Source organism: Mesocricetus auratus, unplaced genomic scaffold (assembly GCF_017639785.1).
Source record: "Mesocricetus auratus isolate SY011 unplaced genomic scaffold, BCM_Maur_2.0 Super-Scaffold_100010, whole genome shotgun sequence".
Lineage (NCBI taxonomy): Eukaryota > Metazoa > Chordata > Mammalia > Rodentia > Cricetidae > Mesocricetus > Mesocricetus auratus.
In genome coordinates, this window is record NW_024429194.1 from 33,069,017 (window position 1) to 33,136,293 (window position 67,277).

Consider the following 67,277-nt stretch of genomic DNA (forward strand, 5'->3'; position numbering starts at 1 on the left):
TGTACAGTTGTTATGAGCCTTTAGCTGTGTTGTACCTAGCATGTAGTACTATATACAGCTGGTGTGTGGAGAAATAAAATTAGCAAAAGGAGTCTATTCCTTGGGCGAAGGGGCTGTGGTTACCTAAGGAAAAAGAAGATAACAGAAAGCTATAAGACAAAAGCTAAAGAAAGCTGAAGAGGGCCAGTGAGATGGTTCATGGAGTAAAGGTACCTGCTGCCAAGCCTGACAACCTGAGTTCAATCCCTGGAGCCCACATGCAGGAAGAAGAACACCCACCCCCAGCTGACAACCACATGTGCACACACACACACACACACACACACACACACACACACACACACACACACACACAAAATGTAATTCCAGAAACTTTAAAAAGACATCGTGAGTTCCAGGCCAACCAGGGCAATATATACAATGAGACTTGATCTCAAAAGATATATTTTAAAAAAAAAGAAAACTCATAAATATAAAAATAGTCACATTCCATTCCAATACATATGGACATGATACCATTTGTAGGCAGAGACCTTCCTCTCTCCCTCCCTCTCTTTCCCTCCCTCTGTCTTTCTCCCTCTCTGGGTTATGTGTGTGTTCACTTATAGAAATATGCAACAGGATAACCAAGCCACCTAGCTACCACTGTGGAAGGAACTGGCAACAATGTTCAAGTGAATTTCATCCTTATCTTTCATACTGGGTCATTACCATGAGAATATACCCATGTGAGAATTCTGGGGAGTTGAAATTAAATAGCAGGAAGCAATGAAAAGAGACCGAGGACCTCTGCTATCTGGGAGTTGGAAAGGAGATACAGAAGAGATGACATCAGGGCCATGTGTTGAAGGAGGTGATGCTTCAGGAGGACATGGGGGCTTGAGAAATGGATGTCATTATAGAATGACCAGGATTTGTACCCACCAAGTTTGGAGGGCTGTGGTTGGTTGCTATTTTAGTTTGTTCCTGCTGCTATAACAAAATACCTTATATGGGGCTGATTTTGAAATAACAGAGATCGGACTGGGGTGCAGCTGAGTGGTAGGATATGTCTAGCATGTGAAAAGTTCCAGCACCACATCCAGTAAATAACAGAAATGGCTCTCTCGTAACTCCAGGGACTGGAAAGTGCAAGTTCATGGTACTTGGATTCAACACCCAGTGAGGGTACACACGCTCCTGTTCAGATGGCACCTTGTTACGGAATCTTCATGTGGCTGAAGGGAACTGGTAAACTTGTTCACTGGCACATGGTTAGGGGTCTACTAATCATTTCCGTGGGAGCTCTGCCTAACCTAACCCTGGAGGGGTCTCTATAACCCGATCACCTCTCCTCTCTTTTTGTTGTTTATTTGATTTTGATTTTGGGTGGCCCTTACTTACAATTTCAGCACAGGAGACTGAGGCAGGAGAATCTTGAATTCAAGACCAGCTTGGACTACACAGTGAGATCCTATCCAGGAGGAAAAAGGGAGGGCGGGGGTGCAGAAGAGATGGCTTAGTAGGTATAGTGTTTGCAACATGAGGACTTAAGTCTGCATGCCCATCATTCATGTAAAAGCCTGGTGTGGTGGCTTACATTTATAACCTCAGTATTAGGGGTCAGGGGAGGGATAGGTGTATCCTATGTGTTTTTGCATGTATGACAGAGAAAAGGGAGATAGAGAAAAGAGGAACATTTCAGAATGAATTTTTAGATTAGTATATTTGCCATTGTGGAAGATCACTTGCTTTGTCTTGAACACGTAAAAACTCATACTTATAGTAGCCATCTGCTAGCTGGCCTAGTGGAGGGTCCTATAGCCCTGAGTAGAGTGTCCCCAGCCCTCAGAGCTCTTCTATCACCTTGTGACAGGATGTACAGGGACATAGCAGGTCCTAACAGGAAGAATATGGAGCTGAGGGGAGTCTTATAAGATTAAAGTTCCCAGGGAAAGGCCTTCATGTTGGGGCAGGCCTGGCCGGGAGTCAGGCAGAGAACAAGAGAACATAGACAACCCTGAGAAAAAGCCCCCAGATCCTACTTGCTAAACTTGTACAGCACAGTCCCCAATCCCTGGCTTGAGTAGGGACCATGTAACCCTGAGCACAAAGCAGTTCTGATGCTGCTGAAGATGAAGATACTAGGAAGAGTTAGCTGGGAAAGCAGATGTGTCCCCTCTACACCTTCTGAGAAGTGGCCGTTTCCTAGGGTGAGCCAACCAAGCCTAGGGCTTGTATGGGAGCCTGCACTGGGGGCCCTGTGCTGCCAGGAACAGAAACTCCTTCAGGTTCATTCCACTGGGGGGAGGGGTGTTGACATGACTCTGACATCTGGGATTCTTTCGCTTCTGTACCCTTTGCTGGAGCAGGCACTTCTCCACCCTCAACTGAGCTGCCAGAAGGAAGCCTTTTGACAAGCCAGAGGCTCTGCTAGCACAAAAACACTCTGGAGTCCCCCAATCAGGATCCAAGAGGGCTCTCAGTCCCATGCTGATAGACTGAATATCTCAGGACACCCGTATGCACATACCATATTTCGATAGGGCTAATCAGCTGAGAGATAGCTCCTGGGGATAATGAAGTGTTTGTGGGTGAATCCCAAAAAGGAAGTTCCTAATGCCCCGTTTTTGGAGGCAGAATGGATGGATAGGAAACAAATGAGAAAAGAAAGGGCCCTTTGGTACCACGCCTTGCTTCCCTTAGTATGCACAGTTCACCAAACAGCACACGTTTTCCCAACCATGGGCTAGTGTCCCATCTTTCCTCATCTATTAAGTGTTGTGTAGATACAGAGGAAGCTTCAAGGGCCCCAGGGATCTTGGGAGTTCCAGGTCAGTGATGCCTAGTGGAGTTTATCTCAAGAGGCAATGGTGGAAGCCAGCTATGGTGACTCTACCTGTAATCCCTAGCACTTTGGGAAGCTGAGGCAACATGATTACCTTCAGTTCAAGACAAGCCTGGACTATAGGATAAGACCTTGTCTCAGAAAATGGTGGGAGTAGTTAGGGGAAGGAAGAAAGATCCAAAAACAGATTCTTTTTTGTTGTTGTTGTTTTGTTTTTCGAGACAGGCTTTGGAGGCTGTCCTAGAACTAGCTCTTGTAGACCAGGCTGGTCTCAAACTCACAGAGACCCGCCTGCCTCTGCCTTCTGAATACTGGGATTAAAGGCGTGCACCACCACCACCTAGCTCCCAAAAACAGATTCTTAGCAAGCCCATGACCCTCAGCCAATTGCAATTCTTGGAACTTCATTCCAGATATCAGACTTCAATACAATGTTTCTCTCTGACTCTGTCAATTCATTTATTTGCTCCTTTCTTCCCACTGAAGCTTCTAAGAGGCATCAAGATATGACTCCCTGTGGACAATTGTCTCAGTGGCGCTGCAAAGGCCACAGTCTCTGCCTAGGCTATGGATCCCTGACCTTGAGTTATACACACCAGTGAGCTAGAGCAGCTGCATGCAGTGAGGGCTATGACAGCCTTGCATGAAGTCACTATGATAGTAACAGTTTCTGTTAGGTGTGGCAAGACCAGCAGACTGTGTGACACATCAAGTTCATCTTGTAAGGGGACAATTTTGTCCCTAAAGTGGGTGTCCGAAAAGTTTGGGGACATTTGGCAGCTTCCCAACAAATTCACACCTAATTTTAACTCTTAGACCATAGATCTCCAAAGCCAAAAGTAGCTGAATAGCCCAAAATCCCATAATGACATTTTCTCTGACCCCAGACGTCCCCAACCCCACATCAAAGAAGGCCAAGAATGCAAGCCAACTCACACGCACTTCCTTCTTTATTTTTATCCACGGGATCGGGGTGCAATAGGGTATGGGCCCTCAGACAGACAAGTGTAAGGAAGAGGACATGGAAACTGTTTTCCACACCCTGCTTTCCTCCTAGCTGATGGGGGCGGGGGAAGATAATGGTGGCTATTAGCTGTAGCTTTTAGATGCAAGCACAGTGCTGTGTAATAAGGTTGGGTACCATCTCATACTTGAAAGAGTAGCCTCCATCTGAGGTGGTTCGGACACGTAGGGACCTCATGCTCCCTGGTAGAGCAGCGCAACAGGGCTTGGCCCCTGGCACCAAAAAGAGGGGCTGAGCAGGGGTAGGAGGAACCCCAGGGGCTGGCAGGGGCAGATCGGTCGTGGGTATCCCGCAGCTACCATGGCAGTAGTGGAAGATGAAACTGGGAGGATGCACAATCCAGCGGTCCCAGCCCAGCTCTTGGAAGGAGATGTTAAGTGCAGCTCGATGGCAGTAGGCATGGGCAGCAGGCTCTTCCGGAGGCCTCTGCAGTAGTCGCAGTGCTGCGGGAGACCAAGGCCAAGGCATCGAGGGAGTTGAACGTCGGGCCCTCTCCCCCGCACTGGGTGGTCTATCCCGGGTGTGGGCCACTAGGAAAGGCATGGTCTCTGGTCGGGCTGAGCAGGTACAGAGAGGGCACCGAAGCAGCAATGCTAGGACGGGGTGGGTCAGCAGAGGGAGAGCAGAGGCCGCCAGGTGCAGTACAGCCCAGCGAGGAGGTCCCTGTCCCCAAGACACAGGCACAGCCACGGGCCCCCCAGACGACAGCACCAGCAGGTCTAGCAGGGTCCCAGAACTATTGGAGAGCACGGTGTTCTTCCTGTCTAGCCCTGTGTGGAACCACAACTGGGCGGAAGTCACCTGGTGGCTGCGCATGTGTTGGGATGGCCGGAATATGTAAGTGAAGAGACCTTCTCCAGCCTCCTGGGCAAGACCTCCAGCAGCTGGCTGGTCCTCACAGGTGGCACCTACAGGGGACGGATGGAAAGACAGGGCAACCTTATCTGTAGGACTGGAAACATCTTCATGAGAAGAATGTGAGGACATCCCGCAGTGATGATTAGGTGTCAAACACTGTTGACTCGTACACTCTCTGGAGTCTTGGGGAAAACTAACAGAGGCTCCCCAGTTTTCCATTCACCATCAAAACAAGACATGGGCGCTGTCCTAAACAGTTTTACCGATTAACTAAACAGCAATGTGTAAGAGTCCATTTCACTACTTTCCCCCTCAGGTACACTGGTTAGTGTCCATCAGACTAACATAGTGATTACCTTGGCTGTTGTGTGTATGGGTGTTTATGTGGCTTTTGACGTATCTCATATCCCATGATGTATCTCAGAAATTTTATATGATAGACTCCCTAAAATAACTGTATCTTCAAAGACAGTTCACAGGGTGGGGAGACGGCTCATTTGCTAAGAGACTTGTGGCTTGAGCATTAGGACCTGAGTTCAATCCCCAGCACCCACAAAGAAAGTCGTCTGCATTCCTGTAATTCCTCTCAACACTAAGGAGGTAGAGACACTTGGGGCTTGCCGGCAGTCAGTCTGACTACTGGTGAGCTCTCAGTTCAGTGACAGACTGTCTCAAAAGCTGAGGTGGAAAGTGACTGAGGAAGACGTTGGGTGCCAACCTCGCACCTGCTCACACACGCGTGCACGCGTGCGCGCGCGCGCGCGCACACACACACACACACACGCATATGCATAATCAAAGGAGAAGACCTACTAAAGAAAGTGGACAGGAAACGGGGAAGGAAAAGAGAATGGAATGAAAGGAGAATAGAAGAGGCCCATCCATCTCAGGGACACGCAGCTGGCATTCCTGTCCCAAAATACACGCAGACTACAATAACTATCATGGGCCAGCTGTCGTCAGAAGACTGGCAATCAGGGCTACACTAGTACATAGCCTCTTTCAATATAAATTCTAACAATTAATCCAATTTCTGGACAAGACACTGGGGCTGGAGATAGGAAGTGGCTGACAGTCAGCTACTAAGTGGCCAGGCTGGGATTCCACTTGATCTGAAATCCATACTTTCCCCTACTATGCTGCCAAGGGCCGAAGGGAGGGAAGTGAGGGGACCTCTCTAAAAGAACTGTGGGCCCGATGAGAAGGGAGCCCGGTGGGAGGAGGGCTTTTCTCTTCCAGTCATCAGGACACACGCTCAGGGATGAGAAAGGGACTCCTGGGGCCATAGCTAAGCATCTCAAGTCCCAACTGCCTAGTGCTAATGAAATGGTGTGTGTGTGTGTGTGTGTGTGTGTGTGTGTGTGTGTGTGTGTGTGAGCACTGCCTCCGTAGAGCCTTAGTTTCCCTTTGATATTCCAGTTGTGCCAGGCCCACTAGATCGCTCCAGCCTGAGTACAGGCTACCACCTATTTGGTGATGATCAGGGAGGTTTAGGAACTGTCCCATTGCTGCAAAGCCAGCTGAGTTCTGGGGCCGCCATTCACACCCAGATATGCCTGTCTCCCGATCTCCTGAGATAGGTACCAGCTACTTTCCAAAGTTGACCTGCCAGTCCCCAATTTCATTACCTGTGGCTGGGAAAAGGATGACCTGGGAGACATCCTCCTCCTCTGGTTCAGAGGTCCTGTGCATGGAGCCCCCAAGGGCGTGTCTTCTAGGCAGCCGCCTTATTTCAGGACTCCCACCTTCCCCAGCCATCACTGGGGGACCCAAGGCATCTAGGATAAGAGCCTTCACCTTGGCCAGGACAAGCTCCCGCACCAGTTCTGGCCCCTGGCAGCCATCCCCACCCTGTAGGGTCAACAGCAAGAGGAGCAGCAGAGATGGCTGGGTCAGCATAGTTCGCTTGGCCCTGACAACAGGGAACCCACACCCTGCCCCGTGCCCCTTCTGTCTAGGACCTCCCCATCCCACTGCCTGCCTTCTTCTACCCTTCTCACCCCCGGCTCCCCCGTCCTGCCCACGCCCCACAGTCCCAGTTGCCCCTGCCCATGGCATTGAGACCTCCTATCTCTGACGCAGATGTCTGTGGCCCTGAGCCTTATCTCCCACTCCCGCCAAGAATGTGGGGGAAGGGGCTGTGGAGGGTGTTCACCCCAAGTGACCTGACCCATTCATGTGAGAATACAACCCATCACACACACACACACACACACACACACACACACACACACACACACACAGTCGACGTCGGGTACCACAGGTGCCTGGGTGTTAAGGTTGGCTAGTCATGAGTTCCTGAAAGTGTCATTTGTCAGGGAGACAGCATGTACCAACCCCCTCAGACTTAATGGGGTTCCTTTCAACCACAGCAGCTGCTAGAGCCATCGTGGGAGGGAAGACCTGGGTCTGGGGCTCTGGGCCGAGGGCAGGTGGTCCCGCCTGCTCTATACTTAGCCTGGAGGAGCCAGTCTGGGCTCTTGTCCTCCAGCTGTGTCATCAGAGAATATTTTTGGGATTGGCAGCTGCAGGCGCCTAGGCCACTCAGGCCCAAGCCTGGCCGGCAGTTGGGAACCTGGCGGCTGGAGGTGGGAAGGAGGAGGGGAAAGAGGCCCAGGCTGTGGGAGGGGGCTGGGAAGCGAAGCTCCCGGGAGCAGGAAGCCAGGCCGCCGGCAGACTAGGCTGCAGGGCCCCTCGCTGCACAAGCAAACAGGAAGGACTGCCCCCTGAGCTCTGGGCTCGGGGCCCGGGAATCGCCGCGCAGCAGGGCTGCAGCTCGGGTCGAGGGGAAGGAGGCCAGCGGACACCGGCGGGCACCGGAGTTCCGCGGGTCCCCGCTCCTGCTCCGCCACGCTCCGGTCTCGGTTCCCGGCCTTCCCGCCCGCCCAGGCGGGCCATTTGCAGCGGCCGCGATGAAGGCTGGCTCGGGGGATCAGGGGAGCCCCCCGTGCTTCCTGCGCTTCCCGCGGCCCGTGCGGGTGGTAAGTGGCGCCGAGGCCGAACTCAAATGCGTGGTCCTGGGGGAGCCGCCGCCCACTGTCTTGTGGGAGAAAGGCGGAGAGCAGCTGGTGGCCTCGGAGCGCCTGAGCTTTCCGGAAGACGGCGCCGAGCACAGCCTGCTGCTGAGCGGCGCGCTGCCCACCGACGCCGGGGTCTACGTGTGCCGCGCCCGCAACGCGGCCGGAGAGGCCTACGCGGCGGCCGCCGTGACCGTGCTGGAGCCCCCCACTCCAGAGCCCGAACCCCAATCCTCTGAGCGACCATTGCCACCACCGGGCACCGGGGAGAGCGCCCCGGTGTTCCTAACGGGGCCCCAGTCCCAGTGGGTGTTGCGCGGGGCGGAGGTGGTGCTGACGTGCCAGGTGGGAGGCCTCCCGGAGCCCAAACTGTACTGGGAGAAGGATGGGATGGCCTTGGACGAAGTGTGGGACAGCAGCCACTTCGCGCTGGAGCCGGGCCGCGGCGAGGGTGACCAGGGTGCGAGCCTGACGCTGCGCATCCAGGCTGTGCGGCTGCCCGATTCCGGGGTGTATGTGTGCCACGCCCGCAACGCGCACGGCCACGCGCAGGCCGGCGCGCTGCTCCAGGTGCACCAGCCCCACGAAAGCCCGCCCCAGGACCCGGATGAGCCCCCCGTACCCGTGGTGGAACCTCTCAAGTGCGCACCCAAGACCTTCTGGGTGAACGAGGGCAAGCATGCCAAGTTCCGCTGCTACGTGATGGGCAAGCCAGAGCCCGAGATCGAATGGCACTGGGAGGGCCGCCCTCTGCTCCCTGATCGCCGCCGCCTCATGTACCGTGACCGCGATGGTGGCTTTGTACTTAAGGTGCTCTACTGCCAGGCCAAAGACCGGGGACTCTACGTGTGCGCAGCGCGCAACTCGGCGGGTCAGACTCTCAGCGCAGTCCAGCTGCACGTGAAAGGTAGAGCACCGTGCCTTCGGTGCCCTCAGAGGGCCTCCATGCTCTTGTCCACCTCCGTGTCCTGGGAAATACAGAATTCCCGTTTCCTACCTGCGTCCCACCCTCAGGGATGCAGATTTAGACGTCTCCAGTACACTTGTGAAATGCTTAGCAAACTACCCAGGCAGATGTTGAAAACCACTAAAACCACGAAATTTAGGGATAGATGACTACGTGTCTGTCCTTTCATCTATGGTCACAAAGATGACTATGGGACCTTTCAAGCCCTACACTCTCATCCTTTGCTCTTCTAGGCCTCCTTTTCCCTACTGGATTCCCATCTGTAGCTTTGTCTGTAAGATAAAAGGAGCATTTTATGGGTGTAAATAACTACGTCTAAATTTATAACATGCTAATCAGTAAGAACAAGGGGGCTGCTGTATTGAAAACACACATTTGGAGTGGAGGCTCTGTTCACAGCTTCAGGCCCTGAATCTGTTGGGAAGGCCCGTGCAAACCTCCCTGAAGCAACTGCTCATTCACAGGGGAGATCAGCTTGCTAGAGGAATAGTACCCAGCAATCTTTTTTTCTTTTTTTGTTTTTCGAGACAGGGTTTTTCTGTGGCTTTGGAGGCTGGCCTGGAACTCGCTCTGTAGACCAGGCTGTCCTCGAACTCACAGAGATCCGCCTGCCTCTGCCTCTGCCTCTGCCTCTGCCTCTGCCTCTGCCTCTGCCTCCCGAGTGCTGGCATTAAAGGCGTGAGCCACCAACGCCCGGCTAGTACCCAGCAATCTTAATTCTTTCATTAATCTGCTGTTTAAGTTTAAAAGAAGATGAAAGTAAAAGAGCATAAATAAATAAGTAAATAATAAAAAAATTACCTAACATGTTTTCAGTACTCATGAACAGAAAACACAGAGAAAACAAAACGTACCTAAAAGTCACGCTGGAACTAAAGTTCTCCTTAATAGGACTTGATCACAACTCGAGGGATTACACTTTCATTAGCTGTTGCCTAACTTTCTCCTTCCAAGGAAAACATGTTGGAAAGTTCCCTTGAGTCCTGCCTGGCACTTAACCAAGTGTGTGGTACCTGAGCTGTGACAGTGTCCTCGGGGGCACAACTCAATGTGCCCAAACTTGCCAGGCCAGTGCAAAACTGGAATGTCCTCAAAAGTAAGGAACCGTCTCCAAGTGGCACAACAACTTGCTTCCCCAGTACAAGTTAGCTCTCTGGCGGTTTCCTGTTTCTGAAACGTGGGTTCGAAATGCTTTGCATGCTATTAAAATTCAGTGCAGACCCCCACAGAATTAGGGAAAAGTTGTAGAGTTAGGGGACAGTTTGAAGATCACTGATCTCACTCAGCTCTTGTCCTCCCTCTCTCCATTTAACACACAAGCAAACTGATGTGTCCAAGGTGATGCAGCTGGTGAGCACCAGGGTCAGGCTGGAAATTAGGCCATCTAACTGCTGGGCATTTGGCTGCCACCCCCAGGCTTCTGGGAAGAGCAAGTAATGTTTGGTACCAGTCCCTCTCCTGTTTCTCCTGAGCCTTCTCTTGCTCCCCTCTTTCTGCAGAACCCCGCCTCCGGTTCACAAGGCCCCTCCAGGATGCGGAGGGCCGAGAGCATGGGATTGTAGTGTTGGAATGTAAAGTACCGAACTCTCGAATCCCCACGGCCTGGTTCCGAGAGGACCAACGACTGTTGCCCTGCCGCAAGTACGAGCAGATTGAAGAGGGCACCGTGAGACGTCTCATCATCCACAGGCTGAAGGCGGATGATGACGGCGTCTACCTGTGTGAGATGCGGGGTCGAGTGCGCACTGTAGCCAATGTGACAGTCAAAGGTCAGCTGGCCGGGGGGAGGAGGCTGAGGCAGGTGGTGTCTAGATCCTGGGCTGATGGATTCCCATCCACATCACAGGACCCATCCTGAAGCGCTTACCCCGGAAGCTTGATGTCCTGGAGGGAGAGAATGCGGTGCTGCTGGTGGAGACCCGAGAAGCTGGGGTCCAAGGTTGCTGGAGCCATGATGGGGAGGAGCTCCCAGCTACCTGCCAGAGCAGCTCTGGTCACATGCATGCCCTGGTCCTTCCAGGCGTGACCCGAGAAGATGCTGGGGAAATCACCTTTAGCCTGGGCAACTCCCGTACCACCACTCTGCTTAGAGTCAAATGTGAGAGCATGAAGCCCTATAAACAGGAGGGTAGCCGGTTGCCAGGTCCTGGGTTGGCAAAGGGCATTTAAAGCAGAAGTGTGGGTGGGGGGCGTGTGCAAGGCTCAGATGAAGATCTCGACTTTGTCTCAGGTGTCAAGCACAGTCCTCCTGGGCCCCCTGTATTGGTTGAGATGTTCAAAGGCCAAAAGAACACAGTCTTGTTGACCTGGAAGCCTCCCGAGCCACCCCCAGAGACCTCCTTCATCTACCGCCTAGAGCGGCAGGAGGTTGGGTCTGAAGACTGGGTCCAGTGCTTCAGTATTGAGAAAGCTGGAGCCGTAGAGGTGCCAGGGGACTGTGTGCCTGCCGAGGGTGACTACCGCTTCCGAATCTGCACCGTCAGTGAACATGGCCGCAGTTCCCATGTGGTCTTCAATGGCTCTGCTCACCTGGGTGAGTTAATCTTTTCCCTTTCAGTTTCTGTACCCCAAGTCATGCCTGCCTTTCTCCGACCCTTTGTCCTTAATGGCATTTTTCCATCCACTGGCTTCTGCCCTTTCTGGTTCTAACAGCCATATCCTGTCTCTGTCCCAGTACCCACAGCTCGCCTGGTGTCAGGCCTGGAGGATGTGCAGGTGTATGACGGGGAAGATGCCGTCTTCTCCCTTGACCTGTCCACCATCATCCAGGGCACTTGGTTCCTTAATGGGGAACAGCTCAAGAGTAATGAACCAGAAGGCCAGGTGGAGCCCGGAGCCCTGCGGTACTGCATAGAGCAGAAGGGCCTGCAGCACAGACTCATCCTGCAAGCTGTCAGGCACCAGGACAGTGGAGCCCTGGTAGGCTTCAGCTGCCCTGGTGTGCAAGACTCAGCTGCTCTCAGCATCCAAGGTTGGTACTGGAGGACACCCAGGCAGATAGGTTCAAAGCACCTGTTTTGCCTGTTTCATAGCTGGGCTACAAGAATACGGGGGGCATTCGTGATGGGCTCCAACGAAGAGTTCAGAGGTTGAGAAGGCCAGTTTCAACTCACAGCATATAGAGCTTCCTTGGGCTCATCGGTGTCTTTCCTATTCTTTGGATTGCTTCACTTTGCAATAATTCTGTCACATTGGGCCAGGGTATAGCTCAGTGATACAACATTGCCTAGCATATGCAAGGCCTTGGGTCCAACTCAAAAATCAACAAAAAATTATATGTCCTCTCATTTGGGTGGCATGGATCCTGGCCCTAGTCCCCGCCTGCTTTCTGTCATCTTGCCTGATTGCCAACACTGTATCCTAGCAGTTCACCTTGAGCCAGGCACAGCCCTAACCACTTGACCTAGTTAATTAGCACAATCCCGTTGGTAGCCCTATAAAACAGGTTCTTCATGTGGGAAGACAGGCACAGAGAAGTTAAATGGCCTATCCACAGGTAGTCTGGTTCCAGGATCCCCCCCTAAACACACACACACACACACACACACACACACACACACACACACACACACCATGCCTCCTTTGGAACAAGGAAGGGGAGGGAATGTAATATTACTCAGGATTGGTGGGGTGCTAAAAATTCAAGGGCCATCCTAGCACTTAGCTGTGCTGCTATTGCTAGAGAACCTAGGGCCTTACAGCATCAGAAGTAGAGAGCAACGGTAGGGATTATCAAGAGCAGCATTTCTACATTGTAACCCAGGACCACTGACACCAGAGGCACCAGGAAAGACGGACTCTTTAAGAATGCTTAGGTATGATAAAAGCACTACGCCTAAGCAATGGCCTGAAAGCCTGAGTTGGACTGTTTTCTGTTGCCATAACAGAATAGCTGGCGCTGGGGACTTAGTTTAGCCCACAGTTCTGGAAACCCAAAGTCCAAGGTTGGTCAGCCAGATCAGTTCAGTCCCTAGTGCCCTTCCCTCCAACCTTTCACTGAGTCAGAACTTGACAAACAAGTAAAGGCTGGAATCGGGTGCATGGGGTGAACCTGCTTTGCAGCAGCGTACTCAAGAACTGCCTGGGGGCCTTCGAGAGCTCCCACCAGGCCTTACCACCACCACCACCGCCTCCGCCTCCTGCGCCTCCTCTCCTTTTTCTCTTGCTGCTTGTTCTGTGCTTTTGTTGTTGTTGGTCGGATGGTTGGTTGGTTGGTTGAGTAGGTGTTTTGGCTCTGGTTTTAAGGCGGTGTCATCTCCCGGCCCCGGGCTTTCCCTCTTAAAGGTTGCAAACCCCTGTGGACCACATTTCTGTCACATGCACCGTTCAGTGACAACTCAGATCATATCCAAACCATAGCAAAGCGCATCCTTTGGTTTTTGGTTTTGGTTTTGGTTTTGGTTTTCAAGTACAGGAAACTGAACGTAGTACCTTATGAGTGTGTTTGGCAGACGTCCTGCCGCTGTCCTCTTCCCCTTTGCCCTCAAACATGTTTTTAAAAACCCCGACTGACGGCTGGGCTTTAGCCTCTCATAGCAGTTGGTCCTCCCCATGCGTTCTCCCCTACAGGAGCATCCTGGGAAGGGGATGCATATTGGAGCAGAATAGACCAAAGGCACCATAAGTGACCAGCTTTCTCTCCATGCAGAAAGCCCAGTGCACATCCTGAGTCCCCAGGACAAAGTGTCACTGACCTTCACAACCTCTGAACGGGTAGTGCTGACCTGTGAGCTCTCAAGAGTGGACTTTCCAGCCACCTGGTACAAGGATGGGCAGAAAGTGGAGGAGAGTGAATCTCTCATAGTAAAGATGGATGGGCGGAAACACCGGCTGGTCCTGCCTGAGGCTGAAGTCCGAGACAGCGGTGAATTTGAATGCAGAACTGAAGGGGTCTCAGCCTTCTTCAGCATCACTGTTCAAGGTCAGGAACCGTGCTGGCCTTTCCCGCCTGACACTGATTCTGGGAACTTTGTAACCCCTGCCCCTGTTGGCCTGGTGGAGGTCCCCTTATGAGAAGGGCTTTTTATTTGTTTCATTTTGTGGTATTTGGGTGTGGCTTAGGGCCTTGTGGGTTCAAGGTGAGTACTGCTGAGATACATCCCTGGTCCTGCATTTACCTCCTTAATCTCTCATGTATCCACATCATAGAGCACACTTGCCCACCTGCACATGCACAGCCTCTGCTGGATTGGGTGAGGGTTCTAAATGCAGCTGAGGGAAGACGGGAGCGGCAGGCATTTATTGAGAGCCTACTCTGGGCTAGAGCCGTACTAGGTAGTTTGCACCTGTGCTATTTTGTTTAATTTCCACAACTCAATAAGGTATCATCTCAACCAGACAGTGGTGGCACACGCTTTTAATCCCAGCACATGGGAGGCAGAGGCAGGTAGACCTCTGTGAGTTCGAGGCCAGCCTGGTATACAGAGTGAGTTCCAGGACAGCCAGAGTTGTTCCAGGATTATTATGACTTCACTGTCATCACTTAGCCAACAAAGATGGTGACTTCGAATCTCACCCAGGCCTGGCTTCTTCCTATTACATGTGGTGGTTGAAGTGTGCAGAAGTATTAAGTATATTGGTCTAGTGGTTCACATAAGACAGGAGCATGATGGAAGATTGTCGCCAGTGCATATGTTCCCAGGTCTCCTGGGATATCCAGAGTGGAAACATCCAGGACTGAGCCTGGGGGATCTTCTTTTTAGAAAGCTGACAGTAACTTAACAAGGTGACACATGCAGATTTGAGGCCAGCCTCAGCTATGTGAGACCTCATCTCCAAAGAAGGGAGGGAGGGAGGAAGCTGACTCTCAAGGAGGGCGGCTTAAAAGCTACTGAGCACTTTGTGTAGAAATCCATTACCAGGAGACCTTGTGACCCCAGCCTGAATATGTCCTGTGACAGGGAACTCACTACCCATATTAGTCAATACCTGAGACATTCATTGATAATGAGAAAAGATTCGTTTGGGGGATTCAGACACAAGTGGACCGATTGTTTTGAGTCTGTGATGACAGAGGCAGGGTTGTATGTGGCAGAGCAAATTGTTCATCTTCATGGTCAGGAAATAGGAGGTGAAGGGGATGGAATGAAAGACAGGCCCCCGTGACCTAAGGTTTTCCCGTCATGTCACGCCATATGTAACACCGTGATAGCCGCAGACCTGCCTGCAAGCCCTTGACATCTGGACCTTGGAGAAACGGCCTGTATGCAAAGCATAGCACTGCCCAGTGGAGTGATTGTTTGATACTGGCTAAGTCATCCTCCAGGCCTCTCCTTCCTGTCCTGTCCTTGTGAAGGCAACAGCAGACTCAGCCCTGTGCCTGTGATTGAGATCACCCTTCATCCTCTGTCACTATTGGATGCCACTCAGCTACCTTTGGGGACCTGTGGATCTCTCGGTGCTGTCCCAGCAGGGTCTCATGTCATTTGTCCCCAAACTCCGGCATGCCGGGGCTCTGGTAACCCTTCTCCCTTACCACCAGTGTCCTGCTGTGTAGAGACACGTCTCCTGCCCCTGGGTCATCTCTGTAAAGGGGGTGTTTATGATCCATCTCTGTTCCCCACCCAGATCCCCCAGTGCACATTGTAGACCCCCGGGAGCATGTGTTTGTGCATGCCATCACTTCTGAGTGTGTCATGCTGACCTGTGAGGTGGACCAAGAGGATGCCCCTGTGCACTGGTACAAGGATGGGCAGGAGGTGGAGGAGAGTGACGTCATGGTGCTAGAGAGGGAAGGGCCCCATCACCGCCTGGTGCTGCCTGCAGCCCAGCCCTCCGACGGGGGAGAGTTTCAGTGCGTCGCCGGGGACGAACGTGCCTACTTCACTGTCACCATCACAGGTGGGACCAGCTAGAGAAGCTACGGCACACTCTCCTGTGTGTCACACTTCTAGGCCCCCCCCAGGCTCCCTGCATTGTCTAGTCCTAAGCACGTTACTGGCTACTCATCCCCAGAGAGCCCTGTCTTCTCCATCTTCTAGGAGTCCCCTGCTAAGACGGTTCCTTGGGGGCAGCAGTTCTGTTACAGAACAGGCAGTACCAGGTGTGGAAGGGGTTAAAAAATCTCCGAGGCCTGTAGCGGACCCCAGTTCCACCTGGGACCCAGCCTTCCTCTCCCACATTTTATTTTTTATGCTGTCCTTGTCTCACCCCAGAGAATGTGAACTGTTCCCACACCTAAGGCTGACACCCCAGCCCCTGTTATGCCGCTCCCACACGAAACGTGGTGAGTTTGGGAGGTCATGGTCCTGTCTTTCTGACCATGATGGCTGTGTTCAGGATTGTGGGGCTCTAGCTGTGAGTGACCACCTACAGAGTGACTGCTCCTTCAGCGCGTGGCAGACTTTCAAAGCATAGGAGACGGGCATGGATCAGGTAGGGTGGCAGGGCACCTTCGTGCCACGCCCTCTTCCCCAGCAGCAGATGTCTCTGTCCTCCAGATGTCGCCTCGTGGATCGTGTACCCCAGTGGCAAGGTGTACGTGGCGGCTGTGCGCCTAGAGCGCGTGGTGCTGACCTGTGAGCTGTGCCGGCCCTGGGCTGAGGTCCGCTGGACCAAAGATGGGGAGGAGGTAGTGGAAAGCCCAGCACTGCTCCTGGAGAAGGAAGACACCGCCCGCCGCCTGGTGCTGCCCTCCGTCCAGCTTGAGGACTCCGGCGAGTACTTGTGTGAAATCGACGATGAGTCTGCTTCCTTCACCGTCACTGTTACAGGTGTGGGCCCAACCCAGCCCCCAGAATCACCAGAGGACAGCTCTGAGAGTGAAGGGTGTTGCATGACTGCTTCCTCACGTGCTAGCTTACTGGTGTGAGGAAGGGAAGTGTGGGTTGAGGGTCCCTGCTGGAAAGAAGCTGGAACCCCAGTTGGAATAAACAGGCCCTTCTGCAGTGTCAAGGCTAGGTTTAGCGGCGCTCCACCAGCTCACTGACAGAACCCCCCATCACTGGACCAGGTGCCTGGGCTACAGGACAGGGAGCTGCCAGAGTAGCTAGGAAGACAGTTGTTAACTAGGGGTCGCAAACGGGGAGACCCTTGGGCTCTGTGCAGCCCACAGATGTGTTTTGTTTGGCCTGCAGAATCATACCAAAGTCAGAACAGCCCAAATAACAACCCGGAGTTATGCGTCCTCTTGAAAAAGCCGAAGACCCGGCGGCTCTGGTCCCGTTTCCCCCCATGGCGACGAACGGCTGGCACTGAGTAGCAGCTACCCCATAATATGGGGCCCCTACCCCTCTGTTCCACCCTTCCTGCCATTCCTTGTGCCTCTCCCCAGACCTTTTGGGCTATTGACTTGACCCTACTTGGCCTCTGCATTTTGCGACCCCTGTGTTAAACCAATAAACACACCAATAAACACTACAAGACACCTGTGATAAGTGTGTTAGGGCCGAGGGCCCCACAGAACAGGCAGGGAAGACCTGGAAGAAAACCACCCTGGGTGACTGTGATATAGGCTGGGCTCCATATATTCAGCAGCATATGAACAGACATGCATTTCCTTCCCAAAGGGCACAGCCTAGTGAGAAAGTCAGACACGTGTCTGTGTAGGCTGTCAGGGTCAGCATAGAAATCCTAGGGCTGGCAGCTGCTATCCTGGTCAGGGTAACGAATATATTTATTTACTCTGTTGTAGCTAAGTTAAGAGCTGGGCAGAGAATATTCTAGGTGGGGGAAGTACAGGGTGACTACAAGGGATGGTTTAAGCCAGAGACTTCAGGATGGTAGTGGGGGAGATTTAAGCAGTTCTGGGCATCACAGAAGAGCCCCCGTGGCAGCTCTGAGACAGCTACCCTATTGTTCATGGCCCTGTTACCTTCTTCCCTGGCCTGCCCAAGGAGTCATGCCCTGACCAAGCTGGCTAGGCACCTCCTCTCCCTGCATCCCGGTTAGCGGAACCCACAACGGCAACAAGGCTATTCACACACTCTGTTGTACAGCCAGCTACCTTCACTCTCGTTCCCAGCCCTGGCCAGACACAACAGCCACAGCCACAAAGCACCGGGTACCAAACAGCAAAGCTCACACAAATTCACCACGGCATCTCCAGGCCAGAGCGGATCAAGCCCCACACCAAATGGGTTCTGTTGTCGTAGCTTGCCTCCCAACTCACTGCCCCAACCTGTTCCACAGCCCAAGGAGCTGCCTTCTGTAATCTCCTGGCCTTGCCATGACTGGATCAGACACTTTGAGAAAAGAATCCCCTGTGTGGAGGTGTGCTACAAGACCTGCTGTGGTTGGGTACCTCCGTGAACTGAAAAATCCTAGTCAGGGAAGCTGGCAGTTCTCCAGCCCGGCCACAAGGGGGCCAGGTGGACTCTAGTATGGAAACTTGATTCCCAGAGGAACAAGAGGGCGTGGTACTAGGGTAAGCTTGGGCTTGCTGACCATCTAATAACACTGACTTGGTTCCTTTTCTGTGGAGGAGTGGCCTGTGCTTGGGGATGATATCCCCGAAGAAGCGTGTAGCAACCCTGGGAAACTTTTAGACAGGTGTTAGCATCTCTGGTGTATAGGAACAAAAAGCTTTCCTTAGTTGCCACAAGCCTGGGCTTGGATTCCCTCCTACTGCCAGCATCAGGAGAGCCGGCCTGGATCAGAAAGTGCTCCTCCTGCCCCCAGCAGCTGTAGTCATCCGTGACCTGACGGACAATTCATTGCTTAATCATTCTGTGCCTTAGTTCTTTGATCTGGGAAATGGGGTCAGCATAGTGCTTTCCTCCCGTGCAAAGTGCTTAGAGCCATTGCCAGCACATCAGGAAGTTTCTGTTCTTACGCATCTTGACCATCCCTTATGCACAATTTTGAAAGACCCCAAACCCTCAAACTCAAGAGGCAGTCATGTGGTATAGTGGTGCACATCTTTAATCCCAGCACTCGGGAGGCAGAGGCAAGTGGTGCTCTGTGAGTTCCAGGCCAGCCTGGTCTACACAATGAGTTTCAGACTGGCCAGGGCTATGTAGTGAAACCCTTTCTCAAAGGAAAACAAAAAAAGGAAGAAAGAAAAAAGAAAAGAAAACTTTGGCAGTCAAATTTATTTCCCTAAAGCTGAGTTTAACTACTGCATACTTAATTGCTCTTTAATTATCTGGTAGGGCTTGTATATCTGTATCTTTGTGAGATGTAACTGTATCTTTTAATATGTCTTGCTGAGGGCAAATACATTACACAGCAAAAATTGTTAATGGGAATAGTAATAAGGGGTGGGGGCAGGTGTCTTCTAAATGGGAAATGCATCCTTTTTAGACTCTGAAATATTCTGATTTCTGTAAAGCTTGGCCCTAGGGATTTCAGAGGACAGATCGGGGACTTACTATTGTGCCACGCAGTACTCAGGACTATTATTACCACATGGGCAACAGGGCCCCAACCCTGCCAGTTGGTGACAGCTTTGTTTGCCCTACTCCACAGAACCTCCGGTGCGGATCATACACCCCCAGGATGAGGTGACCTTGGTTGCTGTGAGTTTGGAATGTGTGGTGCTGACATGTGAGCTGTCTCGAGAGGATGCTCCTGTGCACTGGTATAAGGATGGGCTGGAGGTGGAGGAGAGTGAGGCCCTGGTGCTGGAGAGTGATGGGCCTCGCCGCCGCCTAGTGTTGCCTGCTGCCCAGCCAGAGGATGGGGGCGAGTTTGTGTGTGATGCTGGAGATGACTCGGCCTTCTTCACTGTCACTGTCACAGGTGGGTAGTTTCTGTGGGCACTCCCAGGGAGGGGGAGAAATAGGGTGCTATGAGACAGGCATCAGCTATCCTTACTTCCCTCATCTTAGGGACCCCCATCTCCCCTCCCCCATACCTCTTCTTCAGAGCCTCCTCAGTCCTAACCATTAGAGAAATAAAGCCAGGACAGTGACCACAGGCCTGGTGAGGGGGAGCCCAGCAGTTAGGACCACTCATTCATCTAGCAAATGCTTATCAACAAATGCCGTGCTTGGCACCATCGTAGGTGCTGGGATACAAAGTGAACCAGTGAGCTACAGCTTTCTGTGTTCGTGGAACTCACATTGGGAAGGGGTTGACAGACAAAAATTAAAAATAAAAAAGGCAACATAAATGGTTTGTCAAGTAACAAAAGATCAGTGTGTCAGAGGCAAAGCATAGTAGGGGAGGAAACTGGGCTGGATCTAGGGAGGAGTGACCTGATAGATCTGGGTATGAGTCTGACCTGCCTCTGTGACCTTGGGCAAGTCCTTTTCCTCATAGGAGCCCTCAGGTCCTTAGCCATAAAGTGTTTTGGAGAGGCAGGGAGACCGAAGCCTTGGATCAAAATCATGTGCCCCTTTCTCTGCCCACCCACCAGCCCCCCCAGAGAGGATTGTGCACCCAGTAGCCCGATGCCTGGATTTGCAGTTTGGGGCTCCAGGACACGTGGAGCTCCGCTGTGAAGTGGCCCCAGCCGGGTCCCAGGTGCGCTGGTACAAGGATGGGCTAGAGGTAGAGGTGTCAGATGCACTACAGCTGGGTGCCCAGGGGCCTGCCCGCACGCTCACCCTGCCCCACGCCCAGCCCGAGGATGCCGGAGAGTATGTGTGTGAGACCCGAGATGAGGCTGTCACCTTCAACGTCAGTCTGGCTGGTGGGTGTGCCGGGCCAGCCTGGGGTGGGGAGGCAGGGCCTGGCTTGGGCTTACAACCTCCTTTCTTTATATAGAGCTCCCAGTGCAGTTCCTGGCCCCAGAGGCAGCCCCAAGCCCGCTCTGTGTGGCTCCTGGGGAGCCAGTGGTGCTGAGCTGTGAGCTGTCCCGAGCCAGCGCACAAGTGTTCTGGCGCCATGATGGGAGCCCGGTGCAGCAGGGCGAAGGCCTAGAGCTGAGAGCTGAGGGTCCTCGCCGAATCCTCTGCATCCGGGCTGCAGACCTAGGTCATGCGGGTGTCTACACCTGCCAGACTGGGGCGGCTCCAGAAGCCCCAAGCCTCAGCTTCAGTGTCCAGGTGGCTGGTGAGTACAGCGTGGGCAGGAAGCCTTAGTAGCACCCCATACCCAGGGCTCCCCCCGCTTTCCTAAAACACCACATCTGTCCCCTGGCCCTGTTTCCCCAGCTTGCCTCCCTGCCCTCCTCCTTGCTCTCCCAGTGACCCCTAGCTCTGACCCCACAGAGCCCCCGGTGCGGGTAGTGGCCCCCGAGGCAGCCCAGACGAGGGTTCGAAGCACCCCAGGCGGGGACCTAGAGCTGGTGGTACACTTCTCCAGGCCAGGGGGCCCTGTGCGCTGGTACAAGGACGGGGAGCGCCTGGCGAACCAGGGGCGGGTGCAGCTGGAACAAGCCGGGGCCAGGCAGGTGCTGCGGGTGCGGGGGGCGCGGAGAGGGGACGCGGGGGAATACCTGTGTGACGTACCCCAGGACAGTCGCGTCTTCATCGTCAGTGTGGAAGGTAACAGTGCTCCCCTCACACCCATTGGTTTCTGGCACCCACAAAGATCGCCCCTTGTCCTTCTGGGCTCTTCTCCTCTTCATCTCACCCAGCTTGCTGTCTGTGGGCCCCACCAGTGTGGGCTTGACCTCACCCTGAGAGAGAAAACTCCTTCTTCCAGGACCCTAGCATGCTGTATGGCTCAGTAGATAAGAATGGGGCCTCTAGAGTCAGCTTGCCTGGGGTCCAACCCAGACTCTGCGGTCTGGGAGTTGTGTGACATTGGCCAAGTTGTTTTACTTCGCTGGACCCCAACTCTGAAGTGGGACATTGGATAGGTTTCTATGACTATTAGATGCTGGTATAGAGCTCATAGTAAACGACTTGGGAAGAGGTGCCAGGCTAAGATTGCAGGGAGCTTACTAGGGCATTGGCATTCTGGTCTTTGGGAGAATCCCCATGACCAACACACAGTAGAATCTCACACAAGCTGTAGTAACTGGTGGGAGATGAGGGCTTGGGTCGTGAGAAGAGAGGGAGAAAGAAGGACCCAGTTCACTGCCCCACCCCTGCTTCCAGATCCCCCACCCGTGAAACTCGTCTCTGAACTGACACCGCTGACGGTCCACGAGGGCGATGATGCCACATTCCAGTGTGAAGTTTCACCACCAGATGCCCAAGTCACCTGGCTGCGCAACGGAGCCGTTGTCACTCCAGGGCCCCAGCTGCAGATGGTTCAGAACGGTTCAAGCCACACTTTGATCATCCGGGACTGCCAACTCGAAGACACAGGGACCGTGACTGCACGGGTGGGGGCCACAGACACAAGCGCCAGGCTCCATGTCCGAGGTTTGTGCTACTGAGAATAAAATGTTCCGCTCCCTGCAACCCCCTCACAGTTCCGACTTAGAAGTGCGATAGCCAGGGCCAGCCTTCAAGGTCAGGGCTCCATGACCTCCTATTTCCTTCCCTTCCAGAGACAGAGCTGCTGTTCTTGCGGCGCCTGCAGGATGTGCGGGCTGAGGAAGGTCAGGATGTGTGCCTTGAGGTAGAGACGGGCCGCGTGGGTGCAGCTGGAACCATCCGCTGGCTACGAGGTGGGGAGCCTCTTCCCCTCGACTCTCGCCTGACCACTGTCCAGGATGGCCACGTCCACCGCCTCTCAATCCGTGGTGTCCTACTTACCGACCAGGGTACCTACGGCTGCGAGAGCCACCATGATCGCACCCTGGCCAGGCTCAGTGTGAGGCGTGAGTGCCCTGTCTTCTAATTCATCACCCACTGGCTGGCCCAGAGTCCCTGAGACCCCCCACCCAAGTGCCCCTTTCTGCTAAGGAAGAGTCTGCTCTGGTCACCCCAATCAGGGGTTAGGGCCTGAAGACTCCCTGCTCAAAGAAAAAAAAACTCTTTTTCTAAGGTTTTCTGGTTACCTCAGAAGTCCAACTGGACTTTGCTTTCCACCCCCAACTTCCAAGATGGCTTTGCTAGCAACATAAAAGTTATAGTCCAGAAAGACTCTCTGTATTTATTCTTTGAAGTAATGACTGGCAAATGGCGCTTCTCAACTACCACCCCATGCTGGAGCCCTCTGCCATCTCTCTCAAGCAAGTGTCCCTAAAGATGAGGTTTATCTCTACTCAGAGACGTCGAGGAAGTTAGCGGAAATGTCAGTTCTTGGTGACTGGGTGTCACCGGCGATACGTGCTCACTGAAGTATACTTCAGAGCTTCATTGTTCCTTATCTAGTGTTATAGGGAAAACGAGGGCCAGAGAGCAGCCAAAGCAGTGGCAAAGGTCACACAGTACATTTGCAGCTGGGTTCCAAATCCCGTGGATCTGGTTTCAGATTTCCTGTTCCTCCCAGTGTCACAGAATCCCCCCCCCCCCCGCACTCCTCACCCTCCCCCGAAACTCCCTTCATGTGTTTTCCTTTTCCTAACCCCTGACCAAACCTAGCCAATGTGTCTGCCTTCCCTCCCACCCACCCAGTCTGAACTTCTGTAGTTGGGGCCTTCAGTTGAGCGCCGGGGTGGGGTGGGGTGGTGCAGAGTGCTGAGTGAGCCCATGAACCCTGCCCAGAGCTCCATCTGGCATCCTCCCTCTCTCCTCATCTCCCCACACCAGCGCGGCAGCTGAGGGAACTTCGGCCTCTGGAAGATGTGACCGTCAATGAGGGGGGGCAGTGCCACCTTCCAGGTGGAGCTGTCCCAGGAGGGCGTGACTGGAGAGTGGGCCCAGGGTGGAGTCCGTCTGCACCCAGGGCCCAGGTGCCACATTTATTCCGAAGGCCATACCCACAGCTTGGTGCTCAGCGGCCTGGGTCTGGCTGACTCAGGCTGTATCTCCTTCACTGCGGATACCCTTCGATGTGCTGCTCAGCTCTCAGTGAGAGGTGTGGCCTCTGGGCCCCTGCCTGCTAACTTCTTGTGTGTGACCACTGATCTAACAATGCGGCTCTTACTGACCACCCTGCCAAAGTGGGCAATCCCTGGACCCTCTGAGTCTGTGTGGCCCTCACAGGGACCACTTGGAGCGTATGACTGCCCCGTTGCCTGTCGTCCTGCAAACTGTGCTACCTTAAACAATCCCATGTCTGTAGGGTTCCTCTACTATGCCTACTGGACATGGCCCCACTGACTACTCTTATTCCGACCCAGTGATCCCCTTTGCTGCCTAAGTGTGACCCTTGTAGGCCTTCCACTGAAGAGCCACCAAAGAGTGCGCTTGTGCTAACTTTGCCCGAGGGCCCCCACTTTTCCAGCCCTAATGACTAATCAGAAAGGTGTGGTTAATGCACCTCAGTGCTCTGTGGCGCTCTTATGCCCTCCCCCCCCCTCCCAAGCCCAGTGTCCTCCAGCTTTGTGACCACTGCTGTCCATGCATCTAGGTATGAGGGACCTCTTTGGCATCTCTTCCGCTTCTGCCACTCCCCTCCAGCCCCCGCATGTCCCCTGCTGAGCACCTCACAGTGTGACTGGCAGCGAGTCACGCCCACCCCATTGGCTCTCTGGCCCTGCTGTGTCTCCCACGCCCCAGCCTCTCCTTTGAGCTTCCTGTCCCCCACTCACTGGTGGCCTCCACGGACCACCCGCATGTGTCGCCTGCCGCTGACCCACTGTGCCTGTGTGCCGTGCAAACTGGGTCCCCATTCCTCGCTTACCCTGCCCCTTGGGGCTGTTCTCCTTTACCCATTCTCAGAGGCCCCGGTGACTATTGTGCGGGGGCCACAGGACCTGGAAGTGACTGAAGGTGACACAGCCACATTCGAGTGCGAGCTTTCCCAGACTTTGGCTGACGTTGTGTGGGAAAAGGTCAGAGCATGGCCCTGGTGCAGACCTATGGACAAAACAAACAATAATTGGGGCAAGAAGCTAACACTCACTGTACCTGTGAGACGGCACTAGGCTAAGATTGATGGCACTTTAATTCTCTTTAGTCCTTATAACACCATGGGAAGGTACACCTTGTTATCACTAGACTGGTTATCTAAGGAATGTGTTCTGTGGGATGAGCAGAGTTAGTTGCTCAAGGGCAGGCAAAAGGGGCAGAGCCTATATTGGAAACCAATTTTAGAATCCACACTTGTGTGTGTGTGTGTGTGTGTGGGGTTCATGCAGAGCTCTGAGCTTTCCGTACCATTGGTGTCAATTCTTGGCTCTAAAGTCCCCCAAGGAATGGCACCTTCTCAGAGAAGTGACCAGAAAGAGAAGATGTCGGACAGTCCAACCCTACCATGGGGAATGCAATGAACCCCCTGATGAGTCTCTAGACAGCTTCCAGGGCTGTGGCCTCCAGAGTCTCGCTGGGCTGTCTGACCGGATGCAAATCCCCGCCCTTAGGATGGGCAGGCACTCTCTCTCAGCCCGCGGCTCCGACTCCAGGCTCTGGGCACGCGCCGCCTTCTACTGCTGCGGCGCTGCAATTCCTCGGACACTGGAACCTACAGCTGCGTTGTGGGAACGGCTCGGACCGGGCCTGCGCGACTGACAGTGCGCGGTGGGTACCCAGGGGTGCCCGGGCTAGGTACTACTTTGGGCGCTTAGACTGCGGAAGAGTGTTTCCAATCAGTTTATTAGTAAGGGGGCGTGGCGGGGGCGTGCCCTAACTGTGTGTCCCGCCCCCGCCTCACGACTCCTCCCCAGAGCGCGAGGTGTCCGTGCTCCGTGAGCTCCGGTCCGTTAGCGCCCGAGAAGGAGACAGCGCCACGTTCGACTGCACTGTGTCGGAGACCGAGACCACCGGGCGCTGGGAGCTCGGAGGCCGCGTTCTGAGACCCGGAGGCCGCGTCCGCATCCGACAGGAAGGTCTGGTCGCCTTCCTACCCTCTGTGACCCCTGGTTACCTTGCCCAGGGTTCAGGCAGACTCCGCCTCATTAGGATTAGCTCCGCCTCTAGCTCGAGCAGGCTCCGCCCCACGGCCCCACTACCCGGGTCTCCCGGACTTTCCTCCGCCGAGTCCAGTCTAGCTCCTTTTCGCTTCCTGCCTCCAATTGCGCGCACTGACACTTCGGAACCCCCCTTGGGACCTGCTCGGGTGCTACCCTCGTTCTCGAATCCTCCCGGGAAGCGGCTGAGGCCTCTCTACCTGCCCCTCCCCCAGGGAAGAAACACATTCTGGTGCTGAGCGAGCTGCGAGCCGAGGACACCGGTGAAGTCTGCTTCCAGGCGGGACCCGCCCAGTCCTTGGCTCGACTGGAGGTGGAGGGTAAGCTTCTGAGGCGAAGGCGACAGGGAAGGGCATCATCTTCGGTCCTGGGACTGACTGACTGGCCGCTGGTCCTAGAGATGCTGCTTCCTTCATCTCTCCTCTTCGAGGGGCCCTCTTGGGGCAGGTCACAGAGGGCGGCTCATTTCCTCAAGAGGAGATGGAGAGGAAGAGACTTTGAGCGAGGCATGAAGGGAGACCGACCGTGGCACGGAGGAGTGGATGGAGGTCGTGGGCGGGGAAGATGCACCTGTCCTCTAGGGGCCGTGCGTGTCCTTATTAAGCCCCTGTCCCCCAACTGCAGCGTTGCCTCTCCAGATGTGCCGCCGCCCTCCTCGCGAGAAGACGGTTCTGGCTGGCCGCAGGGCGGTGTTGGAGGTGACTGTGTCCCGCCCTGGAGGCCACGTGTGTTGGTTGCGGGAGGGGGTCGAACTGTGTCCGGGAAGCAAGTATGAGATGCGCAGCCACGGCCCCACCCACAGCCTGGTCATCCATGATGTCCGACCTGAGGACCAGGGCGCCTACAGCTGCCAGGCGGGCCAGGACAGTGCTGACACACAGCTGCTGGTAGAGGGTGAGTGAAGCCCGCTGGGCAGAAGCACAGAACAGGAGGCTAGCCAGGTGCCACCTGGGAGCTGCAGAGCTGAGGCACACCTATGGGAGGTTTTCCTGGACTGGGGGAGGCTCTTGGCAGTAGGTTCTGGTGCATGTGGTGGGGGCCGTGCGGAGAGATCACTCCCAACGTTGAAGAGGAGAGGGAGCCCTAAATCTCAAGAGAACTTTCTCTGACCTTCCTGGGACCCTGCCTGCCAGGGCTTCTTACTTCCTCTGCTTCTGGTGCGTGCTCGTCTCCCCAGAAGACCCCATTGCTACCAGTATCTGTAGCAATGTATGTCACTACCCACCAGTATCAGCTGGAACCTGACGTTCACACACACACACACACACACACACACACACACACACACACACACACACACCCCGCCCGTTGTCCTGCTGGCTTCTGCTCTCCTAAGTAGGTTCAACAGCAGCCTGGGCAGCGACCTCCGTTCTTTTCCTCTTTCACATAGGAGGAACCCACTCTGCCCCAAATCTTTGCATATCTTTCACACATTTTGCTGTGTGTTCCACCCTACCTGCCCCCACCTTTTTGGCCCCACAGACACCCTTGACAGAGACTCTGAAAGGGAGGGACCCAGCTCTTTCCCTTGTGGGTACCCAGGCTCTGCCAGGGGAGAGAAATGGGCTTTGCCCTGGTCTCCCCATCACTAGCCCCACATGCAACCATTCCTCTGCAGGCAACTAGAGGATGGAACCAGACCACGCGGTGCCCTCCGACAGTCTGGAAGGAGACGTACCCTTACAGCGGGCATGGTGGGAAGGAAGGAGCCAGGGATTATCAGGAAACAATAATAATAATAATAATAAAGCTACCATTCATGCCCATGCCTGTCTGTGTACCACGGAGTCCCTGTAGTCAGTGACTCTGAGGTTGCAGTGCTACTGACTTGGTTGATGGGAGTACCGGTCGGTTACTGAAGACATCTGGCCGAGGCCAAACAGTTTGGCACATTTATAAAAGATGTTAAACGGGGTGGGAGGGGACAGAAGCACGAGGTGTCTAGGGTGGCGTGGCAGACACCAGACATGCACCGTGCATTTGAGCCCTTCTCCCTCCCCCCTCCTCCCAAACCCAACCCAGAACAACACTCCCCACCCCCATCCCCTGCCACTGCCCTTCAGGCCAGGGGACCAGGGTCAGGGGTGCTGCCGTTAGCTCCATGGACAATGACAAGAACCCTTACATGAGAGGCTGGAAGGCAGAGCAAAAGGGGAAGCAGGCAGGCCTCCTCCACACAGACATGCAGGAGAGGCCCATGGGACCCCAGCAGTGGGACAGGAGGCGGGCTGGCCCTGAAGAAGCCCTGCCAATCAGAAATCTAAGGCAAGAGTCCCAGTGTCCCCTCAGAGCCTACCCCTTCGCACACACATATATGGGCCACACACAACCCTGAGCACATCCCAGTGGGGCTCACATCCCGAGTCCCTCGGGAGCTTGGACCGGAGCTTCTCCCTCAGGCCAGGCCTACCTAGCCTGAGACACAGCCTCCTTCTGGTGGCTGGCCTACCCTCTCCAAGGAGGGGAGAGACAGCCAAAGGCCACAGGGCCTTGCAGCCTCAGTAGTGGCCTGGCAGGACTCTCCGAGCTGGCAGAGCTGGTGACTGCAGTCTAGACAGTGGGAACATGACTACACCCGCACAGGGGGTCCCGAGCAGGCTGTCAGTGGCCCCCGGGACCCATACTCATAGTCCGTGTCTGTGGGCGAGGCCATGAAGGAGCTCAGAGAGCTCCCAGTCTGCCGGTCCCGGAAGCTCTGGATGTAACTCTGTGGGGGAATAAGATAGCTGTAAGTCCTGCTGTAGAGCCACCGCTCCCTCTGCCGCCCAGGCCTGACACTCTCCTGGCCTGCACAAGCCCAAGGTGTCACCACACTTGAGTCCACAGCCCTAAAACACACCGTATACCACATCCACTTAAAATCAGGACTGGGTCACCTACACAGCTAGATACATCAGGGCCCAGATACAGAGAGGTTCTGATGGACAGACAAACACAGGCCAGTGTCCCTAAGAAGGCTCAGTCCTGCATGGTCGGTCTACACACTCCTGCCACCCTGGAGCCTCACCGGGGAGAGGACGTCTCCATTGAAGCGTTTGATGGGCACTGGCCTGCGTCTATAGGCAGGGTCCGGGGGACCAGGCCGTGGAGGTGCCCGAGGACCTCGGGGAGGAGCCCGAGGGGGCCTCTTCTTCCTCCTCTTCTCCTTGCGTTCTTCTTGCTGCCGGATCCTCATCAGTTGCACTCGCCTTCGCTGCCGGCTGATGACCACTGTAGAGGGATGGGCACAGAAGACTCAAGTTCGCGTGGCTCCTCCCTGAGCCCCCTCCCTCCCTTCTCAAAGGGCTTTAAGGCTTCCACAGTCCTCGCCCATGACCCCCACTTCCACCCTATCACTTCCCTTCCATTTCCCACCTCCAAGACGGCACCTGCCACCGTCTTTCTTTTCTTGCACAGGCCTGCATGTGCAATACCCTCTGCAGCTGTTGCTGCCGCTCCAGTCCTAAGGCCTTGGGTGACCCCCAGGCCAGCTGTGCACAGCTGCTTCCTCACTGTTTCCTTTCTTCCCTTGCCTCCCTCTAATGCAATGGTCTCAACCCCATTGATGAAACAGCCCTTTCACAGATGTTGTGTAAGACCACTGGGAAACAGGTGTTTACATTATAATTCATAACAGTAGCAAAATGACGAAAATAAGTTTATGTTTGAGGGGTTCACCACAACACGAGGAACTGTATTAAAGGACTGCAGCTCTAGGAAGGTTGAGAACCAGTGCTCTAATGTGTTCTACATTCCCCAACATCAACCTGGGTTCTTCCCTCCCCTACTCTAAGCCCTTCATGGGCATCTCACTGTCCTAACAAAGTTCAGCCCAGAGACAAGGTCGACACCATCAACCTGTCTCACGAACTGCACCTGCTCCAAGCAGCCTTCCTTGGCCACTCTAACTACAGTTGGCGCCATAAAATTAGAGTTTCCTATTCCCTTGTATCACTGCATACCGCTCTGCACAACTGGAATTAACATTGTTTGTTTGCATATTTATTATCTGTTTCTAAACTGTCGTGGATGCACACCCATAAGAGCGTGAACCCACCTCTGGTAGCCTTTGTCTGTGGTCCTGGGAATCAAACTTAGAGCCCTTCACATGCTGGGCAAGAGTACTAGCCCTGAGCTACAACCTCTAGCCTTTGGTTTCATCTCTGCTCTATCACCCCAGTGCCTGGAATGGGCTTCACCTAGAGCCAATGTCCCACACATTCTTTTAGAATGAATATTGTTGCTTAGCCCTATTCTCCTAGACCCAGGCCAAGTCAGCTTTCTAATTGAGGCCTTCCAGTTGTGGTGTGTATAGCTTCTGTCCTGTCTCACAATCCCTCAATCACCCCACCCATCTTTATCCATCCCTTCTTCCCATGCCCACCCTAGCCTGTGCCCCCCTCACCTTCTGTGTGGGAGTCTCTCTCGGTTGTCACCCTCCACTGCACCAGAACACCCATCAGGCTAAGTAGGGGCCAGAGTGCCAGCAGGGCCCAGCTCCGCCAGCAGAGGGGAGGCACGGGCGCGGCCCGCAGTCGCTCCACCACGTAGCGCCCTAGCAGTAGCAGTTCGGCAAAATAGTCTGCCGCAGTGGCGATGAGTGCAGCACCGGTCACAGCAGTGGCAAGGGTGGTGAGTGGTCGGGGCCAGCGCAGCGTGAGCAGGGCACAGAGCAGGCCGCCTCCCAGCAGCAGCCCCAGTGGGCCCCATACGGAGCCAGGCTGGTAATAGGGTGCAGAGCCCAGTAGGGTGGCAGCAGCGAGCAGCAAACCAAGCAGTAGCCCCACTAGGAAGAGGCCCACGCTGCGCACCAGCATGGCTACCAGCCCGCAGAGCAAGCCAATGCCCAGTGCGATGCCTGCGCTTGCTCCAGCGCTCAGCTGCGTCTCCAGAACCCGCTCTCGGTAGCACAGCAGGAAGATGACCACTGAGCCAAACAGCAATCCAGTGAGGAAGAGGACTGCCTTGAAGCAGCGGTAACCTGGAGGGGAAGAGGGCGAGTGGGGGCCAAAGTGAGGTTTCCAGGCTGGAGGTCACAGAGCTGGGAACATAGAGGCACAAGGGAATCAGAGACATGGGTGCTAAAACTGGAGAATTGGGGGTCACAAGGACTCAGTGGTGGAGCTAGAGGTCAGGAGGGAGCATGGAGATGTTTGCTGGGAATCATTGGGAAGACATGTGGTTATTGAAATAATGCTTTGAAGTCTTTGAGGGTCAGAGTTAAGGATCACCAGGATTGAGTGAATCAGTAATGGGGCAATAGGGTCTCTGGAATCATAGGGTTCAGAAAGATCACTCATTGGAGTCACAAGGGGCTCAACAATGGAGTCCCTGGGGCCTCTGAGGAGGGACTATCTAAGAGATGAAGAATCTGGAAGTCAGGGGAAAACGTATGGGGTAAGGACACTTACGTTTAGAGAGCTTTGTTATGGTCTTAGGGTTTCATAGTTAAAGCACTACTAGAAGATTTCAGAGATAGCAGAGCTGGGTTTGGGTAGATGAGGTCTTTGCAGATGGATGGACAAAAGTAGAATCATTAAGATTATTAAAGACAAGGAGGAACACTGAGGCCAGAGAAATGGCATCACTATGTGTGGAGCAAGTCTCCTAATGGGAGTTACAGGGATCAAAGAGAACCCGTGGGAGGGTGTTAGGTCCCATATGGGGCTGTTAGGAATCCTAGAGGACCATGTGGAGAAGTTGTGGAGTTTCAGAAGAGGGGCCGATAGAGATTTTATACCCATTAGCAGTACTTGCAAGAGAGAGGGTGTAAATCCTGAACAGTTGGGAAGTGGAAGTCAGAGTTGGGAGTCAAGGAGGGGCAGGGAGAGTCAAAGAGAAAGATAATAAAGAGAAAAAGGGAGATTTGGTCCCAAGAATGGGGCTATCAGATCGCAGAAGGTTCTGGAGTCAGAGAGGAACAGGAATTAGAAAAAGGCTCTGCATCCCAGGGTAGAAGCATCCAGGATGGGTAGGATGACACAGGAGCCAAGGATAAGGAATGAGGCTATCCAGAGCACCATGCAGAAGGAGTTGGCACACAGAGCTGAGGGCGTGGAGATCTTTGAAAGTCCATTACATGTTCTAAACCCTTGTGGGGGAGCATTTCTTCTGCTGCTCTGCAAAAATGTAAAAGAAAAACCATCTGACCCTCACCCCATATTCCCAACTATTCTCACAGGTAGTATAGGGTCTGCCACACTGGCAAACCTGCCAGTCTTTTGCCCAAACTGATTCTGATGCTCAATCCTCTTGGAGGCTTTCTTTGGGTCCCTACACTTAGAAGGCAGTCTCCACTGTGAAGTTCTATAACTCTCTGAGGATCCAATGGGCATTTACTCTAGCTTATGTGATTGACAGATTTGTGGAAGTGATGATAAGGTATGCTTTTCTCTAAGGAAGGTAGCCAAGACCTTGAGAACTGTCAACTGGACCTACACTCACCTGTTCAACTGAACTCCTGCAGTTACTACACACACACACACACACACACACACAGACACACACACACACACACCACCTCACCATGTAATCCATACTGGCCTTGAGCTTCCGTTCCCCTGCTCCAGCTTCCTGAATGCTAGGATTACAGACATACCACGCCCTCCCCCATATAACTCTTCACAATAACCATCCTTATGGGAATCTGCCTTGTAGGCGATCTCCATGTGTGTGACTACCATCCAGCCCACACTAATGTGTATCACAAGTTTGAATATCCCAGGTCTCGCCTCCACCATACAATATGCCCTGTTGTAAGGGACCATGTTTAATCACCATGCTAAGTGACCCAAAACCCATCTTCATGACAATAGCTACTCTTCTTTGAGTACCTACTAATTCATGTCTATATGAGACAAACATTATTGTCCTTGTCCAGGTGAGGAAGCTGAGACTTAGATTAACATACCCATTACATCACAGTGACTAATATACAGAGCCAGGATCTAACTCAAACAGCCTAATTTAAAAACCTGTGCTCTGTAGAATCTAGAGTCAATGATCTACAAATATATCTTGGATCAACAAGAGAGAGATACAGCCATGGGGGCGAGATGGGCTGGAAATGATTTGGGATACACTAGAAACCTCAGGGGAACAGTGGAGGGTCACAGGTAGGGGGATCTCACCAAAGAAGCAGTAGACGACTCCAAACAAACAGCACATGATGCAGACGAGGGCCGGCAGTGCCTGGTACCTGCGCTCCAGAGGCTGTTCACAGGGTGCACCCCAGAAGGCATCATCTGGCTCCGGGGGCAGCAGCTGGAACCGCAGAGTTTCCATAGTACCCGGCATAGTGCTGGGAACGGAAAAGGGTCACCCTCCCAGGTCAACCTGACAGGGAGGAAGTCGGGGTCAAGAGTCAGTCGTGGGTCTCCACCAGGATAACAGTGCGAGTGGGGGAATTCAGCAAGGGCACAGTGGACAAAGGAATGGTGCCCACATCAGGCAGCTCTGGAAGCTGCTCTGAACCGGGAGCAAAGACAAAGGGAAACAAGTGCCTGTCTAGAGGCGGCCGAGGTGGACTTAAGAGAGGCACTGGATGGGCCAGACGAGGGTAGGGTGCTGCTGGCAAAAAAAAAAAAAAAAAAAGAGGCAGCCCGAGCACCATCTGTGAGAGGCTCAATTTGGAATTGTCTAAGATCTACCTGGGCTGGAGGTGACCTGAGCTTCCGAGCAAGAAAGGCTGTTCAGGGACCGGAGGAGCCGGGGTTGTGGGACGCCAGAGGCTCCTACTGATTGGGGTCCGGGCAAAGTCCGCCGTGCCAAGGGGGCTTCTGGGCCGGAGAGACAGGTCTCTGTGCGACGGCGTCGCCGCTCCACCTCTAACACCGGCTGGCACTGCTGCCCCACGACCCGGGGACTCGGGCCCGGTCCGGGAAAGGGAAAGGAGCAGGAGCAAGAGCAGGAGCTCGGGCTGCCCTGGAGCCGCGGCCCCATGCCCTGAGCCCGCCGGCGGCCTTTGGTGCTGATGGACAGCTCCGGCCTCTGCTCCTGACGTCACTCAGGGTGCACCATCCAGGCAGGGGCGGGCTGCTTCTGACGTCACCCGGGACGCACCAATCACGCCTGGGGAAGCAGGGGACTCCTCCCCCGGCGTCTGCCTCTCCGGCGCTGAGGAGGGGGCACTTCCGGGGGTCCTTCCCCTTTAACCTCCTCCCTCTCGGGTAGCTGACGGCTGAGACCCCACCTCGGAGGCGGGGCCCTCGCATGACACGTCGGACGGACCGCAGCGGCCTGGGAGGCCGGGACGCGGAGCGCTGCTGGAGGGGCAGCGGACAACGCGGGGGTTCCGGCCTTCGCCGCTGGCTCTGCTCCGCGGGGAGGGAGCGGGCCCGCCTGCTGGGCTCGGGCCCTCCGGATCCGCCCCCTCCCCGGTCCCGCCCCCTCGGAGCCTCCTTGGGTAGCGCGGGGGCCGGGGGCCCGCTGTCGGGACGCCATGCGGGCGTCGTTGCTGCTGTCTATGCTGCGGCCCGCGGGGCCTGTGGCCGTGGGCATCTCCCTGGGCTTCACCCTGAGCCTGCTCAGCGTCACCTGGGTGGAGGAGCCTTGCGGCCCGGGGCCGCCCCAACCTGGAGATCCTGAGCTGCCGCCGCGCGGCAACACCAACGCGGCGCGCCGGCCCAACTCGGTGCAGCCCGGAGCGGAGCGCGAGAGACCCGGGGCTGGCGCAGGCGCCGGTGAGAGCTGGGAGCCTCGTGTCTTGCCCTACCATCCCGCACAGCCCGGCCAGGCCGCCAAGAAAGCCGTCAGGTACTGATCCGCTCCGTGTCCCCACCCCCCGTCCCGGTACCAGCCCGGACGCGCGCGCTGGGGAGGCCGCCGGAGGCCGGGTCAGGCTCCGGAAGGAAGGGGCTGGCCGGCCAGGAAGTCCTTGGGCCTCGATTACTTCCTATTACCCTGCTTTCCAGGGAGGCAGGGGGCCAGTTAGAAGCTTTTTCTGGATCGCGTCCGGATCTGAGCTGAGCTAAATCGGCTGCTCCCATAGTTCCCCAAAGACCCTCTTAGCCCCTAGCTGGTCTGTTTAGGATTAGAGTTAAGAAGGATGAGTGTATGTATAGAGAGGGGGAAAGAAAAGAGGAGGGACTTGGAATTGACCTGTATTTCGTTCCTAGATGGGTTTCAAGGGCCACCTTGGGATGAGATGGGAGAGGGAGGAATGTACTCATCACATTGATGTCTCTGCCCACGAATTGAATTTCTTCTAAGTATCAGTGAATTCCAGTTGTACAGCTTACCTTCTACCTTAGGAAGGTGAGTTACTGTCTTAGTTTGCCTCTTCTGGAAAGAGAGTCCCTACACCACTATGCCATATATTCCTACACATCATTTATACGACATACTTGGGGGGATGGCAGTATCTTCATATAGCAGGAAGTATATGCACGGTGTGCCAAACGTTTTACTGTTTAAATACAATCAGTCCCATTTTACAGGTGACTCGAATTAAGTATTATGCTCAGGGACATAACTTCTATCCTGTGAAACCCGGAATTAAATCTAATACATCTCTCTTACCTGCATGGAAATTGCTATCTCCTAAATACAAAGACCAGTGTGTCACTTAAATTTTCATGCCTCACGGGAAATATGTTATTCTTATCCTGTTCATGGGTGCAAAACAGGCCCAGAGAAGAAATAAGCGGAGCCTGTGTGCTATCCTGTTCCTAACTGTCTTTTCCCAGAACTCGGTATATCAGCACGGAGCTGGGCATCAGGCAGAGGCTGCTGGTGGCAGTGCTGACCTCACAGGCCACGTTGCCTACACTGGGCGTGGCTGTGAACCGAACTCTGGGACACCGATTGGAGCGAGTAGTGTTCCTGACCGGTGCGCGGGGCCGCCGGACACCATCAGGCATGACCGTGGTGACACTGGGCGAAGAGCGGCCCATCGGACACCTGCACCTGGCGCTGCGCCACCTGCTGGAGCAACACGGCGATGACTTTGACTGGTTTTTCCTAGTGCCTGATGCCACCTACACTGAGGCGCATGGACTGGAACGTCTAGCTGGCCACCTCAGCCTTGCCTCGGCAACCCATCTCTATCTTGGTCGGCCCCAGGACTTCATCGGTGGAGAGACCACCCCAGGCCGATACTGCCACGGGGGCTTTGGAGTGTTACTGTCACGTACACTGCTACAGAAACTGCGCCCCCACCTGGAAAGCTGTCGCAATGACATCGTCAGTGCTCGCCCAGATGAGTGGTTGGGACGGTGCATCCTCGATGCCACAGGCGTGGGCTGTACCGGTGACCACGAGGTAGGAAGATAATCTTCCCTATTAGTGTCTCCTCTCAGAGCTCGCATACTTGCCAGGAGAGATACGGAGTGGTAGAGATACAGGCCTGGGTTTCCGTGTTAATCTATAAATTAAAACATCCCAATGGTCCTAGGTAAATTACTAGATCTGGGCTTCAGCAGCCTCGTGCATGCTGATGGGAACAGTTATTGGGCAGGGCTGTATCAGAATTAGGGGAAAGTGAGAGATTCTTGCATACTGTGTATGTTCAGCGTCAGTTCTTTTATTTAGTTCCGTGGGCACCTCTGTGACAGTTTTCACAGATGAACTCAAAGAGACTCGACCAGGGTTGTACAGCATCAGCTGATCGAATAGACTTAAAGTCCACAGAACTCTTAACTTCCAAGTCCGTAACCAGGTATAGGATTAGGAGATGAGACACTAGCTAAGAGATGGAGGACAGACAGTTCTGTCATTGTTCCCATTGTGGATGCTTCCCTTCTCTCCCCAGGGAGTGCACTACAACTCTCTGGAGCTGAGCCCTGGGGAGCCTGTGCAGGAGGGGGACCCTCGTTTCCGCAATGCCTTGACAGCCCACCCAGTGAATGACCCTGTGCACATGTACCAGCTGCACAAGGCATTTGCCCGGGCTGAGCTGGACCGCACGTACCAGGAGATTCGAGAATTGCAGGTACAGTCTGGGCTTGAGAGTTGGGGGAGTAAAGGCTTAAGGGGAACAGGTTCTGAAAGATTGCAGGGAATAAGATGACAGCGATAAAATCCCGGGTCTTTGACCTCTATGGAACCGCTGGAAAATTCCCTTTAACTTTCAAGCTGCCTCAACCTGTGGAGAGACTATGTGGGGCTCTTGGGTGAGCAGAGGTGTGCATTAGGCTGGGGATCCTCCCTCCCTCCCTGACTGCCCACATAACCTTTAGTTGTAGACTTGGTACATGGCTCCCTGCTTTGCTCATGGCCTGTTTTTCTGGCCCAGTGGGAGATCCAGAATACTAGCAGACTGGCTGCTGACGGAGAACGGGCTTCTGCCTGGCCAGTGGGCATTCCAGCACCATCTCGCCCTGCCTCACGCTTTGAGGTTCTGCGCTGGGACTACTTCACGGAACAGTACGCTTTCTCCTGTGCTGATGGCTCGCCACGCTGCCCACTGCGTGGGGCTGACCAGGCTGATGTGGCTGACATCCTGGGGACAGCCTTAGAGGAGCTCAACCGCCGTTACCAACCAGCACTGCGGCTCCAGAAGCAGCAGCTGGTGAACGGCTATCGGCGTTTTGATCCAGCCCGAGGCATGGAGTACACATTGGACTTGCAGCTGGAAGCACTGACGCCCCAGGGTGGCCGCTGGCCCCTCACCCGAAGGGTGCAGCTCCTCCGGCCCCTGAGCCGCGTGGAGATCTTGCCTGTGCCCTATGTCACCGAGGCTTCTCGGCTCACTGTGCTGCTGCCGCTAGCTGCGGCTGAGCGTGACCTGGCTTCTGGCTTCCTGGAAGCCTTCGCCACTGCAGCACTGGAGCCTGGTGACGCGGCCTCCTTGACCCTGCTGCTGCTGTATGAGCCACGCCAGGCCCAGCGGGCAGCCCACGCAGATGTCTTCGCACCGGTCAAGGCCCATGTGGCAGAACTAGAGCGGCGTTTCCCTGGTGCCCGAGTGCCCTGGCTCAGCGTGCAGACAGCTGCCCCCTCTCCACTGCGTCTCATGGATCTGCTCTCCAAGAAGCACCCCCTAGACACTCTGTTCCTGCTGGCCGGGCCAGACACAGTGCTCACGCCCGACTTCCTGAACCGCTGCCGCATGCACGCCATCTCTGGCTGGCAGGCCTTCTTTCCCGTGCACTTCCAGGCCTTCCACCCTGCCGTGGCTCCGCCTCAGGGGCCCGGGCCGCCAGAGCTGGCCCGGGACACCGGCCGCTTTGACCGCCAGGCTGCCAACGAGGCGTGCTTCTACAACTCCGACTATGTGACGGCCCGTGGACGGCTGGCGGCAGCCTCCGAGCAGGAGGAGGAGCTGCTAGAGGGCCTGGATGTGTATGAGTTGTTCCTGCGCTTCTCCAGCTTGCATGTGCTGCGGGCAGTGGAACCGGCCTTGCTGCAACGCTACCGGGCCCAGCCTTGTAGTGCACGGCTCAGTGAGGATCTGTACCACCGCTGTCGCCAGAGCGTACTCGAGGGCCTCGGCTCACGCACCCAGCTTGCCATGCTACTGTTTGAGCAGGAGCAGGGCAACAGCACCTAGGCCCACATCCATTCCCTACTCTTCCATGGTAACCTGGAGCCACATGCCAGCCTCGCTGGACAGGGCTGGCTGTAGCCTCAAACCCTAGGGCAGCCCACTGGTCCCTTGTCTTCTGCTTTGTGGGCCCATGGGCTCAGGACAAGCCCTGAGAGAGATCCCTAGAGCCATCCTTTCTTGTCCAGTCTCCCTGCCCCCTTGACGCTGCTGATTCAGGCTGTGGCCTCTATGTATTTATACCTAACGCCAGCCGTGGTTCCTGGGATCCTGTCCAGGGGGCTGGGCTGTAGATGAGTTGTTAGAGAAGGAGGAAGCAGAGAAAGGAGGGGTATGGTATTTACCACCTTCTGCCTTCTGGGTCCGTGATGAAGCCCTGGCTTTAATAAACTGGCTATGTGGACTAATGAGTGTAGACTGGTAATTCAGAGTTTTGAATAGGCATGGGAGTAGGGAGAATTGACTAAGGGCTCTCAGGAGAATTGACCTCTGCGTACACCAGCACACATTCTCTTTCTCACACACAGACACAGAATTCTTTGTGACTCTTTATTCTCAATTTCGCCTGCACTTTATAAAACCAGTCTTTAGGGAGCAAGGATAAGAAGGCCACTCCCCCTCCCCCTAAGCTCAGCCAAGGTCTGAAAGGTCTTCCTCCCACTCCCAATGGAGGGAACTCGTGGTGGGGCTGGTACAGGGGGAGCTGGGAGCTGGGCCAGGCCTGCTGGGCCACCCACTCCCCCTGCCAAGAGGGGAACTGGGCCTGGAGAGAGGGAAGTAAAACCAGCCCAACATGCCTGGGTCCCAAAGAGTTGCCTTCTGCCACTAGGGCTGGGACCCTGACTATCCTGTGTCACCCACCCCTGCAGCCCCACCCTTCTGTCTGTGTCCCACCCCCACCCAGTCCCTAAATATATACAAATGTACAGAAGGGCCCTGCCAGGGTTCCATCTCCCCCATCTTTCTCTTCCTCCCTCCCCTCCTCAGGGGCCTCTAGTCTGGTCTTCAGCCCTTCCTGGACACCCGCCTGGGAGCAGGGAGTGTAGACAAGAAGGACCCTTGTTCAAGGCAGCCGAGCCTGGGTCGGGGAGAGCAGGACCCCAGTCCTGGTCTCTCAGTGAGCACCACCCCTTCCCTTAGCCCTGGGCTGCCCCGCGCCTTCTGTCCCAGGAGCAGGAGATGTGTGGGGTGGAATCCCAGACTCATGAATACTTCCCCCACACAGCACCATCCTAGCAAGCAAAGTCTTCAAAGAGGCTTCCTGGTGGGCCGTGAGGGTGGTGATGGTTGGGAAGCAGGCTGCTAGCCCCTCCACCCTCAGCACGCCCCCGGCTTGGACGAGGACTCTGTAAAGTGAAAAGGGGATGGGACAGCGGTCAGGTTGTGTACTCAAGTCTCAACAATGGCTTTTCCTTCTCTGGGGTGTCTTGGGAACGTACAGGAAGTGGCCCTGGAGAAAGGGTGCTCTTCAGGTTGGGAGGAGAGCAGATCACTCACCTGTTCCTTCAGCTCCTGCAGCCCCAAAGTGGAGATGCCCCCAGTGGATGTACGAAGGGGGGTCTTTGGCCGTCGCCACACCCTCTTGAGTCGATCCCAGGAGACCTTGCAGGTCAAGGTGGGGTATAGAAGAGTCTCAGTTACAGGACTTGGTGCCTAGCAGCCCCTCTCATAGGTGTCCCCGTGAGCCAACCCAGCGTCTTCAGAGCCAGACCCTCAGGCACCTCTGGAACCCTGAGCCCACTGCCCAGCCAGACCAGACCAGCCAGGAGCCACATTCACTCCCTCTGCCTTTCCTCATGCCCTTACCTCATAGATGTAGTCAAGGATCTCCAGCAAGGTGAGGATGCTAGCCCCAATGAACAGGCCCATCTGTCCCCCAAGGTCCCCTGAGGAGCAAGAGGTAGGGGTCAGTGAGAACAGGCTGGGCCGATCCACACGAGTTGAGGCAAGGATCAGGGCTTACCCAGCAGGGCTGACAGGCCATAGGCTGCTCGCTGTTCCATGGCTTCAGAAGTTAGGGCCTCAAAAAAGACATCCAGGACCAGGAAGTTCTCCCTGGGAGACATGAAATGACACTTGTATGAGGCTGCTGGCCTTCTTGAGGAGGCAACTGGCAAGGGCATCCTCTGTCTATCTGATCCTGATGTAAGACCTCTATGTGCTGGGGACCAAAGAGAGCTCGGTCCAGCTGTGTGAGCTTGGTGGTTTTGTTGTGGTTGTTTTGCTTTGCTTTTCTGAGAAAGGGTTTCATAGAGCCAAGGCTGGCCTTGATCTCCCTATATATAGAGGAGAAAGGCATTATGGGTCTAAAACAATGGGATCTGTACAGTGGCAGGGGTGGATACAAGGAGCCGTGGCTGCTCAGACTTGGCCTGGGATGGGCTTTCCTGGAAGTGGACCAGGATGTCACTTGAAAATGGCAGTTGGGAAGATCGTGAATGGCATTCCTGGCAGGAGACCCACCACACACACAGAGACAGCTCATTCCCAGTCTCTGCTGTGTCCCAGGCCTGCTGAAGAGCCCTCGGCTCAAAGCCTGCCCTTGGGCATGTCTTACCGTATGTAGGTCTCATTGCGGTTGTACTTCCTTGCCAGGTACCTGGCTGAGCCCCTGTTGGGGATCTTGACCATGGAGATCTCTTTGCCGTAGCGAGTCAGGTTGCACGGTGTGGGGCAGAAGCATGGGCCCTCAGCCCCTCCACCCAGGGAGTCTGCAACAAAAAGGCAACCGGCTGCAGTGGGGAGGGTGGCCCACGGGCCCAGTAGCTATGGGGACAGGCACAGAGTCTATCCCAAGCTGGCAAGTCCGTTCAAAGGGCAGACCTGCCACCTCCTACAGCATGCTGACTGGGGTCCCCCTCAGAACCAACTTTAAACTACCCATGATGGCAGCACCTCCACAAATCTCTCCCTCCGTCCCCAGCTCCCTGGGGCAAGGGTGTGAGAGCTTATCTGCCAGAATTAGTCAGTGAGATCTCAGACACACAAGGAGTTAGTGGAAGGATGCTGGGATGGAAGGGAGGGAGGACGGATGGATGGACAGACAGACAGACAGACAGAATCCACACACTTGACAGGCTAGGGTGTCCCTGCTTGCCCCTTCAGGCCCCATTTTCGTTCTCCTTCTCCTCCTTACGCCCCAGAAGGCTGCTGATGCCTGTCAAACGCATCACCTCGACAGCTTTGTGCTCCAGCCTGTGACCAGGCAGGTCGGGGGTGAGAGGACAGGCACCTGCATCTTCTTTCCTGTTCTTCCTCTTCCTGGCCTCAGCGGCAGAGGCTGCGCTCTTCCTCTTGTGCCAGCCTCTCGTCAGCTCTCCTCTCAGACCGCCCTAGGTGTTCTCTTTGTCTCTGTCTCGCTCTGTATCTCTGAGTCTGTGCCCTCCCCCTGCCTCCATGCTGTTTCTTTCCGTCATACCTTCAGGCCTGACGGCTCCCTGGTATCACTGAGTGTGGACTCCCACCATCCCTGTGACTCCCTTATCCAGCTGACATCTAATGCTCTTCCCTCACACACTTGACGGGTACAGGTGGTATGGGGGCATAAAGGACATCTCCGTACGCCAGTCTGCTGCCCCAGCGCCTCTAATGCATCCCCAGAGGCCCATCACCGCTAGATTCTGCAGTGAGCTCCTAGCTGGTGTCCTGTTGCAAGCTGTCCACTCTGCATCTCACCCACTCACCTTTCTACTTTGCCTCAAGCCCTTGTTGGCTTCCCAGAACCCCCCTCTTCTACTTTCTGCTCCCTCCCTTGACCTCTGCCTCCAGCCACACTGACCTGTGGGTGCTCTGCACAAAGCACGCTTTCTCTGGTCACAAGATATTTGGGACATGGGCCATGCTCTCCCTACTACATAGAACCCTTCAAATCTCTGCTAATAATGTGGTTTTCCATGTAGAATTCCCCCTGCCTTTCTAGACTGAGGCTACATGTCCCTCCCCTGCGACTTTTAACGCCCTTAAGATACACCTATTCAAGAACTGTTCCACTGTCAGCATCTGTCCTCAGTAAGTACCCATGCACAGGGAGGGCTCTTGGCTCCCCACTTTCAAATGCAGAACACATTGAATAGGTCTAGAGGATGAATCAGTCAGTCAATTGTTAGGTGGGCGGGTGGACGGATGGATGGATGGATTGCAGATCATGTGAGGCCTATGGAAAGATGGAGTTTGTTTTACCCATCCTGAAAGGAGTCACTTCTCTTTCTCAGAGAGGAGGGGGTGGAGAAGAGGGAGAGAGAGTTCATTGGCAGAACTGAGATGGGAAGCCCAGCCTTCACTCCCAGTCTCGGGTTCTCTGCAGCATCTCCCCGTGGTCTGTCACCACTTGCCCAAGCGTCTGAGCCTGCAGAAGCCCTTAGACCCGCCCCCCTGAAGTGGGAGAGGAAGCCCAGCCTCGGCAAGACCCCCAGGACAGGCTGGGAGGAGAGGTGAGGAGACAGAGGAGGGCACACAGAGGGCTGTGGAGAGTGGTGAGAGGCAGGAAGAGGGAGGGAGGGCAGCACACACCCAGCGTGTGGTCGGCACATTCAATGTAGATATTTGGAGGGCAGATGGTCTCATTGCCTGAAAGGAGAGAAGAGGATTTCTGAGACCTACAGCCCCCTCCCTTCTCCCTTGCCACACACCCATGTGGATATCCACATACATGCATGTGTGCCCATACACATACAGATCAGTATGTTCTCACCCATGCATAAAAACGATGAGAATGCATATACACACATGTGCATGTAACCACACTCCTGCTTACACGACCCCAAACACATCCACACAAATATCTATTAGCATGCACACAAGCATGTGTCCATACGCATTCCCAAACATAGGAAGACATGCATAACTATCCAGACGTACACCTGAGCACATGCTCATGAGTGTAGACGTGTGTGTGCATTGTACACTGTCTCTGCCCCTGGACGTTCGGGAGCCCAGAGGAGTGGCACCAAAGACTGGCTGCAGGTGCCCACCTGGCATGTGCACCATCCGGCAGTGGCAGCGCTGCAGCACGGCCTCCTTTTCACAGCGCAGTCGGCAGGCAGACACACTATAGGCTGAGTAGCCCTGAAGCTCAGGCTCCCTGAGCTCGCTTTCCGCCCGGCAGTTGCCCCAAGGCTGGGGCAGATAAGTTAGCTGCAGAGATGGGGCATGACAAGGTCAAGGCCAAGCGCGTCAGTCAAGGCCAGTCCTCCAGTGTCTAGAGCCCCAGCAAGGGCCAAGGGCCATGGGGCTGGCAGACTGGGTGTCTGCAAGGCAGATCTGGCCAGTATCCCTTCGAACAGACTTGCCCTGTGTCCAGGCTAGGCCTAGCTGGGGATGCTCACCCGCTGTTCCTGGCACGACACAAAAGTCTGGAAGCCTGGGGACACACCAAACCCCAGCTGATGGATGTAGGGAGGCTCCTCCTGGCTGTGGATCTGCACCCGGATACCTGCCTCGAATGATGTCTCATCTGCACAGCAGAGATGAGGAGATCTCTTCAGAACCTACTCCAGGCAGAGAGCAGAGCCCAGGTCCCATCCCTGAGTTGACCCTTATCCCCCTCCCGCCTGCGTACTTGTCTCCCTCCATATGGGCAGGTATTCCTCCTGCTGGATGTCCAGCATGATCTCCAGGCCACTGCCCATGCCACCTGCCCGGCTGGGCAGTGAACTCTGAGGATCCGCATTGAAGGTGTAACACTTCCCATAGCGAGTGTAGACCTGGATGGAAATAGAATGTATCATTAACAGAAACACACACACACACACACACACACCACATATATACATATATATATATATATATATATATATATATTCTGGAAGGTTCTCACTGTGTAGTTCATGTTGGATGTGCTCCTTCCCAGAGCCTTGCAGCACCCCAGGAATTCCCATACCCAAGAGTTGATGCTCTGTGTGAACAACAGCTCCCCATGTAGCTGACCTTGAGTTCACAATCCTCTTGCTCTAACCACACAAGCTCTGGGAATACAGGTGTGTACTATCATGCAGGCTCAGCCTCTTACTATTCCCCCAAGTCTTGCCCCCCCCCTCCATTGGGTAAAGGGTCCTCCTATGGCTACTTAGTTTTTTTAAAGTTAGGATCCCTAAAGTCTGCATCTCCTCCACTCCCATAGCAAATCCAACATGATCTCCACCTACTTGGTCTCCCCTCATCCATCCCTTCCTTCTGTTCTCCACACAGCAGTCAAAGCACTCAAGCCAACCAAGTCCCCCTGCCTGCCAGATTTTATCTGCAGCTTACACATCACGCTATAAATCTCAGAGGTGCGCAATAAAACTTATTTTAGTCTTTGTTCGTGTGTGCATTTGTACCCAGCATGTACATTCTGGTGGAGGCCAGTGATTAAAACCAGGCACCTTCCTCAGTGAGACAGAGCCTCTCGCTGAGATTTACGGCACCGGTTTGTCGAGGCTGGCCAGGCAGTGAGCTCCAGGATCCACTTGTCCCTACCTCTGCAGCATTGGGGTCCAGGCACGTAGCCCAGTGCCCAGATTTTTTACACGGATGCTCAGAGTGCTCATATTTGCACAGCAAGCCCTTCATCCACTGAGCCATCCCACAGCCCCAGTAAAACTTCTTTTTAAACTAAACTAAACTGAATAATGATAGCTTCCCATTTTCCGGAGAATAAAGTCAGACTCTTTCCCTAGCCTTGAAGTTGCCCCTCCACACCTGAAACTGACGAACTCAAACGCCTGCTCACCTCAGACTTCTGTTGCCACTCCCTCTCCAGAAGTGGCAGAGCTAACTGTCCTGAATCCCACTCACCTCACACCCCATGCTCACTCTGTTCAGTTGTCCAGTACATAAATCAAGACCTGAGATTCATCTACTGGTTTCACTGTCCATTGCCCATGCCCCCCCCCCCACTAGAGAGCACGCTGTACGAAGCAGCGAACCTGCCTGGTGTCCCATACACTTGTCCCACTGTGGGACACTAAGAAACTTTCAAAAGCTAGAGCACGGCTCCTCGATGAGCATTCTTCCACAATGACGCCAGATGGCGCTGGTGACCCAAAGATGAAGGCACAGGCTCTGCCGGGATTTTAGTGGTTGCCTCGAGTCACTGAGCAGCTGGAATGGGAGAGCTACTGAAAGAGGCGGATTCTAGTTCCCCCTGCCAGGCTCGCCCCACAGAGACGCGGCCCTGGGTCAAACCCATCTCAGGCAGCACCGCCTCTGGGGGCAAGGGGTCAGTGTGCTCCAACACTGCCCCCACCCCTTACCCGGGACCGCACGCGTTCACACTGTCGGAGCTGAGAAAGGGCATGGGGTGGCATGGAGGGAAAGGCTCTCCTCAGGCTTGACTGTAGCGGGTGAGGCTAACAGAAGAGGGTGGGCTGGGAGCTGGGAAGCGGAGCTTTAAAGCAATCTGAAGGGACCTCCAGGGACATCTGAGGGGTGGGGTTCTGTCCTCCCTCCTCTGGTTATCTGTCTGCAGATTCAGCAATCTCCTACCCTGCCTCCCCATTTCCTTCACCCAAACTGATTTCTGAAACAACAAAATACACAAAGCAGACACCTTGGCATTTACAAAACATGAAAACATCTACTGCCGCGCCACGTCATCTGCCCAGGGCCTCTGATTTTAGATGTGTTTCATGGCTGTGGTTACAGAGAAGGAATCTGATGCTCAGAGAGGTGCAGCGACTGGAATGAGGCGGCACAGCTAGTGACACAAAGCTCCAGCCACTCCCATAATTCATCGTTAGTGTCCTCCACCCCAGACCTCCCAGCTCCTACCTCAGGATGACGGAGATGGGGGGGCTCATACTGCACCTCCCTTTCCTTGCTCCTCTTTCCCGTCAGCTCCATTCCTCAGCCCCTCCCCTGCCCTTTCCCCCCAGTGTCCTCTGCCTCTCTGTTCCTCACCCGTCCCTCTCCAGCTTCTGGGTTCCGGTCCCTCCCCCCATCTGTATCATTCCTGCCTCCATCTGTAACCTCCATCCCCTGGAGCATCACAGGAGCTGCCCAGGAGTGGGCATCGCAGACACACCCCTTAGAGCATTCAAAGTACCCGGGGCATTTTAGGTTCCAGCTCAGCCTAATCGAACCCTCACGGCTACCCTTAGGGCTGTATTACTATCTCCTCATTCAGCAGGTGAGGAGACAGAAGTTTGGAGAACTGGATCAGTTTACAGAGGTCTCCAAGATCAGCACTTCTCAAATGCCAGTTGGTATCCAGATCCGCTTTGTAAAGTGCTGCTTCCAGTTCAGTACCTGGAGGTAGACTGGCTCCCTGGAATGAAAATCTGCATTTCTACAAAGCTGCTGATCCACAGACCACACAGTAAATAGAAAGGTCTAGTTGAACCAGGCGTGGTGGCACAGGCCTGTAATCCCAGCAGTTCTTCACCGAGGCAGGAGGACTATAAATTCACGGCCTGCCTAGGCTACACACTGAGTTCAAGGCTAGTTCCGGAAACTTAGTGAGACCCTGTCTCAGAATAAATGTAAAGAGGGCCAGGCGTACAGCTCCGTGGTAGGGTGAACGCCTAGTGTGGGGGAGTCCTACGCTCCATTTCTGGTGCTGAAACTGGAAATAACTAGAGGAAATGCAAGAGTCAAGCAAGACAGCTTGGGCCTAGTCATGGTCTCTCGGGACATGTCTGTGGAGAGAGGGGAGCCTCGAGTGGGCTGAGGGTAAGACTCCTGTGCCCCTAGTGATATGGGAAAGGCAGATACAGGAATACAGAAGTGCCCAGCATCTTCCTGTTCCAGGCCAAGTTGCTGGAATCAGTTCCTGCCAACTCAGCCAGTTTTGAGTGCATGCTTGAGCTGAGAGGCTAAATGAGGCCCAGGCTATGTGAGGGAACCCAGAGTCTGTGTTGTTCACTCATGTCTGCCAAGCAATGCCACAGTCTCTCTGAAGCTTAGCCTCACTCACAGGTCTCCAACTCCCTGAAGCATGGAGTCCTCTTCCTTCCCTGCTGGCATTCCCAAAGACCAGTGAGATTAGCAGAAGGAGGGGCAAAGACCAGGAGAAAGGCAAACATGACCAAACATCCTTATTTTGTCCCAGGTTAAAAATTTCTTTATTACTTTTTAGAGTTTCATACATGAATACATGTCTCACAGAGACCCGCCTGTCTCTGCCTCCCGAATGCTGGGATTAAAGGTGTGCGCCACCACTGCTGGTACCTCAAGTCTTTTGAGAAGCAGTTTTAGTATATTTTCTGCTTGGAGCCTCTATACAAGCCACATGGGCTAATTACTGTTGCCCCCTCTGAAGGATGAAGTAACTGAAGCTCAGAGAGGGAAAGTGATTTGGCTAAATGTGCACAGCCAGCAAAAGGCAGTGATTTGAACCCCACGGGACCCCATGTGCAATCCAATCAGTACTTATAAAACACCTGGTGGGGGCTCAGTGGATAAAAATGCTCATTTGGTGGAACAGTACTGTAGGTTTATTTTTCAACATACGTACAGAGACACACGCTACTGGACAGTGAGTCCAGCCCCTGCACCATGGAGCTCACCCCTAACTTAGGAGGAGTTGATTACCTAGCAAATTGTACTGGGGGAGCAGTGAGTGACACAGAGGGTGTGGGAAAGTAGTCCAGGTTCAAAGGACACTCTACAGAGAATGGACAGGCCAGACTGTCAGGACTGGGCCACCTGCACTCCCTGGGTCAGGCCCCACTGCTGGGAAGAGCACGTCGTTGCCCCGGAGACGGTCCCTGGCCCAGGCATTGGTGGTGGAGCCAGTCACTGGCTCCTAAGTGGTAGAATTCTGGTGGCAGCACAGCCCACAGCTTCTTCCATGGAGACGGCACGGCTGTTCAGCCACAAGGCCCCACCGGCTGTCCACTGCTCCCTCCCCATGGACTGGCCTAAAAGGAGATTGTGTATACAAGAGTTGAGAGCCTTGGGACCCAATCACGGAGAGGGTTGGCGCTGGGCCAAGAAGTGTCCTGATGGTGGAAGGGGCCATCTCCAGATAACCTCAGTTTCTAAGCGCTGCCCATGGGGCCTCGATCCTGTCAAACCCCCGACACCTGCTCTCTGTCTCGGCTTCCAACCCCATGCTACCAGTCCCAGCAGGAGTGTGCAACCCCTTGGAACTTCCCTGAGCTGCAAGTGGATGGGCTGAAAGCAGAACACCTGGGATCCCTCCACCAGCTTCCTCCAGCCAGCCTTCTGCTGGTCTCTCTCTCTCTCCCAGCAGTGCTGGCCCAGGTCACTGCCTGTTTCCTGCTCTGTCCTTTCTCTTCTTAGCTCCCGAGTCCCCCTTTTCAGGGCACCCAGGCAGTTGTCCCTCAGGACTCAGTTTCTCCGCTCCTTACCATTGGCCAATCTATCTATCATCCCAGCATCCTTTTCTTTCCCACAGCTCAGATGCCGTCTTTCCTCTTTGTCCTTTGCCCACTCTACCGCTATCCTATTTGCTTTATTCTCTGTTCATCATTGCGTGTGAGTATTCACTCTCTATGTCTTGTCTTCCTCCTAGACTTTACTACGGACCTGAGGTTATTCAGATGTCCTCCCTATTCTCCCCCCTCCCCCCAGCCCGCTCCAACCCGCCCCATCTGCCTGAGACAATGATCAGGAGCTGGAAGAGATCTGTCCAGAGCTTGCTCCCCTGAGCGATGGCTTCTCTCTCAGCCCTCTGAGCTCCATCCATCCACAGCTCCCATTTCCCAAGATAGCTCTCTGCCTGGTTGCTGGCTTCCCCCCCCCCCCTCTCAGCCCTCCCTAGCTCCTCTTCCTCCCTGTAGCCACAGAGCCCACAGGGTTAATAGCCAATTAGTAGGGCCAGGGCTCAGCTATGTGGGAGAAGGCCCTGGGCCTCCAGGAGATAAGAAGCAGCCAGAAGCAGCAAGGACCAGGCAGCTAATCCCATAGCTAATCTGCAGCCTGGGTTTTTATCTCCACCGCCTTCTGGGCACCCAGCTTCTGCCAAGACCCCAGCACCTCCCTCCTAGCTACTTCTCTGTATCCTTTATCCCTCTGCCCTCCTCTGTGAGGTTCACCCCTATGCCTCCTTCTTAGGTGCCCTAGAATGAACTTCCCTTTACCCTGCAGTCCCCTGGAGTCCACTGCAGACCAGTAGAAGGGGTTGAACACATCTTCATCCAGCCATGGCTAGCACTCTGGGTGGGAGAGCTCCTAAACCAGGGCTTTACTCAGGGGTGACCCGGGATCCAGGTTCAGGGCTTCAGCTTTCTCTATCCTCTCCGTGGGCAGAGGAAGAAAGATAGTGCCAACTCAAAATGCGTGGATGTCTGAGCTGGTCAAAAGCTTGGGATCACTCGGACCAACCCCCCATTGAACAAAGACTAAAGCAGAAGCCTAGAGATGCTAACCCCATGTCCCAGAGCACACAAGGAATAAGATTCAACACTATAACCCAGTTGACCTCCCCAGCAAGTGCCAGCATTCTTTGCTAATGTTGTCACCTTCCTGGGAGTCAGTAGACACTGAGTCTAGCTGCAGTCTGCCTCTGACAGCCAGTAACCTGGGTTAGTGATTTTTTTGACTTTTCTGAACCTCAGTTTTCCCTTCTGTCAAATGGAACCTTCCAGAAAATTTCTGCCTGCCTTGTTTCATGGGGTAGTTGTAAGTCTGAAAAGAGAAAAAATAGCAAGCCCAAAGGCAAGCACCTGTAGTCTCCACTACTTAGGACTCTGAGGCAGAAGGATTGGTTCAGCCCAGGAATTTAGGGCAACACAGTGAGACCCCCCTCTTAAATAAACAGATATTTGTAAAGCAAAATCATATACATGATACCCCAGCATTGGTCTGTGATGCTGGGAATAGATACAGAAGTCTCAGAACAGGAAGGAAGGGAGAGAGTTTGGAGCCTGAAAAACAGAGTTCAAGTCCCACCAACCTTAACAAACAACTTGTGGCAGCAGATCAAGAGCTGGGTGCCTGACAGTCTCTTAACGCCTTGGTTTGCACTTCCATAAAAGGCAACCAGCAAATCTTCCTCCCCAGGTTAGGACTGCAGATTAGAGATAAATTCCTAGTGGTGTATGGCAGGCACTCAGAGAGGAGGGCCCACTCAGGAAGGGAGCTTCCAGTCACACAGCACAGCTGCTTTGGTTTTGGATTCCCACTGGGCCCATCTTCACAGGGCATCCTGCCTGTTGGTGAAGATGTCTGCTCTCGGCACGGGGCTCTCTCAGATCTTCCAGCAGATCGAAAGCTCAACCTGGCTTACTGCCGGGACTTGTTCTTACTGAAGTCTGTGGGATTCAGATTCAGTCATTTAACCTCCCTGATCCTCCATTTTTCATCTGTGAGATGGGAATAAAATCAGGTACCCTTCAAAGCTGGCATGAGAAAACACATCATAACACAATTAGCAACAGCTAAGTACTCTGAATGGAGCACAGATTTGAGTGTTTCACACAAATGAACTCTTAAATGTTCGGGAAAAATATCATAGAAGTTATTCTCATTGTCCCCATTTCACAGACAAGATGGTAGAGGCACAGAGAGGGTAAGAAACTTTGCCAGGCTCAAGTGATATAGCAGGGCAGAGAATGTTGGGTATTGAAACAGCCATGTGTCAAACAGTATTCCTTGGGCCTTTACTATGTGTCAGTCACTGTCTGGTACTGGGGATACATTGCAGAACAAAATAGTCTGTCTCAAGGAGTTTGCTGTCTGATGTGGAAGCATGCATTCATTGAAAAAAGTGTCCGCTGAGCACCTACACCATGTGCCAGGCATATTCAAAGTGCCAGGTCAACAGGAGGAACAGGACGCACAAACCTAACAGTCACACAATAGACGCTACTGGCTGTGGGCCATGCTCTGACGGAGATCCCAGCCAAGGCCACTGCTGATGCAACAGGAGTTTGGTTCCAGTTGCATGGTTAGGGGAAACATCTTTGAATAAGTGGGCTGGCCCGCCACCTGCCCGGGAAGGACATCAGACAGACTTAGGGAAGACACACTGCTTCAGACACTTCCGGTAGGTCTAACAGTAGGAGTGGGCCCTGGGTGGGATGCGCCCTTACTACGTGGTCAGCAGTGCTCAGTGCCACGGATGCTCTTCAGGGAGCCTTCCTCCAAGGTGGGTCTGGGATTGGTGGTAGTGTCTGTTCCAAAGTGTGAGAAAGTTCCCAGTGCCACGGATGCTCTTGAGGGAGCCTTCCTCCAAGGTGGGTCTGGGAATGGTGGTAGTGTCTGTTCCAAAGTGTGAGAACGATGGTGGCTGGGAAGGAGGAACTGGCAAGGGCCCAGCCACCAGAGCACAGTGGGGGGCACGGGAAGTGGAAGTATGAAATGGGGGGCTCAGGGCTGCTTCCCAAGTGAGCTAAGGCGGGATTCCAGGACCCAGGTAAACAGTCACACCTGTTCCTGCTCAGCCATTGCCTAAGCAGTAAACCCCAGAAAGACAGTTTTGCAGGCGATAGTGTTTTTAATTGGTAACTAAGTCCTTCCCTGGCATTCCCACTGCTCTATGCAAACAAAGCTGTTTCACACTCACAAAGAGTTTCTCACTCACAGTTGGTGGGCGGGAGTTTTCAATTCCAACAAGACTAGGGGAGACCTGGGGTAGTAGTAGTGGTAGCAGCAGCAGCAGCAGCAGCAGCAGCAGCAGCAGCAGTGTGTGTGTGTGTGTGTGTGTGTGTGTGTGTATGTGTGTCCGATGGACGAGTGGGTGGGCGCCCATCAGGAATCCCTGTCCTAGACGCACTTCTGGCAGGGCAGACCTAGCGGCCCGCGCTGCACCTCGAGGCCGCCCCCACGGCCGACGCTCCCCGCTGGCTGCCTCTCCTGCAGGGCAGGCATCCATCACCGAGCAGCGCCCTCCCTCCGTCTCCTTCGGGTTCCTCGGCTCTCCTCCTAGGGTTTGCCTCATTTGCATTCCCTCGGCTCCCGGCTCCTCGGCAAAGTGACCTCCGTGCACACAGCACCGCCAGAGGCTTCCACCGCGGAGGGAGACACCGTCGTCCGTCGCCCGCCGCCCGCCGCCCGCTGCGGCCCAGGAGGCGATCAGAGGGGCGGGAGCTGGGACAGCGCAGACAGTAGACCGAGCTGGGGACCAGGACTGGGCGTGGCCAGTGAGCCTGAGAACTATGAATAGGCCTGGTGCTAGGGCGGCGCTGAAGGGCTTGAGTAAGATTTGAACTCGCGACCTCAGTCTCTAGCCCGGGTGGAGTGAAATATGGAGGTCCCTCACACCAAGGCCCAGGGAGCTGGGCACTAGAAATGAACCTCCTCTTGAAACCAGAGACTCTCAAACACTCAACCTCCACTTGCATCCCAGCTAGGGAAAGGCGTGTTCCACCGTACAGTCCCCCAGGACTCTCCAACCTCCCCCGGAGTCTGCCCAGTCCCCTGTCCCCACACCCCTGGCCAACCAAGCTGCCTCCCCCACCCCCGCTTGGTATTTACACCTTTCACACATTTGTAAGCTATTATCCTGTCCACGCTTAGTCACCGCTGAGCCAAGCGCCACGGATTTAGCTCCTTTAATCTTTCCTCCTAAATCAATCCTCCATTTCCCCTTAATCATCCCGTGGCTCCTCTCTGAACTCTCGCTGCTGCCTCGCCTGCCGCAGCCTATGCCTATCTCCCTGGAACTGCTCCCCCTCCAACCCAAAGCGGTGTCCCAAGGGCACCGTGAACATCTAGGGGTGGACTGGATATTCAGCCCTGCTACCCCCTGCTTGGGAGTCATGGGAAGAAATGCAGGCATCCTTGGCTTTTTCTAGAAGACACACAGCATTGGACCTTTGCTGTTCTCGGCCTCAGACTCTCTGTCTTCCTGTCTACCCCCACAGGATGAGGGCAGGATACTCTATAGACCCTAAGCCTCTGTCACAGGCCACCAAATGCAAAAACAATGACAACAAAACGCACAATTCTGGTAGAGGAGAGCGGCTTCCCCCTGCCCATCAAGCTGGCTGTCCCCACCTCCTTGATCCAGGTGCTGAAGGAAGGTGAATGCAGGAAAACCAGAAAGGGCAGAAAAAAACTGGTGTCTCCCCAACCTGAGGCTGCTGTCCCTCCTCCTCCAGGGAGGCTGCCCATCTCTCCTGGGCCGTCCTTGGCTCTGTCCTCACTCACTCCACTCCCTGTCCAGGGGTGGGTCTAGTAGCCTAGAGGCTGGACTTTCTCTGGGATCTCTAGGACCCTCTTGCCTCCAGGGTTCTGACCCTTTCTCCCCCTCAGGCCAGACCTAGGTCAGGCAGCCCTGCTCTCCACCACAAGAGGGGGCAGGTTCCTCCTGGAAGCCCAAGGACAGGGATGGGGTCCATAAAGAGGCTAGGAGGGGTGTGTGTGGGGGCCATTTCTTCAGATGCTAATCAGCATCTTCCAGCAGTGTGAGGAGAAGCTGAGTTGATAATGAGCCCAGCTCGGGGCTGATTCCTGATTAATGAAGAGGCCACAGGGCTTCTGGAGTGGGGCCGGGTGGGGCATGCCTCTCATGACCCTCCCCATTGCCCTTGAAGACCAGCCCTCTGGGACGCTTTTCCCTGCCTTTCCCTGCAGACATAATTCTCTAAGGGTGTCCATCCACGTCGCGGCCAATGCATCCAGACTGAGCGCCCCCTCCAGGAGGACTTGAGGAGCAGCAGTCAGTGCCGAGTAAGAGGTGTGCAGTACCCACCTGGGTTCTGCAATCTGAGCTGTAGGCAGCCTACAGGGTTGTTAAAATCAGTGAACTTTTTTTATTGAAAGAAACTAGGTTTGGAGTTTCTTTTGACCCCACAGAAGATTTCTGACACCCTTCATAGTATTGCTCTCACTGACTCCACATGCCCGGCTCCCCAAAGGCAGGAGCAGCCCTTAACCAAATGTTCACACCTCAGGACATAATGGAACTGTAGGGACAGAGGACCGGATGGGGCATTCAGGCAGAGTTGACCAAGTTTATCCGGTATGTTAAAGGCCTGGATCAACATCAGAAGGAGTACCCCGCTTTCTAGAGTCAAGGGGTTTTAGGGAAAGTCTGGAGTTGGGAGGTGAGCATGGGATAGCCCCTTCTATAGACAATGGCAAGGGGTCAGAGGTAGAGCCTGCAGATATTTGGCCTGACACATTAGGCAAGAGCAGGGACAAAGGAGAGAATGAATGGAAAGAGGAGATTGCTGAAGAACCCCAAGTTGAGAGTCAGGCAGCCAGAGTAGTAGAGGCTTGTAAGAAGTGCTCCTCGCCTCGGAGCCGTCCTGGGTAGCGAATGGGGAGGGCTGTGAGGGGAGGGGAGGGCAGGGGGGACTGCCCAGCTGGAAGAGGCCTTGTCTAATTGTGCCTGATTAGTAGAGAGGAAGAGAACAGGGCGAGTGATTAATAGTCACCAGCGTGTGGGGAAGGAGGATTGGGAGGGGGAGGGAGGCCTGAGAGCCGAGAGGAGATGGAGACAGGGAGGTACCCACGGGACTTTGGCCTCCTACCCTTCTAGGAGCTGTCTGCACCTTTGATTCTGGGGAGTCCTACAACCAGCATCTGGGACCTGCCCCCACCGGCTAAGGGATCCCCTCCTCCTTCCTGCCTCAGTTTTCAGGCAGGGGCATGGAAAGGAAGAGACCAAGGTCAGGTCCGCCTCTGGGGAAAGAAGTATCTGCATTCACATGATGCTTTCAGACACCCCAAAGCTCCCAACCTCAAGACACTGGCCCCGCCCTCAGCTTAACCTGGACCTAGGCTTGACTTCTAATCACAGCACACAACATCATCATTAGCACATCCCTTAGTCCCATCAGTAAGTCTAGCTGCCTCAGCCAGGGAATCTGAACCTTATTCACCAGTATGTTGTCCAACACGCACCAGTTGCACGTGCCAAATCACACTTCAAATGCTTAACAGCCGCTCGTGGCTAGCGACTACCATGTTGGACAATACAGAAAGATGTTTCCATTGCCACAGAAGGTTTATGGTCTAGCACTGAGTATATGCACATATGTACATGTGCGTGCTTGCTTGGGAGGGCTGTAACTACGGAGAGGACAGTGAGGGTCGAGGGCTATGGGGGGGACTAGGGGATGGAGAGCAGCTACAGGGGGCAAGGCTAGGGGAGAGAGAGCAGTGTCGTTCTGGAGCAGGGATCAGAAACCACCGGTGATGCAGAGAACTGTGAGGCTAAGAGATGCTCAGGCGCCGAGGTGGTGGTGTCTGTGACAACTGGCACTCGCAGAGGGCACACCATGGGCATGCCAGGCAGTGTGCTAAACTCCTTGGCAGCTCTTTGCCCTGGCGACCTCCCTATGGCCTATGCGACGAATACACAGATGGAAACATTTTGGTATCCTCAAGGCCACGAGATTGAATAGAACTAAGGTTCAAGTCCACACCATCAGACAGCTCCGGAACTCTCTCACGGTGTACAGTCCCCCTGCTGAGAGGAGATGGTGGCTTTTAGAGCCACCTTTGCATTGTACAGATGAGCAAGGAATTCTGGGGAGAGAGCCATTGCCTCCTACCAAGCCCACAGACTGCGAGTGAGCCGTGATGGGACTGAGGTTTGGCACACAGTTGGGGGACAGTGGAGTCAAGAAGGGAGAGCCTACAGTGTCGGGGGGGACGGGGTGGCGTCGAAAGAATAAGGTAGACATGGGAATGGGCTGGTGTGAGGCCAGTGGAGGAGAACGGGAAGGAAGAGCCAGGGGCCAGCGTGGAAGACGGGTGTGGAAAAGCCCATTACACTGCACTCTCAGAAACCTTGCATGTCTTCGCTCCTCTCCAAACCGTCAGGCTGCCTCACCCCCAGCCCTCTTTTAGCCCAGAGTGGCCTCTCTCTCTGAACATGGGCTCTTGCTGTCCATGCACCTCATCTGGCAATTAATCCTGGCACCTTATGACATTGCTTGCATGGCTGATTAACTCTTGCATGCTTGTTTAAGCTTTTGAGCATCCCTGTCCCTGTTCTTCCATGAGACTGAAGGCATCTTGAGGACAGGGGCCGAGGATTAGGGCTAACCTTTGCTGTCCCCCTCTAGGTCCTAGCGAGGAACCCAACATGCGCAGGTACACAAAACAGCATCCCGAGTGGCTGACTAGGAGTAAATGAAGGGGTATTTGGGAGCGTGGGGGTGAGAGTGATTTCAGTGGTACCAGAAGCAAGAGCAGAAGCTTAGGGGACTGGGGGAGGGCACATTACCCAGAGTAAAAATAGGCTGGAAAATGTGACATTTATTAACTTGGATTCCGGAGGAAAGGTCACAGCAGAGTGGGGAGTGGGAAGGAGGAAACAGGGAAAGCAACAGAAAACACATAATGGTCCCTTCCCGAAGCCTGTCTGTCACAGTCACTGACCATCTCGCCACCCACTCCCTGGCAGGTGCCACCGCAAATGGCTCTCATTTTCATCTCCTTACCAAAGGCCCTCACGTCTCCATCATGTACCCACATCCTCACCACAGAGCTGATTACGGACCTCGCTCCTCACCGGAGGCCTCCAGTCTCACCCAGGCAGCGCATCCAATCTTCTCCATCGCCATGGGCCCCAGCCCAGTTCCTAACTATCCCAGATTCCAGGGGAATTACATGTAGCAGGTGGGGGGTGGGGGGCTATGAGTCTAGGCCAGGTGGACATGGATGAGCAGGACCCCAGAAGGGGAAGCCTGTCCCCGGTGCTTGCTTCACCCCCTTGCACTGGTGTTCCTGGGATGGCCCCACAGCAGAGATCTACAGGAACACCCCCACAGCAGAGAGAGATCTACAAGCGTTGGCCTCCCTCTCCAGCCCCAGGGTACCGAAGGACCTGGGGAAAGCTATCCTTGCGCCCCCCCGACTCCTGTTATCCCCAGGATCCCAGGGATTCTTAGCTTGGATCGAGGGAATCCCTGTCCCTGAATTCTCTGGACACCTCTTACCCTAACAGAAACCTTCTGTCACCTTCCCTTCACGTCCTAAGTGCCCTCCATCTCTCCTCCATTGATGTGTGTCATCATTACCCTTCCCCTTTCCTGCCCACCCCAACTGAAGCTAAGACACAAACTCAGGGACACAAAGACCCCATTGATTTCTGCCCCAGCAGCACTTGCTGAGACTGAGTTCCTCCCTGCCCCCCACCCACATCCAATGGGTCCCAAAGGCCACACTCACACTCTGTATATCACTTCCTCTTTAGGGACTCTCCCAGCTCGGGTTTGGGAGAGCAGTATTTTATTTTCCTAGAAGACAGGGTGTTTAGCTAGACAACAGGCTGATATTCCCTAATTCCACTCCTGGCACAATCTCCTCCCCCCTGCCCCTCTTTTCATGTTAATTCCTCCCGCCCACAGAACCCACCCACACAACCCAAAGCAAGAGGCCCTAGACCCTGCAGACATGGTGGGGCCAGGAACCTGGTTGATGCATGTTCCCTGGAAACACTGAGGCAGTGAGGGCGAGCTTGTGCACAGGAGCTAGGCTCTTGAGAGGGAAAGTACCCATCGCTGCTGGAGGCTGGGTGTGAGTGGGCACCGTGTTAACACCACACATTTGCTTGTGTACCAGGCAATAGCCCCAAGGTTGAAACCCCTCACACACACACATACATAAAGATGGGCATGGACTGGGGGCTGGGGACAGGCATCTCAAGCACGTTGTGAATAATAGCTTGTGAGTGTGGGTAAAAGGAACCCTGACAGACCTGACAGAGCCCAAGACACACCCTCCACACTCACACACCTGACTGTGGGAGGGGGCGAGCAGAGCAGGCAGAGCTGGCACTTCACTTCTGGTGAGGGCACATGTGTTTGTGTTCACATACATGGGGGCGGTGGTGACAGACAGTTGTCCCTGCATGGAGAACGGAGGGAAGAGGTTGGGGTAGATTGGGGGGGGTGTCAGGAGTTGTGATGGCATCCCAAGCGTGACCCTATCCTTGGCAGCTATGAGCTGGGGTACAGGCATGGAATGACTAGCTCTCCGGGTGTGTGGGTGTGCAGGTGTGCATATGGGTGTAGTGACAGGGACACGGAATGTGCGTGACAGGGAATATGCAAGGGAACTGTGTCCCTGAGCAGTAGGAGTGTGTGTGTTCATGTGCCAGCTCCGAGGGTGAGTTATGCCCACGGAGGGAATGAGTGATTCCCAGTGTGAGAGCCAGAACCAGGCAAGGGAGCAGCAGGAACAGGGGCTGGAGGGGGTGGGGGCACTGGCAGGCAGGAAAGACCAAGGGGAGCATGAAAGAGGGATGTGTGAGGGCGGCTGTGAAGGGGTGTGTGAAAGACACAGAGACGGAAGAGACTGGACCCAGTATGCGCGAAGACTATCTCCATCCAGCTGGCTGGAGCAGCTCCCCAGAAGGCAGCCCTAACTCCTTCCTTTGACAGGGACACCTCTCCCTCTAACAACCCTCTCCCCGACACTTTCATTTGCTGGGAAGAAGAATCGAATCCAGTAGCCCCAGAAGAAAAAGACAACAGAGCAAAGTAGCGCTCAGTCTATCTGGCCTTGGGATGAAGACCAGCTTCAGGGCCCTGAACCCATCCCCAGGAATGCCCCCGGCCCCCAGCCTTGAGCATTGCAGCAGCAGAGGAAGAGGAAGAGGAGCTGTGCCACCGAGGGTAAGCCCTTCTGAGCACCCACTGCTCCAGGGCTGAGGAGCCAGAGGGAAACACCAGCTGGGGGAGACACGAGGCCTGCCTGTGCTGGCAGAAGGAAGGGAAGCCCTGTGGAGGATGCCCTCAAGTACCACCCCCACCCCCCACTTCAGCCTCCGGCCACCCCAGGTTTAGATGGCCCAGCTAGTAGAACTCACCACTGAGAAGTTGCTGGCGGAGCAGTGGTGCCCACTGAAGTTGCAGCTCTTGAGCATGTCAGCAAGCTGGTGGCCAGTGCGGTTGAGGATGTCTACCATGTCAGGCTCTGGGTAGCGAAGGCCAGCTGCACGGTGCCCATCCCGGTCTTTGGGGGGTAGCCCTGTCAGGTTGGCCAGGTGGAAGATATCAGCATCGCTGAGTGCCGAATGCCGGAAGCGGTTGATGTTGCAGAGGGTGACAGCGGGGAAGCCCGCCACTGGGGCTGGGCCAGCAGGGTCCACGGCTACCAGGTGAGGCCGGGTCAGGTAGCCCCTGGCCAGGCTGGCTGCCTGGTACAGGAAGGCAGCCAGTGAAGTGAGCAGGGCCAGTGCCCACAGGGTTCTGCGCAGTCCATGGGGGCCTGGGGCACAGGCCCGGCCCAACCCATGCAGAGTGCTAGTGCTGGCAAAGGTGGCCAGGTCCCGAGGGGCTGCTGGCCCCTGAGCAGCCCCCAGGAGGCTCTGCTCATCCCCTGCCTCCTTCTCCTTGGGTTTTGCATCCTCCTCAGCAAATTTGATTTTGCACACAATCTCGATCGGCATCTGTCCCCGGCTGCTGGGACTGGCCAGAGCCTCACTGCTACTGTCCCTCCCTGGACAGCAGCCCCGGTGCCCTCCGGAGTGGTGGTGGTGGCAGCGGCTGCTCTTCTAAACTCGGGGCAATCAGGAGGAGGATGGGGACAGGGTGGGGGCCCGAGGTGGGGGCGTCACTCCCACTCCCAGCAGCTCCGCAGCCCCGGTGCTGCCTCTGCCGCTGCTGCCTCTGCTGCCGCTTGTCTCTCTCCTCGATCGTCTCCTTGTGGCTTCCCTTATCAGCACCAGCACAGCTGTCAGCCCCTGCGTGTGTCCCTGCGAGCAAGCGAGTGAGCGAGGGAGCAAGCGCTGCTCCGCCACGCCGCGCAGCCCCAGCCGCTCCGCTCAGCATGTGCTCTGGAGCCCACCCCGTGCTTAATAATTCAGGACATGTCAACAGCGTTTCACCGTCGGGCACTGGCACGGGAGGCAGGAGCCAGGCCAGGAAGGGAAGAACCTCCCCCCCAACCCCGGCTCCACACCCTACCCCAGCCCAGGATGGAGAGCCCAGCATTAGGGGTGCTTCTGAAACTCTTGCTGCACCTTAGTCAATTGTGGGGACCCCGGAGAACCCAGTCTCAGGCCATCCAGGGAATAATGCGATCTTGAGAGTGTTCAGCCCACTCCTTGCCACTTTCCCTGGACCACGCCCCAAGAAGGGTCAATCAGTTCTGTCCCCCCAGCTCCCGGCTTCCCTGACTCCTGACTCCAGCCCTCTGCTGATCTCACTGCCCCACACACAGCAGCTTCCAGCAACTCCTTGAGAGAGCCACTTGTTTGAATGAGGGAGGGAAAGAAGGGAAGGGCAGGCAAGATTAAGAGACAACTGTGGCTTCACTCAGACTCTCCTTCCTCAGAGCCTTGCTGATTTCCCCACCCGCCACACCCCTACCCATTCCAGGAGGGGCACTGCCTCCTTTCTTCTGGCTTTGCCCCCAAACCCGATTCCACTCATTCTTGTGATTGGGGCAGAGGCCACCCTGGCTGACTTGCTCATCTGTGACCACTTTATTAGTCCTGTGCTCTCCAAATCCCTTGCTATGACCAGGCTTGGGGAGAATGGGGGGGGGCTGGGTGAGCCAGGTCAGGGAGCAAAGAGCTCAGAAGTAGGGGAGAAGGAAAGGAAGAGCCCAGGGGGTGTCAGAGGGAGTGGGAAAATGAGGGGGGCTTCGATGGAAACGCTATATTAAGGCAATCAGTGCCAAGAATGCCCTGTCCACTGGCAGAGCCGGGTAGGGAAGTCCTGCAGGCTGCTGTTTTGGAGGAAGATTCAGACACATGGGCCATCATGAGAGGAGGTAGAAGGAAGCCCCTCTTGGCTCACTTGGGGGTGGGGAGGACGTTGGTACCTCCTCTTGGGTGTAGCAAGAATGGTCCCCTTGTGCCCCCCCCCCTGGGGGTGTGTGTGAAAGTGTGAATCCTCATGAGGGCAGGAAGCACTTACGTGTCCTGGGAGGAAAGGGGGGCTGATTAATCGGGGCGCTAATGAGCAGCAGGGAGAGGAAGCTCAGAGGGGAGGGGGAGGCGGCTCCATCGATCCAAGCCGCGGAACCAGCAGCTAAAAAAAAAAAAAAAAAAAAAAAAAAAAAGTGAGAAGGGAATCGATCTGAGGGAAACGGCAGCTGCTGGGGATTAGAGCCCGAGGTCCACGCGCTGCCCAGCAGCCACCCCTCCCCTGCGTCAGGCTGGCCCTGAGGGAGGGTCGTAAGCGTGGTTCCCCTGGGGCTCAGGTGGCTGCTCAACTCACCCTGACTGCAAGGCCAGGTCAGGCCTCTAGTGAGAGTCACGCCGGTGTGGAGTCCACGCACACACCAGGTCCTAGCCAGGCATGGTGTGACTAGATGTCCCCAGCCTTTCCTCAGAGTGGTTTCCCAAGCCCCCACATCTGGGTTTACCCGTGAGAGTAGGTCGGCTGGGGAGATAAGACCTCTGGGGACAGGTTCAGGTGTGGCTTCTTGGTGGGATACAAGGGGAGAAAGTAGAGTCGGCACGGGCAGAGGTGCTGGGCTCCTATGCAAGGGTCCAAGTGACCACAGACAGTTCCCTCCTTGCCCCCTACCCCGGCAGTGCTCCCCCCCCCAGTGCTCTCCCCTCCCTGTTCGACTCTCAGACCCTTCCACGGTCCCCACCCCCACCCCCACCCACCCTGAGTCACACACGCCATTCCTCCTTTCCTTCCCTGGCTTCCCTTTTCTCCCAATATCGATTTTTCTTTACTGGGTTTTTAAAAAAGGTGATTTAATTGCTTTTTTAAGGTTACTTCAGTCTGGGGCTCTGCCAAGAAAGTGGGATCTGCCCCCCAATCTCTCCCCAGCACCCACTCCTGCCCTGACACCCTGTCTGCTGTGATCTCAGGGTCAAGTCATCTCCAACGCACACTGACCTCCATCATGAGCCCTGATAATACCCTCTTCCCCCTGTCAGGTCCCCAGGGATTCTTCCACCTCTGAAAGCAAAGAAGTTGGGTGGTAATGAGGGGGTGTGGGGTCTCCAGGCCCCTGGAATGAAGCAGCAGTTTGTTGTATGCAGACTCCCGCCGTTGCCCGGTGGCCAGCTGTCTCTAATTGTCCCCAAGTCCCTACAATCCAGTCTCCCAGGCCTCTAGGAATCTGGTTATGCTCCGTGGGGGGCCCCCATCCTTCCAGCCCATCTCTTGGTGTTTTCCACTCGCTCCTCCCCAGCCCCTTCTGGCCCTCTTCTTATCCCTCCACACCCCCTTCGCCTCTGGCCCCGTCCCCTCTCCCCCCTCTCCCTGCTTCCCTGCCTGCCTCCTTCTCTGCCCGGCTGCAGTTGGGTGATAATCTCCCTCATTTAGCCTCCCGGCTGCTTCCCCGGCTCATTGCCCAGCTGGTCCCTGGGGCCCGGCCCAGTTTCTTCCCCACCCCCCACCCCCAGCCCTGCGCCCAAGCTCCCTCAGCCCCTCCCTGTTTCTCTCACCCATTCCCTGGGGACCAGCTGCCCCTTACAGGGAGGGGCAGCAGGGTCGAAGGGAACTGGCCGGGACCAAAGCGGGATGTGAGCAAGTGGGAGGGGCTTCTAGGGTGTGTGGGGAGGGCTTGCGGTTCAGGCAGATGTGAGCCCCACTCAGGCTCTTCTACTCTCCAGTTATCCCGTTTCTCAGATTTGTTCATTGCCCTGGGATGTGAGTTAGGCTTCCTGAAACTGGGAAAGAGAAGGGTAGCTAGAGAGGGAGGCAAAGGTTAGCGTACGCTGGGCTAGGCATGCCGGGAAAGGGATGGAGGCCACAGGGAGAGCAGGATGGATTAGCCAAGGGATGCTGGAAGGATGCTTAGAGTTTTTACTTGAGCAAAATGTCCCCAGGGGAGGGGACCCAGACCTCCCAGGACTCAACCTGAAGGGTTCTCAAGGATCCTCTTCACAGCCCAGGGATGCCCCCCAAAGGAAGCTGTTTCTGCTCCTTCCTGTCATTTGTGGGCTCCTGACTCCACGGCAGGATAGCTAACTCCATTCATAAACTATACAACCTTTGAACTCTTAAGGAGCATTCTATAGATCGAATCCCCAGCTTCCTGATCCCAAGGGACACCTTCTTGCCACTCGCCCCAGCTCAGAAACCCGGACCTGGTGCTGACCAGGGGGTGGGGAAACCAGTGTGGGACAGACGAGGGCGGGAAGGGGCGAGGATGGGGGGCGGGCGGCGCTGGCCCGACCAGGCCTGGCTGGCGAGCGAGCAGCGGTGACAAACGGGCTGTGCGGGGGCCGAGGGGCGGGGGGCGGACGGCGGCTGATTTATCTGGGTTATTTATGCCACGGACGAGGCAGGAGAAGCGGTTAATGAGAGTCCCGGCGAAGGGGGATGGGGAGGCCCGGACGTGATCTGAGGCAACTGAAGAGGGTTAGCGTCCCAAGTCAGGCCCTGCCCCCATGTCCCCAGCACTCTCTGCACCCCCACAGGCTCTCCCTGGGCTCTCCCAGGGCGGCGCGAGCTCCCCTGTCCTCACTCACACCGGCTATCCCTGTTTGCGTATTCTCAAGAGGAGGCCGTGGGTCACCAGGAATGGAGAGGTTGGGGTTCAAGATTAGGGGAATCTGGAGGAGCCAGGGAGGGGACGTGGAAAGGGAGGCCAGGAAGAAGAAAATACAAATCCTGACCCGCCAGAAACCCACGAAGTTAGCGGGGTCAATGGAGAGGGTTGAGGAAGAGTGGGCGGGCAGTCTACAGATTCTGAGCTGAGGCTGGAGGGAGGGCAAAGGGCCATCAAGCACCGAGCTGGTGCCAGCCAGGGAGCCCCGAGATAGGGGGCTGAGTGACAGAGAGGCTAGGCAGGAGGGGCCGCTGGTCAGAGAGCAGAGAGAGCAGGAAGGAGAGAGAGAAGATCCCGAGAAGGAGGGGGAGAGGGCTTTGCAGCAGCAGCAGCAAAAGCTGCTGGGAGCAGATAAGGCAGCACGGCAGCAGGAGGGATTAAAGCTCTGAGGGGCATGGGGGTGGGGGTGGGCGCCGTGTGGGATGATGGGAGGGGGCAGGGAGGAGAGAGTTGAGGGCCAGACACCCGGCCAAGGAGATGAGCAGGGAAATGAGATCTTCGAGGAGGCAGGTTTAATCAGGGGCTATTAACTAGGAAAGGAGAAAGACGAAACTCTTGATCATCTGTTCTGGGAAGGAGGACTTTCCTGTCATGGAAAGAATCCTACACCCCATACACGCCCGGGGTGGCGGAGCTAAGCCAAGCGATGAACTGAGGAGGGTAGAGGACTACGAGATAATAGGGTTGGCAGAGGCTGGCCCCGGGAGCTGCTCAGGACAGGTCTGGAGATACTGAGAGCACACAGCGCCTCCTTGCGGTGGCCGGTGGAACACGGGCGAGCCACAGGAATAGGTCATTGGTGGTCCACTGGCATGGAGACCTACCTGTCTAGGGGTAGGCTTTCCTAGGGGAGGGGTACAATCTTGGAGAAGGGTAAGTTGCTTCCCAGGGTGAGCCCCCGGGACCCCGAGGCATTCCTTACCATCCCTTGCCCTACTAGAAGGGTGTTCTTGGTGCCAATGAAAACCCCTGCTCCCCCAGGCCTAGCCTAGGACAATTCAGAGATGGCCTTGGTGACAGCAGGCAGCCTTAGGGAGAAGGAAGGGAAAGAGAGGGGGCTGAGGGAGGAGAGCGGGGGTGGCAGGCGGGGCTGGGTAATTGCGTGTTTCTCTGCACACGAGGGAGCGTGTGTTGGTGGGTGTCGCTTCACTTTGAGGAGTGTCTGTTGGCAGAGGTGTCAGTGTGTCTATCTCAGGGGTCTGGGCTCTCCTTGGTTCCCACCCCCTTTGTGTTTTGGGGGGCATGGCTCTGGGCACACCCAGCTGTGTTCCGTGCTGATGCGGCAGATGTAGCGGGCCCCAGCTGTGCCTGCTTCACAGCGAGGGGGAGGGGGCTGCAATCTGCTCCCCCATAATGGCTGCTAAGTGCCAGGGGGAGGGACTAAGATAGAGGTAGGACTGGGCCCTGGGCAACCCCAGCAAAAGGACGTGAGTGAGGGCACCGCCTCCTCCAGCCCCACTCACCAGTCTCCCCACCCCACTCAATGCTCTTGGCTTACCCTCTCTCTTGCCTGCTCCTGAAGCCCATCCAAATTTTTCTCCATACTCAGTCCCTGTCCTCCGCTCTCCTCCCCTGCCACCCCATTCAGCTTGATGCCAGGGACTCACCCCCCTCCCCGGCCCCCAACTCGCTCCCCTCCGCTGATTTTACAGAATAATCTTTTTATGGAAACTGGAAAAAAAAAAGCACTAATGGCAGGAGCACACCCCTCCCCCGCATCCCTCCCCCCCTTTCCCACCATGGTTCCTTCTGGTTTCTCCCTGCTTCACCTACCCCTGAGCCAGTACCCTCCTACACCTATATCTCCATGAGACCAAGGCTGGGCGCAGGGTCCCAGCGTAGCAGACAAGGGGGCTCCCTCCTACCTCTTGAGGCAGAGTGCTCTCACATCGTGGGCTGTGAGCTGCCCCCTTAGACAGATGGGGCTTTGGCTTCTCCCAGTGCTGGGGCGAAGAGGGGGCATCACCCCTCACCATTTCCACACTGTGCACGTGTGACCCCACGGCCAGCCTGGGGAATGTTTTGAAGGGTTCAACTTCCCTGCCCACCCCACCTTCCAACACTGACCCCTTTCTCTTCTAGTGCCTCTTGCCATCATGTCTCCACCCCCACTGGGTCTAGGAGGGGGGTCCCAGGGGCCAGGGCCTGACACAGACTTATTGGATTTCACGGTGTTTTGCTGAGAAAATAATTAAATTATCATATTTATGATGGAGCTGCCATGGCCTCTGCCAACCACTTGGAACAGAAGGGTCAGGATAGGGGGAGGAGAGGAAAGGGACCCAGAGTCTGGTCCTGTGGCCCAACCCTCTCCTAGCTCCTTCCTTAGGGACGTGACCCCGGACTGAGTGGGTCTGCAGCCCTCTGCGGATGGTGATGATAGGTCTGGACTGGAGGCAGGCTGGGAAGACACCAAGGAAAGGGGCTGTGGAGAAGCGGGTTACAGGTTAGGATGGCTGAGACCCTGAGCCACCTCCCATGGCTGTCTCCCAGCTTTTGGGACCAGTCCCCAGGTCAGCTTTGGTCTAGCCTTCATATATCGTTCTAACTGCCTGCCTAGGAAACTATGATATCCTGGGCTCTGTCCCAGACCCTGGTATTGACAACAAGGCCCCAAAACCCTGCTGCCTGCCACCCAAGCTGGCTGCCAGGACCCCCTCCTGCCTCCCACCCAAACCCTGCCCCCCTATTCTCCTCGGGTAATTAGATTCCTCTCAATTAGCAGATTACGATCATTACCAGCTCATCTGGCAACTAAGCTCAGCTGTGGAAAGGGGGGTGCCAAGAGGGGCGCACTGGGGTCATGGACAAACACGAGAGATGTGTGAAGAGAAGGGCTTGACCTGCCAGAAGGTATCAGGCTGCCAAAAGGTAACAAGGCGTCTCCTAGAGCAGAGACCTCTGCCACAGGAGTGGGAGACAGATCCTGGGAGACCCTTGGGAAGGGGCAAAACCCCCAACTCCCCAAAGCCAGTCTGGGAGCAGATGGAGCTGGCAAAGCGTTAAACAGGCCAGGGCTGGGTCTTGGCAGGAGCTGAGGAGAGCAGGCTGCTGGGTATTCAGCCGGGGCCCAAGCTTCCCAGCAAGTGTGCCCACTGAACTCCTTCAGCTTTCAGTGTTCTACAGAGCCAGGCCCGGGGAGGCAGGCAAACAGGGCGAAGGTCAGGGGGCCAGCAGGCCAGGGAGCCTGGAGGGCCTTCCTCTAAAGCAGCTAGTGCAGAAGGCTGAGGCAGTGGGAGGGGGAGATTTACCAGGACTCTGGATTCATTATTCATGAGCCAGCAGCAACAACTCCAATTTAAATGCTAATGTGGGGGGGTCTGACTCAGCTGCCCCTCTTACACCTCTACCCCCAGCCCAGGCACAAGCGGGAGTCCACGCTGGCTCCAAGGTTCACAGGGGTTTATTTGGGAGTGGGGAGGGAGGCCAGATGTCCCTGGCCACACACATGGCTCCCTTAGGTGGTTCCTTGCAAAGGGACCATTCTGCCTGGCTTCCTCAGATCCTTTCTGGACAGAGATGGCCAGGCAGGCAGCAGTCCTAAGGAGACTGGGCAGGAGTCCTGGGGGCCTTTATGTAGCACCCTTACAAGATGATTTGGTTGGTGAAGCTTCGACTCAGCTCCTTGTGTGGCAGAACAATCGAGTTTAAGATGAGCACCTCGGCAGGGATCCGGACACGGCAGCCTGAAGCATGGACGAGGGCACCAGGAACAAGGAGGCCATGAGAGGTGACAGGGAGCTGGGCCCTTGGCTAGGCCATCAAGGGGGGAACTCCCTGCCCATCTGTGCCCCTGGTCTCATCCCCCAATAACTCATTCAGGCTGGGTACATGGTTGAATCTTGGTAAATGTTTGCTGAAACACACACACACACACACACACACACACGACACATAAAGAATGAATGTTTCCTTAGACATCACCTGTGGAGCTTCCCAACCCTTACCACTAGCCCCCCACAAACCATACCCAGGATAGTTATGGCAGGAAGAAGCTTTCCATCCTTGAAGAGGCTCTCACTGTCCATGCGAGCTCGGGGGTCATTGGGGTTGGGGTCATTGGGCGTCCCCT

At 55.1% G+C, this 67,277-nt stretch overlaps 6 protein-coding genes across 12 annotated transcripts in view; 2 read left to right on the forward strand and 4 right to left on the reverse strand.

Moving 5' to 3' along the window:
* Window positions 1-3,759: 3,759 nt before the first annotated feature.
* Window positions 3,760-8,365, reverse strand: Inha (inhibin subunit alpha). Of its 2 annotated transcripts, XM_040752677.1 has the most exons (3): window positions 8,349-8,365; window positions 6,338-6,560; window positions 3,760-4,759 (listed from the first exon to the last, which is right to left on the reverse strand). In XM_040752677.1, exons 2-3 carry the CDS (start codon window positions 6,465-6,467, stop codon window positions 3,930-3,932), a joined length of 960 nt encoding a protein of 319 aa, XP_040608611.1. In that variant the 5' UTR covers window positions 6,468-6,560; window positions 8,349-8,365; the 3' UTR covers window positions 3,760-3,929.
* Window positions 7,024-27,194, forward strand: Obsl1 (obscurin like cytoskeletal adaptor 1). Its single transcript, XM_005070457.4, is given in 22 exon segments — window positions 7,024-8,633; window positions 10,193-10,462; window positions 10,540-10,791; window positions 10,924-11,226; window positions 11,368-11,664; window positions 13,342-13,614; window positions 15,261-15,533; window positions 16,133-16,405; window positions 19,101-19,373; window positions 19,993-20,268; window positions 20,343-20,630; window positions 20,789-21,064; window positions 21,623-21,892; window positions 22,021-22,293; window positions 23,168-23,217; window positions 23,219-23,435; window positions 24,242-24,354; window positions 24,883-25,039; window positions 25,186-25,347; window positions 25,644-25,748; window positions 26,053-26,322; window positions 27,047-27,194. Coding segments are annotated over 22 exon segments (5,691 nt in total). The 5' UTR covers window positions 7,024-7,621; the 3' UTR covers window positions 27,055-27,194.
* Window positions 27,195-27,306: 112 nt separating this feature from the next.
* Tmem198 (transmembrane protein 198) lies at window positions 27,307-33,406 on the reverse strand. 2 transcript variants are annotated; one of them, XM_040753254.1, is made up of 5 exons: window positions 33,057-33,406; window positions 32,606-32,742; window positions 29,813-30,388; window positions 28,436-28,638; window positions 27,307-28,135 (listed from the first exon to the last, which is right to left on the reverse strand). In XM_040753254.1, the coding sequence occupies exons 2-5, from the start codon at window positions 32,649-32,651 to the stop codon at window positions 27,998-28,000; spliced, it is 963 nt and encodes a 320-aa protein (XP_040609188.1). In that variant the 5' UTR covers window positions 32,652-32,742; window positions 33,057-33,406; the 3' UTR covers window positions 27,307-27,997. The 2 variants fall into 2 exon arrangements, with proteins under 2 accessions (XP_040609188.1, XP_005070517.1); XM_005070460.4 differs by having other exon boundaries at window positions 32,538-32,742; window positions 33,057-33,398.
* A 286-nt stretch (window positions 33,407-33,692) lies between these two features.
* On the forward strand, window positions 33,693-38,298 carry Chpf (chondroitin polymerizing factor). 2 transcript variants are annotated; one of them, XM_040753252.1, is made up of 5 exons: window positions 34,035-34,161; window positions 34,524-34,662; window positions 35,094-35,667; window positions 36,158-36,337; window positions 36,641-38,298. In XM_040753252.1, exons 3-5 carry the CDS (start codon window positions 35,266-35,268, stop codon window positions 37,895-37,897), a joined length of 1,839 nt encoding a protein of 612 aa, XP_040609186.1. In that variant the 5' UTR covers window positions 34,035-34,161; window positions 34,524-34,662; window positions 35,094-35,265; the 3' UTR covers window positions 37,898-38,298. The 2 variants fall into 2 exon arrangements, with proteins under 2 accessions (XP_005070518.1, XP_040609186.1); XM_005070461.4 differs by lacking the exon at window positions 34,524-34,662 and having other exon boundaries at window positions 33,693-34,161.
* Window positions 38,299-38,784: 486 nt separating this feature from the next.
* Asic4 (acid sensing ion channel subunit family member 4) lies at window positions 38,785-59,585 on the reverse strand. The gene is made up of 10 exons (XM_005070463.4): window positions 58,548-59,585; window positions 43,449-43,593; window positions 43,216-43,343; window positions 42,862-43,024; window positions 42,401-42,457; window positions 40,449-40,602; window positions 39,855-39,946; window positions 39,698-39,777; window positions 39,389-39,493; window positions 38,785-39,237 (listed from the first exon to the last, which is right to left on the reverse strand). The coding sequence occupies exons 1-10, from the start codon at window positions 59,127-59,129 to the stop codon at window positions 39,124-39,126; spliced, it is 1,620 nt and encodes a 539-aa protein (XP_005070520.4). The 5' UTR covers window positions 59,130-59,585; the 3' UTR covers window positions 38,785-39,123.
* A 7,007-nt stretch (window positions 59,586-66,592) lies between these two features.
* Window positions 66,593-67,277, reverse strand: part of Gmppa (GDP-mannose pyrophosphorylase A) — a 7,409-nt gene continuing 6,724 nt past the window's right edge. For all 4 annotated transcript variants that reach the window (XM_013113794.3, XM_040753255.1, XM_040753257.1 and 1 more), the window contains 2 exons: window positions 67,176-67,277; window positions 66,593-66,891 (listed from right to left, as the gene is read on the reverse strand). The exon at window positions 67,176-67,277 is cut by the window's right edge and continues 67 nt beyond it. In XM_013113794.3, the coding sequence (XP_012969248.1) occupies window positions 66,791-66,891; window positions 67,176-67,277 (203 nt within the window). In that variant the 3' untranslated portion in view covers window positions 66,593-66,790. The remainder of the gene's footprint in view (window positions 66,892-67,175) is intronic.

Excerpts from the sequence above, each read along its gene's own strand:
- Asic4 (XM_005070463.4), bottom strand. The coding sequence starts at position 59,129 with ATGCCGATCGAGATTGTGTGCAAAATCAAATTTGCTGAGGAGGATGCA. Across the intron at positions 39,494-39,697 it reads TCCTTGACTACATCTATGAG|GTCTCCTGGGATCGACTCAA; the intron begins GTAAGGGCATGA and ends TTGACCTGCAAG. Across the intron at positions 39,238-39,388 it reads TGCAGGAGCTGAAGGAACAG|AGTCCTCGTCCAAGCCGGGG; the intron begins GTGAGTGATCTG and ends TTCACTTTACAG.
- Chpf (XM_005070461.4), top strand. The coding sequence starts at position 33,848 with ATGCGGGCGTCGTTGCTGCTGTCTATGCTGCGGCCCGCGGGGCCTGTG. Across the intron at positions 35,668-36,157 it reads GCTGTACCGGTGACCACGAG|GGAGTGCACTACAACTCTCT; the intron begins GTAGGAAGATAA and ends TTCTCTCCCCAG. Across the intron at positions 36,338-36,640 it reads AGGAGATTCGAGAATTGCAG|TGGGAGATCCAGAATACTAG; the intron begins GTACAGTCTGGG and ends TTTCTGGCCCAG.
- Tmem198 (XM_005070460.4), bottom strand. The coding sequence starts at position 32,703 with ATGCCGGGTACTATGGAAACTCTGCGGTTCCAGCTGCTGCCCCCGGAG. Across the intron at positions 28,639-29,812 it reads GAGAGACTCCCACACAGAAG|TGGTCATCAGCCGGCAGCGA; the intron begins GTGAGGGGGGCA and ends ATCCCTCTACAG. Across the intron at positions 28,136-28,435 it reads ATGGAGACGTCCTCTCCCCG|AGTTACATCCAGAGCTTCCG; the intron begins GTGAGGCTCCAG and ends ATTCCCCCACAG.
- Inha (XM_040752677.1), bottom strand. The coding sequence starts at position 6,467 with ATGGCTGGGGAAGGTGGGAGTCCTGAAATAAGGCGGCTGCCTAGAAGA. Across the intron at positions 4,760-6,337 it reads CATCCTTTTCCCAGCCACAG|GTGCCACCTGTGAGGACCAG; the intron begins GTAATGAAATTG and ends CGTCCCCTGTAG.